This window comes from Oryctolagus cuniculus, chromosome 17, assembly GCF_964237555.1.
Source record: "Oryctolagus cuniculus chromosome 17, mOryCun1.1, whole genome shotgun sequence".
Classification (NCBI taxonomy): domain Eukaryota; kingdom Metazoa; phylum Chordata; class Mammalia; order Lagomorpha; family Leporidae; genus Oryctolagus; species Oryctolagus cuniculus.
The window spans coordinates 51,896,427-51,957,374 of record NC_091448.1 but is presented as its reverse complement, the minus strand read 5'-3'; the positions used below and the strand labels follow the sequence as shown (position 1 = coordinate 51,957,374).

Genomic DNA, 60,948 nt, shown 5'->3' with positions numbered 1-60,948 from the left:
CGCTTCTGGCTAATGTGCCTGGGAAGGCCGCAGAGGATGGTCCAAATACTTGGGCCCCTGCCACCCACAGGAGAGTCCAGGATGGTGCTCCTGGCTCCACCCTGCCTCAGACCTGGCTGTGATGGCCACCTGGGGAGTGAACCAGCAGATGGAACATCTCTCTCTCTCTCTCTCTCTCTCCCTCTCTTCCTATTGCTCTTTCAAATAAATAAATATTTAAAAACAATAATTTTTAAAAGATAAGGAGGGAGCCGGCGCCGTGGCTCAATAGGCTAATCCTCCACCTTGCGGCGCCGGCACACCGGGTTCTAGTCCCGGTTGGGGCGCCGGATTCTGTCCCGGTCGCCCCTCTTCCAGGCCAGCTCTCTGCTATGGCCAGGGAGTGCAGTGGAGGATGGCCCAGGTGCTTGGGCCCTGCACCCCATGGGAGACCAGGAAAAGCACCTGGCTCCTGGCTCCTGCCAGGATCAGCGCGGTGCGCCGGCTGCAGCGGCGGCCATTGGAGGGTGAACCAACGGCAAAGGAAGACCTTTCTCTCTCTGTCTCTCTCTCACTGTCCACTCTGCCTGTCAAAAAAAAAAAAAAAAAAGAAAAAAAGAAAAAAAAAAAAGAAAAAAAAAAGAAAAAAAAAAAAAAGATAAGGAGGGGTGGAGGGGTGGTGTGCAGCAGGTTAAACTGCCCCTTGACACATCCACATCCCATCTAGCTGCTCCGCTTCTGATCCAGCTTCCTGCTTGTGCACCTGGGAAGGCAGAGGATGATGGCTCAAGTGCTTGGGGCCCTGCACCCACGTGGAAGACCTCGAGGAAGCTCCTAGCAACTGGCTTTGGCCTGGCCCAGCCCTGGCTATTGTGGCCATTTGTGGAGTGAGTCAGTGGATGGAAGATCTCTCTCCCTCTCTTTGTCTCTCCTTCTCTCTGTAACTCTACCTCTCAAATAAATAAATTTTACAAAACAAAAACAGATGAAGAAACAGGTACAGGTACAGAGAGGTTAATTATCTCGCCCAGGATCCAGGGGGAGAAAAAGACAGGGTCTAAAATCAGTCAGCCCACTTTTTTTTTTTTTTTTTTTTTTTTTTTACAGGCAGAGTTAGACAGTGTGAGAGAGAGACAGAGAGTTATAGACAGTGAGAGAGACAGAGAGAAAGGTCTTCCTTCTGTTGGTTCACTCACCTAATGGTTGCTACAGCTGGCGCTGTGCTGGTCTGAAGCCAGGAGCCAGGTGCTTCCTCCTGGTCTCCCATGAGGGTGCAGGGATGTGCCTGCCTGCAGCACAATGAACGGGGTTTCCTGAAACAGCAAGTGGGAATGCGGGGACAAGGACACAAAGAATGGAGCCAAGACAAATCCTGATCAAGGCTGTTTATTCAACAAGTCCAGTAGTATTTAAACATGACCAGTTGTATACAGAAGATTTACATATCCAAAAGACTTTTGGGGTTACAAAGGGTCTTCCACTTAACAGATCGCAAAATGTTATCAATCATTGATTACAAGGGTATAATAAAACACCTAGGTGATAAATGCAGGTTTCAGGTGTGACTGATTATCTACATCATCTCTTGTGAGAAGTCTAACAGTGAGATAAGGAAGGTCCTGCCTCTTCCTGGAACCTCCTTAGCCTTTTGTCTGTGCTGTAATAAGATATAGGAGGCTGTTCTTCATTTTTTTTTTTTAACAGGCAGAGTGGACAGTGAGAGAGAGACAGAGAGAAAGGTCTTCCTTTGCCGTTGATTCACCCTCCAATGGCCGCCGTGGCTGGCGTGCTGCGGCCAGCGCATCGTGCTGATCTGAAGGCAGGAGCCAGGTGCTTCTCCTGGTCTCCCATGGGAGACCATGGGGTGCAGGGCCCATGGGATGCAGGGCCCAAGCACTTGGGCCATCCTCCACTGCACTCCCTGGCCACAGCAGAGAGCTGGCCTGGAAGAGGGGCAACCGGGACAGAATCCGTCGCCCCGACCCGGACTAGAACCCGGTGTGCCGGCGCCACAGGCGGAGGATTACCTATTGAGCCGCGGTGCTGGCCCATCCATATGTTTAAGTGTAAAGAAAAAGGGAGACTGCCTGCGGCTGCCCACACAAGGACCCAAGCACTTGGGCCATCCTCCACTGCCCTCCTGGGCCACAGCAGAGAGCTGGACTGGAAGAGGAGCAACCAGGACTAGTACCCAGCACCCCATCCGGGACTAGAACCTGGGGTGCTGGCACCACAGGCAGAGAATTAGCCAAGTGAGCCATGGCGCTGGCCATCTTTTTTTTTTTTTTTTTAATATGTATTTATTTATTTGACAGGCAGAGTTACAGAGATACAGAGGCAGAAGGGGGGAGGGAGGGAGAGAGAGAGGGAGGGAGAGAGAGAGAGGTCTTCCATCTGCTGGTTCACTCCCCAGATGGCCACACGGCCGGAGCTGCACAGGAGCCAGGAGCTTCTTCCAGGTCTCCCACGCAGGTGCAGGGGCCCAAGGACTTGGGCCATCTTCTACTGCTTTCCCAGGCCACAGCAGAGAGCTGGATCTGAAGTGGAGCAGCCGGGACTAGAACTGGCACCCATATGGGATGCCGGCACTGCAGGTGGCGGCTTTACCCACTATTCCAGAGCACCAGCCCCTCAGCCTATACATTCTTAACCATCATGTGATGCTGGACAGAAGACGCAAGCTGTGTGGAGTTTTAGGAGGGCCAGTGTGGTCCCTGAGGGCCCACCTGGGAGGGCCACAGGCAGCACAGAGGCCCTCCGGGAATGGAGGGGACTGTGGGCAGGTGTTAGGTGCAGGGGATGCAGCTGTTGCTCCAAACCCCCACGTCTCCTATTGGGAGTGCCTGGGATAAGCCCCTGCTGTTCCATGCTTCTGATCCAGGTTCCTGCCTGGAAGGCAGCAGATTATGGTCAAGATATTTGAGTTCCTGCCACCCACGTGGGAGATCTGGGTGGAGTTCCAGACTTCTGGCTTTGGCCTGGCCCAGCAGATATTTGGGGAGTGAATTAGTGGATAGGAGCTCCCTCTCTTTCTCTCTGCCTCCCCACCCCCTACCTCAGATAAATAAATCAATCTTTATAAAAATATTTATTTATTTGAAAGGCAGAGTTATAGAGATGAGACACACACACACATACACACACACACAGAAATCTTCCACCTGCTGGTTTATTCCCCAGATGGCCACAATGGCAGGGGCTGGTTCAGGCCAAAGCCAGGAGCCTGGAGCTCTCTGGGTCTCCCACTTCTGCTCTCCCAGCAGGGAGCTGGACTGGAAGTGGAGTAACTGGGATGGGATCTAGAGCTCTGATGTGAGATGTGGCGTTGCAAGCAGTAACTTAACCATCGCACCACAACGCCGGCCCCTCTCATCCTGTCTTGTGCAGTCATGCTGCCTAGCACCTGGTAACTATGCCCTAAGTAATTGTCAAGTGAATGAATGAAGGAGTTGTTTGACCTTGGACAAATTGTACATTTTTTTCTTTTTTAGGAAAATGAGGCCAGCATGTGGCACGGCAGGTTCAGCCTCCACCTGTGAAGCCAGCATGTGATGTGAGTGCTGGTTCCAGTCCTGGCTGCTCCACTTCTGATCCAATTCCCTGCTAATGCACCTAGGAAAGCGGCAGAAGATGGCCCAGGTGCTTGGGCCAATGCCATCCACGTGGGAGACCAGGATGAAGTTCCTGGGTCCTGGCTTCAGCCTGGCCCAGTGACAATGGTTGCCGATATTCGGGGAGTGACCCAGCAGATGGAAGATTCCCCTCTCCCTTCCTCTGTAACTCGACCTTTCAAACAAACAAAATCTTTTTCTTAAAAAAAGTTATTTATGAGGCAGAGATAAATACAGACAAATGGAGCTTCTATCCATGGCTCCCTCCTCAAATGCCTGTAATGGCCAGGGCTGGGCTAAAGCTGGGAGCTGGGAACACACTCCAGGTTTCCTGTGTTGGGGGCAGGGACCCATGTATTGAAGCCATTGCCTGCGGCCTCCACCTCCCAGGGTGTTCATTAGCAGGAAGCTGGAATGGGGAATGGTGCTGGGCTCAACCTCGGGCACTGCAATGTGAGTGTGGGCACCACACCAGTGTCTTCACCACCTGTCAAAGCCAACTCCAAGTTCCTGGTCTCCTGTGATCTCTGGGTCTCATTGTGTGTATGTAAAACGAAGGGATTGGACTAGAATGTATAATACTAGATGGAAGGTACTCTTCCTCTTGTGAAAGGGGTAGGGATTCCTTTCCCCTCCCTGGGGCCCCAGGAGCACCCCTAGAACTCTGCTTCCTTTTATACATGTTTATTTATTTTCATCTATTTGAAAGGCAGAGAGAGAGGGAGAGGAAGAGGAAGGGAGAGAGAGAGAGAAAGGAGAGAGGGAGACATCTTCCATCCGCTGGTTCACTCCCCAAATGCCTACAACATGCAGGGCTGGGCCAGGCTGAAGGCGGGAGCCAGGAGCTCCACCTGGTCTCCCACGTGGCGGGGTTGGGGGGCAGTGGGGGTAGCACATCTTCTGTTGCCTCCCAAGATGCCGGACCGGGAGATGCAAGCGTCCCAAGCAACAGCTTAATCACTGTCCCCCGATGCCTGCCCAGAGCAGCGGCTCTAAGCCTCTCTTCAGGTTACAGGAACCAAGGCCCCAGGTCGCCACTGGTTCCAGAACATCTCCAGGTGGGGCTCATGCAGCCTCCAATGCACCCTGGAGCTGCCGGCGACCTAGTTTGAAAATCACGGGGCTAGGTGAGAACCGGGGGTCCTCTCTGACCCAGGGGCTTGGGCTGGGACTTGGCCCAGGCGACAGATCTCACTTTTCACGTCCCATCTCCCATCCCTAAACCAAAACCCCCTGAATGCGAAGGAACCACACACTACCGGCATTTTGCACATGATCACTCTTTGCCGGCGCACAGTGGGGCGCTGAGGTGCATGCTTGGTCTCTACCCATTAGGTGCCAGTGGCACAGCCCCTGCGCCCAGCTGAACCCATCAGAACTGTCCCCATCCCCTGCAGTGCAACATCACCCCTGTTGAGAACCAGGGGCTTCGAGAGGCCGCTGTCGCTGTCGCTGTGTCCCCCTGCCCTCGCTGGCCGCAGACAGACGGGAGATGACGGAGGGGGTGGAGCAGCAGGTTTAGTTGGGCCCAGCGGGAGGAAGGCCCAGGCTTCTCGCTGGGACACAATGGAGGGAGCGCATGCCAGCGGCCTCACTGATGTGGTCTGGCTGCAGGGGGAGGGAGTTTTCCAGAACGCTCGTTCCCAGATCCCCAGTCAGTCACAAGAGGGCCCAGAGACGCTTCTGGGGCGGCCAGCCCCCGCTTTCCGGGAACAGAGCGAGGGCTGTGGGAGGGGTGGTGGTGGCGTGCAGGGGATTCTTTCCTTCTGTAGATAATTTCCTGGCAGGGTTGGCTGCCCTGTCTGATTGGTGGAGGGCCAGGGGGGGATGGAACTTTCCAGCTGCGGGTGTCTGGGTTCCTGGAGGCCATCTGATGCCGGGATGGTGGGGACATCTAGATTTTGGGGTCAGGAAGGCTGGGACCAGGGAGGGCTGCTGGTCGAGGTGTGGGGTATGCCCCTCTTAGAGGCAGCTGTCAGCATCTCACCAGTCACCTGCCGGCTCGGAGGTGTCGGGACCTGAGGGCAGAGGATGGGGGAGGGGCAGTGAGGAGGATGGGCGATGGGAGGCAGTGGGCAGTGTAGGAGGCCAGGAGGCCGTCTCCCGTCCCCACAACTCACTCCACCAGGAGGCTCAGAACGCCCAGGAGCAGGGCAGCTCCGGAGACGCAGAGGAGCAGAATCCTGGCTTCCCAAAGATCGTGACTTCCTAAAGAGAACCCAGGAGCCCGTCACGGATCCTGGGGACCATGCCCGCTGATGCAGGGGGAGCCCCGGGGCGCAGGGATCTGGGCAGGGTGGGCGGGGCTGGGGAGTAAAGACCTGGAGAGCAGCGCTTTCGGGGCCAACAGGACACCTCGGCACTCCTGCAGGTGGAGCAGTTGTACAGGATGGTGCTGCCCCCTGCAGGAGACAGCGGGCGCAGCACTGGGAAGGGGAGGCCCAGGCCTCTCCCCTTCCAGCTGCCTACCGACTTCCTCCCCAGCAACCGGTCTCTCCTCTGCTACCCGGGAGAGCCCTCTCCCTTTCTACTCACGGCAGGCCGGAGCACAGAGAGCTGCAATGAGATAAGGCAGGGGTGGCCTGGATGAGCCGCCTAGCCGCGCACCCCTTTGCCGCCCAGCCCAGCCGTGGGCATCCGTACCTTCCCTGGTGTACTGGGGGATCAGGGTCTTCTGCAGCCATTGCCAATAGGGTGGGAGTGAAGAGAGAGACCTTTTGATCTCTGAGGAGGCAGAGAGCAGCGATATTGCCCTGGGCCTCAACCCTGCCAGCTCCCAGCCCCTCCTCCCTGCCCAAGCCCCCCTCCTCTACCTCTCCAGCCCCAGCCCCCCTTCCCCTCCTGGGTTTCAGCCCAAGCCCCTTGACCTCACCGATGACCCTGAGGACTCTGTGAGTCTTCTCTGTGACCTTGTTCATGGTCACCTCATCTGTGGAGGTGGGCAAGGGCCAGTGACTCCCTCACTGGCACTGGGGGGGTTCTGGAGCCCCTCCTACTTCCCTGGGATCGCAGAGGGAGAGGCTGGGGTAGCCAGAGAGGGCTGAGAGGCACAGCTGAGAAGCCACATGCTACCCGCCTTGGGTTGGGGCTGACTGTTGCTGGCTCTGGGGTCAGGCCTTACCCAGGGCAAAGGCGGAGAAATCTGGGGAGGCCCATTCCTTCCACTGGGCCTCCATCTGGCTGCAGAGCCGTGCCAGGCGGCCTGACAAGTCTCTGTCCGGGAGGCGGCAGAAGATACAGGCCTGGGTGGCAGCCAGGAATACCCCAGCTAGTGCCAGGCTCCTCATGACGCCTGCCGGGTGGGGGGTGGGGGCAGGCACCCCTGGGCTGGGAAGGCCTCAGAATGCAGGGTTCCAGCCCTTCGCCTGGAGTGTTTCAGCACACTTGCTGGTTCTAGAATGTTCCAGAGCAATGCTAGTGCTCCATCCTTGGCTGGCATAAAGCTGGGTACAAGGAACTGCAATCCAGAAGACATGGAGATGGCCAGAGACAGAAGTGGGGAGCCAGAGCCTCAGCCTGGCTTCAGCAGTCTTCACAAAGCAATTTTATTTATTGTTCTTTGAAATCAAGGCCGGTGATAAATCACGAGTGACTTCTCCAGCAAAGCTGTGCATGTGTATCCCATCCGTCCACAAGGACCCCCAAGCCCCATATCCTCCCCCACTCTCCCTCCCTGCCCTGGGCAGCCTTGGGCCTTCCCCAGCTATCTCCTAGCAACAGGCTCATGGTTGCCTCAGCAACCAGGAGTTCCACACAGGCCTCAGAGGCCCAGCGAGCCCAGAGACTTCTCCTAGCTCTCACCAGGAAGATCCCAGTGACTCAAACCCCAGCAGGCCCCTCCTGCCTACGTGGGGATGTGGGCACATAAACACACACACACAAACACACACCCTATGATTAAACCACGGAGTCGCCGTCTACTCACAGACACACCTGTGCCCCTGCAGTGGCTGGGCAACCCTGGCAGGCCTGGACCTGCAGAGACCACAGGTGGGTCGGGCCATCACACAGACCAGAATCAGCTGCCAGGTACCCACACGCCAGACACGCACTGGCTGACACGAACACACACGGAGGCAGGCTAGGACACCGCCCTCTTCCCCCGGCCGGCCCCACCATCAATGTGGGATCCTTGGAAACAGAATTCCAGAGGGGGCTCCAGCCCCAGCGCTAATGGGGCTTCTCCTAGCTCCCTTCCGCCAGTGAGGGTGGGGCATGCCCTTCCTGCCGCCCTCAGTAGGCAGACTGGGATACAGCAAAGAACCTCCCTTCCCACATTCCAGAATGTTCTGGCCTCTCATTGGTCAGATCAGGCCTACCTGGCCCCAGGAGGAGAAGCCACGGTCCAGGGGACCACGTTAGGGCCATCCCAAGTGCCACCTTATGCCTCAGCCCTAAGCTTCCTGCAGGGAGCCCTAGGCCTCGCCTTGGCAGATCCAGGAGTACTGAGCTCCACCCAGGAGACGCTGGGAGTCCCCAGGCCTCAGGCGAGAAGAAGCCAAGAGAGTGCTCCCAAGATCAGCATTGGCCCATAGCCTCGGTGCTCCCTGCGAATGCTCCGTGGGCGCGATTCCCGCCCACATCAGGTGCAGCGGGACCCCGACTCTCCCAGCTCCCGAGGTGCAGGAGCCCCGTTACCTCCTTGGCCGCCCCGTTCCCTCCCTTCCCACGATCAAGCTGATGGCAGCATCTTCAGTGCCGGACAAAGCGCAGGGACCGCGAGTTCAGCAGGTCCTCGGGGTCAGGGAAGACGGAGTCGAGGCGGAAGCTGTGCTCCAGGGCCACCCGCAGCACCTCCTCCAGGAAGCTCGGCGTGCCCACCACCTCCCGCCGCTCTCCCGGCCCCCCAGTCCACAGCGGCTGTAGCCCCAGTCTCCCATACTCCGCTTCGGGGAGCTCCGCAGGGCGGGGGGCCCACTCCAGACGGAAATGAGGGCCCCCCTCTGCCCTGTCCCCAGCAGCCACGCCAAATCGGGCCCGCAAGGCCCCCAGACACTCGGGGTCAGTGCAGAAGAGGTTGGCTCGGAAGGTGTCCACCTGGACGGAGCTCAGCTCGTAGTGGTGCGGGCCCCTGCGGGCCGAGAAGTGCACCAGGCGCGGGCTGACGTCCACGTCTGCGTGGAGCAGGGCGGCTGTGGGCGCAGCGGTCCCCCGAGAGGCCTCCAGCTCCCGCAGGGCATCCAAGAGGGGCCGGATCTGGTAGAAGTCGGCTTCTGCCCTGAGAAGAGCTGTCTCTCCGTAGCCACGGGGCAGGTCCAGGCGGCCCAGGCGCAGGAAGTTGAGGATGTGTCGGAAGGCCTTGCCGTCCCTGTCGATGAAGTAGTGGCCCCCTCCTTGGGGGCTGAGGCTGGCGGGCATGGGCGTGTCCGCCCTAAACATGGCCCCCAGCATGGAGTCTGGGAAGCGGGTCAGGGTCTCCAGGGTGGTGGAGTATAGCGTTCCCCCCACATTCAGGGTCACAGGGCCCCCAAAGGAGGGGGGCGGGGAGGGCACAGGAGGAGGGGAAATTTTGGGGGTACAGGAGGCACCGAAGGAGAAGGAAAGATCGAATTCCCTGGGTGTGTGCAGAATTGGGTGGTGAGGTTCAGGCTAGGTTGGAGGCCCGGGAGGCAAGGCAAGGAGTTCACCCCGGCTACCTTGTGTGAGATGGGGTGGGGGCCTGAGGGAGGGCTGGCTTCAGGCACAGAGATTCCTGAAAGGCTGGGAGAGCAGCTAACAGCAGAGAGCAGTCAGAGAGGGGAAGGAGTTCTCAGTGCAGGCTTATCCGGTTTTGGGAGATATGCCGACAATGGGTTTCAGGAATCCCACTCAGCAGGTGACAGTGGCGAGCTCAGGGCCAACTCTTCGGAGGGTTCAGCTTCCGAGTTCCTGGGCAGATCAATGTCGCCGTAGACGAGTCGACGCAGGGCCCCGGGGCCGGTCGGTCGAAGGCCTGGCTTGGCTCAGGGCACGGGTCCCAGGGGATGGAGGCGGAGGCGCTGATGGGAGCGGATGGCCGAGCCGCCCTATACCGGCTGGGAAGCGACAATCCTCCGTCTGAGCTGGGAGTGTCCGAGGGCGCTGATGGAGGCTGGCGCGAGCCTCAGGACCCGGACGCCGCTGCCTTTCCCGGTTGTCGCCGCGGCCGCCGAGGTCCTCTCCGCCCCCAGGAAGTGGCCTAAGGGCAGCGGCCAGGGCCCTTTAAGAGACGGCCCCGCCCCCGCCCCGCCCCCCGCCCCCGCCCGGCTCGCGCCGCTGGGGTGGAGGCGGGGGCCCAGAGTGGCCGGAGGGACGGGGCGGACGCGCCGGGCGGGCGGCCTCGGGCGGGGGTGGGGTGACTCAGGCGCGTCGCCCCGGATGCGGCCGCGACAGCCCCGCAGGTGTGCTCGGCCTCACGTCTGGAAACCTGGCGGGGGCCGGAGTTCGCCATTCCTGCTCGCTAACACGAGCGAGGCCCGGCCATCCCCCGGGCCAGCGCCCAGTTTCCTCCCAGTGGCTCCCGTGGGGAACTCCCGAGGGGGCGGGTGCTGAGCAGCCGAATTCCGGGGATGCCTCCGGGCCGGGGTGGCTGGAGCCTGCTCTCTCCGTCCCGGCGCCGTGCCAGCTCCCGCTAAGGGAAGGCCGGCCCCCACCCCGCACGGGCGGCCCCTCGCGCCGGGACCGAGAGCCCGGGGCCCCCAGCTGAGGCTGAAGCTGCCCCCTCCCTCCCCGGGGAGGGTCACGAGCTCCCAGCCGACCCCTGCACCCTGCGGCGCCCCGAGGGTGAAGCCCAGGAAGCGAACCACGAAGGCAGAGCAAAGAACTGAGGCTTTAATGGGAAGGGGCTGGCGGTGGGGAGCGGCAGCCAGGGGTGCGCGGCCCGGAAGGCGGGGATCAGAGCGTGTGGAGGTCGTGACTCCGCCGGCTCAGCTTCTCCGGGTCGTCTGACGCCATTAGGGAGAAGTCCCGGAAGATGTCGAGATACGTCTCATCTCCTGGAGGGGATGCGGAAAGGCTGGGGAGGCCGCACAGCCCTGCCCGAGCGCGGAAGGGCGCTGCGGGGCAGCTGGGGCGGGTCGGGTCCGAGCACGCGCTTCCGCCGGCCGTGGGTGGAGGGACCTCGTGCATCCTGCACCCAGCACCCGCGCCTGTGTTTTGTGCCGCGGGCCTGGCACGTCAGATGCACCCATACATATTTGTTGAATAACTGATCGTATTAACCAATGCTGTTGGGTATAAGGGGGGAGGGACAGGTGACCAGGCGGAAGCCCAGGGCTCAGGCATGGGGCGTGGGGTGAGTGGATACTCTACCTGCCTGGCCCTGGGCGGCCTCGGCCTCCCTCATCTTTGCCAAGCGTAGCCTGGAGGAGAGGGAATTAAGGGATGAATGGCGGTCCCCTTGTTCCCCCTTCCCCAACCTTTGAGCTGGGTGTCTCATTCCCGTCTCCCTAGGGTCGGGTCTAGCGTCTCAGAGATGCCCGTCTGCGTGTGGGTCCCTGAGTGCTGGCTGGCTGGCTGAACTCATTCCCAGACCTTGCCAGCACCCCCCTTCCTAATCCTGAGTGCACCCTCTCTCTCGCTGGCCCCGCCCCTTCCCGGGCCCCACCTTTCACGCTCCAGTCTCCGCGCTAGCCCCGCCCCGAATGGATAGTCCAAGCACTAGCCCCGCCCCTCGCGCCGTCTCACAAGGTGACGATGTCAGCGTTGGCTGTTTCCATGGCGATGGTCAGAGGGTCCCTGCCTTCAGAGTCCCGGGCCCCCAGGTCGGCCCCCCGTTTCAGGAACAGGCAGGCAAGCCTGGAAACAATGGCCACGTTCAGAAGGCCCTCCCCTCCCCCGCCCCAGAGCCTTCCTCCCCAGGGTCGTCATCCCTACCCAGTGTGGCCAAGAATGGTAGCGTGGTGCAGGGGCCCTCGGCCCGCACTGTCTGCCTGGTTCACGTTCGCCCCGTTCTGCAGGAGAAACTCACAGGCCAGAAGAGAATTCTGCATCAAGAAGGGGAGGGGACAGGTCGGGGGTGTGGCATCTTTAGAGGTGGGTATGGTAATGGGGGGTTACAGCTGAGTGTCTAACTCATCACAGGCATTTGTTAAATCCAAAGTATAACAAAGAGAGTGCACTAGAGAGAGGTTAGTAACTAGTGTAACTAGTTCAGCCTCTCCTGGATTCCAACTCAGGTTCTCTGCCTCCAATCACACATTCCTAACACCTGATCTAGTTTGCTCATCTCTCCCTACAGCGTGGGGGCTTCAGGGAGCAGGCTGGGGGAGGGGTGAGGGAGACAGGGAGGGCTGCACGGGTCTCACAGCAGCTGTGGCCTGGATCAGTGGCGTCGCATTCTCCTGACCCCCGTTGACCCAGTTGACGTCAGCTCCGTGCGCAAGGGCATCGGCCATGGTGGGGAGGGATGGTGGGTGCCCAGCAGCTCGAAACAGCAGGGCCCCAGGGTGCAGGTTTCCCAGGTCCTCAGACGGGGGCTCTGTTAGGGGGAACGAGCTCTGAGACTGGGAAGAAAACCCTCCCCCCGCACAGCCCCCGATGCTGCAGTGGGGTGGTCGGGATGGTGGAGGCAGATGCCACGCCTGGGTGTGGGCCTGTGGAAGTGGCAGCGTGCATGTGTGCAGGCCCCTGTCGTGACTCACTGCATCCTGTCCAACCACCCAGACTGGTCTGGATGACACAGGTGAGCTGACTGCGCCAGCCAGAGTACTCTGCGGCCAAACTCACGCCCTCCTCCTCCCCTGCAGATCCCAGGCTCCGTCCCTGCCTTTTCTCAGGCTGTTGGCACTGGTTATTTGTCGCCCTTCCTGCCTGCTCCCTGCCCCACACTTTTTTCTTTAAGAACAGAACACTCTCCCTGGTAACCCCTGAAACTGTAGTCTGGTCCCCCCAACGTTCTCAATGGGAAGACCTGGGCCTCGTACCCTGTGCCTCCCTGCAGGGCCTGGCGTGGTGTGGAGCACACAGCAGGTGCTCGATGTTGGCCCATCCCACCCCGTACCTGGCTTGGATCTGAAACTCCCCTGCTGGGGCCTGATGGAAGGCTTTGGAGGTATAGGAGGGTGTCCCCGAGGGGCCCCCCGGCCACTTCTTCGCCCTCGAATCTCAGGGAGCTTGGTCAGGAATTTCTTCTCCACATACTTGGCATGAATCCAGGCCTCCTTCTCCTGCCTGGTGGAGGGGAGAAAGGGACAGGCTCCCTTCTCCCCATCCCAGGTCCTCTCCCTCTTCCCCCCCGGCACCCAGCCCATCCTCACCGGGAGCAGCTGGGCCCTGGCTTCTTCACTGCCATGGCCTCCACGCGGGCCTCATAGATCTGGTTGATGACCACATTTCCCAGCTCGCACATGAGCTTCGAGAGGCAGGGGCAGAGGCACACGCAGGTGGGGGACAGGGGCGGAGGTGAGTGTCTCAGCCCTCGGGGTCCTGCATTCCCAAGTGTCCTCACCCCCAGTCTTCACGGCATCCCAAGCTACCTTCACTAGTTCCGGTTCCCATGAGTCGAGAGTCAGGGAGCGGACTTTGGAGAAATGAACCCCAAGGCTCCTGCAGGGCGAGAGGGGACGGGGTCAGAGCTTCTGTGGGGCCGCGGCCTGGGGAGTCTGCGGCTATGGCTGTGGCTGAAGAGACTCGAGGCGAGGCCTGCATGTAGGGGTGCCGGGCCAGGGCAGGGCAAGGAGGCCCTGGAGCCTTGACCTGGTTCTGGCAGGATTCTGCCTGGTCCCTATCCTTCTTCCGTCTTCCTTGTGTTTCGTTTTAAGGCCCTCATCCACCCCCCTTTCCCCAGTACACTTTGGCCTGGACAGCGCTTGCCATGCCTCCTTCTGAGTGTCCAATAAACTCCTCTGAGTGTCCCCCAACCAGGGCCAGACCAGGATTCCGAGGGACTGGGCCCAACTGTGTCTACCTTGTGCCCCAGCCCCCATTGCTCAGTGACCCGGATGAGAGAGGAAGATGGACAGGACAGGAGAGGAGCCTGTGTGACAGGCTCTGCCTCAGGGGGCAACACTGCAGCCCGAAGGAGCCGGGCTCATGTGTGGGGTCTTGGGGAGTGACCTGTGGATGCCGGAGCACTGAATGCACAGGGTGACACCGAGGTTGATGCTGGCCCATTCTGGGGCTGGCTCTCGGCAGTCGCAGCACTGGGCGTTGCCGTCCACGCTCTGCACCTGGGCTGCCACATGTCCGACTCCCCCAGGCTCCCTCCCCCTGGCCATGCCGCCACAGCCCAGGGTGGCAGCAGAGCCCATGGCCAGGTGTCCTGAGCCCTGGGGGGAGACAGGAAGAAAGGACACGCAGTGGGCCTAGGGTTGGGGGTGCCCCATCTCCCAGGGCAGCCTGGCCCTGCATCCCCACATGGAGGTACCTGGCCTGGACCCCTCGGGCTGTCTTCAAGGCGCGCCTGGCTGAAGGCCGAGGCAATGCTGCTCTGCACAGCGCTGACCCACAGCTGCAGGAGGCGCTCGGAGTCAGCCTGGAGGAGGCAGGACCTGGGGAGGAGGGGCAAGAGGATGAGGAGGGCCTGTGGAGCGATGTGGCAGGAAGGGCAGGTGGGCAGTCAGCCGGTGCTGAGCTGGCCTCGGTCGCCCTGCAGTGCAGACGGTCCCTGCCTCACTGGGCCGTGGCTCGGGAGTTTTTGGCTTTGCGAAGGTGCAGATACACACCCATCCAACCACTCTCCGATCCACCTGCAGTGCAGTATTTACTAAGTTACACGAGGCATTCCGCACTTGGCTTTAGCATGCTTTGAGGCAGACGATCTTGCCCGGCTGTAGGCTGAGGTGAAAGTAAGTGCTCTGAGCACGGTTAAGGTGGTCTCGCCAAGCTGTGATGCTCCCAATCGGTGTACTGAATGTTTTTTTTTTTTTTTTTTTTTTTTTTTTTTTTTTTTTTTTTGACAGGCAGAGTGGATAGTGAGAGAGAGAGATAGAGAGAAAGGTCTTCCTTTTTGCCGTTGGTTCACCCTCCAATGACCGCCATGGCTGGCGCGCTGCGGCCAGCGCACCGCGCTGATCCGATGGCAGGAGCCAGGTACTTCTCCTGGTCTCCCATGGGGTGCAGGGCCCAAGCACTTGGGCCATCCTCCACTGCACTCCCGGGCCACAGCAGAGAGCTGGCCTGGAAGAGGGGCAACCGGGACAGAATCCGGCGCCCCGACCGGGACTAGAACCTGGTGTGCCAGCGCCGCAAGGTGGAGGATTAGCCTAGTGAGCCGCGGCGCTGGCCTGAATGTATTTTTGACTTGGGATATTTCCAGCTGACGGTGGGCTTATGGAGGTAGAACCCCATCACAAACACGCTCCTGTAGGTCTGTACAGATTGGTAATATCCTCCGTGATACCCCTCACCTCCCATTCCCTCCTCCTAGCGATCTCCAGCCGCTAATGGTTGAGGGCCTGAAGCTGCAGGCAGGCCGCCCCGTGACGACTGGCAAACATGTAGATATAACAGAGTCTCAGCCCAGGACTGCACTCACTTGCTGGTAGACACCACTTCAAAGCAGAACCGCCTTTCTGAGTCTGGGCAGAGCTTCACCGTGCAGAGCCGAAGGTCGTCCACCACCACGGTCACAGGGTCCTGCGGAGAGGAGATGGGGGCACAAGTGCCCAGCCACGGGCGAGGGCTGAGTCTCCCCGGGGGCAGTCATCCAGGACCCGGTCTACCCACCTTGTACTTCTTCTGATAAACCAGCTGGTTGCTCTGAATGGTGAACCAGCGTCTGGAGGAGGTGGAAATAATTAAGGACACAGACAGCATCGGGATGGGGCAGAAGGGAGGCTGTGCCTTTGCCCCATCAGGGATCACCCTGAGAGGGGAGAGACCTGGGCTGCCTGTCCCAAGAGACATTCCAGAGACAGTGGGGCAGCGGTGCAGCCTGGGACAGCTCAGCTCTGATACATTTATGAGATAATCCTCCGGCAGATGGCAGTAAAATGCCTTCTCTAACAACAGCAATCTGTTGGGGCCCAATGTGGTGCAAAGGGTCAAGCCACCACCTGCAGCGCCAGCATCCCATTTGGGCGCCCGGTTCAAGTCCCCGGTTACTCCACTTCCCATCCAGCTCCCTGTATTGGCCTGGCCAAGCAGTGGAAGATGGCCCCAGTGTTTGGGTCCCTCCCATCCGGGTGGGGAACCTGCATTAAGCTTTTGGCTTGTGACTTTGGCCTGGCTCAGCTCTGGCCATTGCAGCCATCTGGGGAGTGAACCAGCAGATGGAAGATCTCTCACTGTGTCCCTCCCTCTCTAACTCTGCCTTTCAAATAAATAAATACATTTTTTAAAAGAGTCTATTGCTGCAATTTTCCCCTTATGTAGCCAGTGTTTAAGGGAATAACAGTGCTATGTGGCTATAAAGTGAAGTTTTGCATCAGCCCCACTGGGCCGAGGGATACCCAGCGAGTGGAAGAATGATTTTGGAGCGTGTCTCAGAGGCGGATGTTTGCAGAAGAGATCAGCTTTTGAATCAGAGCTGCTGCCACGATTTTGACAAGTGGAAGGGTCTTGGGGAAGGGGCTCCATTTTGCAATTTGCATAAAGATCCCCTCTGGGCTGGTAATGGCCATGGAAGGGGAAGGAGTCTGGCTCCAAACCTTAGGGGCTCTGAGTAGACCCAAGGTCCCTACAAAAGCCAACAAGGTCCTATAACGATTCGGAGTCCCATCACCTCCAACTGCAGCTCCAGTGACTTCCTCCTCCCTCTCTGTCCAAGTGGCGCTGGCCCTTCCCTCTGCCTAGAACTTTCTTCCCCCAGTTATCCTTCAGGCCTTTGCTCAAAGTCAGCTTCTCATGACCCACAGTTTCAGATAGCAACCCTCCTCCAAGCCTGCCAGTCCCTTGCTGGCTTATTTTTGTCCTGTGGCACTATTACCTTCTAACACAACACACAGTCACCAGCTTCGTCGCCAGGGCTATTGTCTGTCTGCACTGAGGAAATGTGAAGGCAGAGGCTTTGCCTGTTTTGCCTGGCCGAGCACACTGTCACTACTGGAAAAGCGTTCGCCTGGGTGCTCCTGTCCCATGCAGACGCCCCCTCCTCACCTGCTCCAGGTCTTGAAGGCGTTGCTGGCACGTTTGAAGAGGTGCCCTTCCATGACCAGGCCACTGGGCCCCTGCCTCAGAGTTGGCTCTGGCTCGTCCCCACCCAATTCCTGGGGACACAGAGGGTCAAAGGACAACCGGAGTGGGCAGAGAACGCAGCCACTGGGCCCCGGCCCTTCCCGGCCCGCTCACCTTCTGTTTCAGCACTACGTGCCTCTGCTCCATGTCCCGCCTTTCCCGTGCTGAATTCAACACCAGCTGGTGCAACTGGGTAGAGAAGGGGCACCTCAGATGCCACACATATCCTCCAACGGGGCCCCAAGAGTTACCTGAGCTCCCCACCTCCCCCTCTACCAGCTGCCTGCTCCTGGGGTCCCACCTGGGCGCCCAGCTCCTTGCGATATTGGGCCAGCCGGCTCAGCTCCTCGTGGCCCTGCTGGAAATGGGCGGCCTGGGCTTCCACCAAACGCAGCACCTGGAGGACAAGGTGGGCAGGGGGGCAGAGCTTCCCGCAGGCCCTCCGACAGCAGGCTCCTCTCCACCTCGCCCTCGCCACTGCCACAACTCACAAACTCCATGATGTCAAACTTCCTCTTGTCCTCAATCACATTGATCTGAGGGCCCAAGAAGACCTCGGGTCAGTCTTGAATGCATGCCACCCTCTCCCGCTGCACACAGGTAAGTCCCAGCCTCCAGGTGACCCCTGAGGCGCTGCTACCCCAGAAGGACAGGCACCTGCAGGGCATAATCCAATGCTCGTCCCTGGTACCCAGCCCGAGCAGTCCTCAGAGCCGCTCCAGCCTCCTCGGCATCCTGAACCCGGCGCCTGGGGACCTCTGCGTTGTGGGTCAGAGCGGCCTCCAGGCTCTCGGCCCCTCGCCAGAAGTCCCGGCGGGCCTCCCGGAAACCCCGGAGACCTCTGGGGTGGGTGGGGAGAAGACACGGAGTCACAGAGGTGCCGGCAGGGAATGCCCCGGGCGGGGGTGGGGAGGCTGGCCCATATTCTAGAGTTGGACTCTCTCTAGTGGCAACCCTTGGGAAGGAAGGGTAGAAAACAAGACACCAGACCCCTCGCCCCCCACCTCCCCTCTCCTCTATCGCTCACAACTCTCAACCTCCCTCCCCTCCCCTCCCCGCAGTGACAGCAAGAGGCCGGGAGGGCTGCTTCCTGGGAAATAAGCCCCTCCCTGCTCACTCCTTGACCAGGGTCTGGATTTGCTGCTGCAGTGTGTGTTGGGTGGCATCGAGAAACTCCTGGGGGAAGCAGAAATTGGCAGGTGAGGGTCAGGATCACAGACAACCCTGCCCCGCCCCCACACCACGTAACCCAGTCCCAAGCCCCCCCTCCCCGCCCCCCAACTCACTGCGTGGCTGTCCAGCTTGTGGCTCAGGCTCACGGTGAACTTCTCCAGGCACTCCTGGGCAAGAAGACAGACAGACAAAGTACCAGGCGCGGGGTGGCAGAGCCCTTCATTCTCGGACCCCTCCTGCTACGGCTGCCAGGATGGTAGCCCCAGGCCTGCAGCCCCCAGGCCAGCCGTCCCGTTCCATGGCAGTTTCCTCATCCCAGCCCCTGGCCCGCCCTGCTTTGGCCCCTCCACATACCGCCATCATGGGCTCTGGTGGACCCAGACGGGCCAAGTCACAGATGCCAGCAATGAAGGCCCGGCTGGAGGCGAGGTACTGGCGCCCACTTTCCAGGAGACCGGTGCCCAGCTTGAGGAGCTGGGAAAGAGGGCAACGGTGGGTGTGCCAGGAGCTGCAGCACCAGGTGACACCCCCCGCCCCCCTGCCCAGGGCGCACTCTCCTTCCCACCTTGCCTACCTGCCTTGCAAGCCTGGCCCAGCTCTCCCCATTCCTCACTCAACCTTGTCTGTTCTCATCTCTGCTCGGCTCCCGCTGTCAGCTCCTCCCAGCCTGTTTCCAAGACCACTGTCAGGTCCATCTCCCAAAGCGTCTCCTGACTCACTCTGCTGTGTCTCTCCCTGGCCTGCCTGGGAGACCCAGAAACACCCTCTTTCTGTACTGTCTGGCTCACAGGTGGGCGTTCAGTGCCCTAGCTTTACTGCTGGGGGTTGTCATTCTTTTTTTGTTTTTAATATGAAATATTTATTTTCTCTCAGTAAACACTACATTAAAATTAGTCCATCACATCAGAAAATCTGTCTCAAGTCTAATTGCCACTGGCATGATAAATGTCAAATAAATGATTATTGACCAGCAGAAAAATTGAAAAAGATTAAAATGGGGTCATCCATTCTGTGCTCATTCAAGGTTCCCTTACAGTCATTGGTCCTCTAAGCCCCAGGGTCAGGGCCAAGATGGGAGCCTAAGGTGTTCCTGGAATCCATCCTATGTGGCCTCTTCAACCGACAGAGACACTTGATCAACCAAGGGGCAAGAGGCTGGCCTGTGAAGGGGCCCTCTGGGAGCACAGGTGGCTGAGCCAGAGTCCAGTCCCTGACCCCAAGACCTTACTGCCTGCAGGGCTATGACACATTGCCCCTAAAGTCACACCACAGGGCCCTCTGGCCCGTATCATCCTGTCAGGGATGGGGCCACTGTCTGTGGAGCCCTTCAGCTCAGCCCAGGAGGCAAGAGACCACCAGGGCAGCTCCGGGGCAATCCAGGGCAGCAGGAGTTCAGAAAGCCGGGGCTGCGGAGGTGTTCAGTGCACTTCTGTGAACTGAACAGCGCTTTCTGGGACTTGGGGATGCTTCAGGGACTACAGCTTGGAGGCGGCTGGCAGACAGGAGCGTTGGCAGTCAGGAAGCTGAGCAGGACTAAAGCGTAGCAGTGTGTGATGAAGGATGCCCACAATGCACTGTGTGGATTCAGGGCACTAAGTGTCTACCCTGTCCCTCACCCACACCAGGCCCCGCTGTATCTGAGCACGGACACTACATGACGTAGAATAGTCCCCAGCAAGACAAAGGAACAAACTACTGCCACATGCCACAACTGGAGAGCATCACTCTGAGTGGGGGAAAGAGCCAATCATTTTAGAAAAGATGTATTATTTATTTGAAAGGTAGGGTTACAGGGATGGGGCAGGGGATGGGGAAAAGACAGAGAGAGAGAGAGAAACTTCCATCTGCTGGTTCACTCCCCAAATGGCCTCCATGGCTGGAGCTGGGCCAGGCCAAAGCCAGGAGCTTGGAATGCCACTCAGGTCTCCCACACGGGTGGCAGGAATCCACCTGGCATCACAAGTTGTGGTTTAACCCACCGTGTCACAACATCGGGCTAAAAGGCCAATCTTTTTTTTTTTTTTTTTTTTGACAGGCAGAGTTAGACAGTGAGAGAGAGACAGAGAGAAAGGTCTTCCTTCTGTTGGTTCACCCCCCAAATGGCCACTACGGGCGGCACGCTGCGCTAATCCAAAGCCAGGAGCCAGGTGCTTCCTCCTGGTCTCCCCTGCGGGTGCAGGGCCCAAGCACTTGGGCCATCCTCCACTGCACTCCCTGGCCACAGCAGAGAGCTGGCCTGGAAGAGGAGCAACCGGGACAGAATCCAGCACGCCCGACTGGGACTAGAACCCGGGGTGCCGGTGCCGCAGGCGGAGGATTAGCCTAGTGAGCTGCGGTGCCGATCAAAGGCCAGTCTTAAAGGTCAGGTGTTTGGTGAGCAGTTAAGATGCTGTGGGCTGTGGACGACCATACCAAATACGGCACTGCCTGGTTCACTTCTGACCTAGCTTCCTGCTCATGTGCACCCTGGGAGGCAGCAGATGGTGACTCAAGTACTTGGGTGCCTGCCACCCACGTGGGAGACCTGGATGGAGTCCTGGGCTCCTGGCTTCAGCCTGGCACAGAACTGGTTGCCATGGATATTTGGGAAGTGAACCAGTGGATGGAAGATCTCTGTCTGTCTCTCTGCCTTTCAAATGAAGTGAAAATAAATAAATACAATTTCTAAAAAGGTCATATATTATATGATTCCACTTATGCAATATTCTAGAAGTGATAAAACTATGAAGAACAAATCAGTGTTCACCACAGCTTAGAGAAGGGGTTGGGGAGGCTCTCTCTACAAAGGGACAGCACAAAGGAATTCCTCTGTGGTGATAAGTTTTGGATCCTGAGGAGTAATGGTTATATGCATCTTACATGTGCTAAAGTGCCATAGAATTATTATCAAGAAAAAACAGTATGCCCAAAACACAAGATCAGAGTTAAGTATGCAGACTTTATGGCGAGCTGTACTGAGCAAATATTAATTTCCTGGTTCTGATAAGGCCCTAGACGTATGCAAAGATGTCACCACTGGGGGAGCTGGGTGACAGGCACGTGAAAGTCTATAATTAACTCAAATTATAAAAAAGTGTATTTAAAGATAGATATGCATTGGTCAGCTATTAGCTCGCAGACTCTCTCAAGCACTGGAGACTGAACAAAAATAAAACATAGAAGGCCCTCCTGGTACTTCCATCCTAGTGGAGAAAAGTGTACAAAAACAAACTGGTGCAGTGGGCATTTGGCACAGTGGTTAAGCCACTCAGGACACCCCTTCCCATATCAGACTGCCTGGTTCAAGTCCCACCTCCTCCACTTCAAATCCAGCCTCCTGCTAATGGGAGGCAGCAGGGGATGTCCCAAGTAGTTGGGTTCCTACCACCCAGGTGGGAGACCCAGATGGAGTTCCAGGCTTCTGACTTCAGCCTGGCCTGGCTAAGCCCTGGCTGTTGCGGGCATTTGGGGAGTGAACCAGCAGATGCAAGGCCTCTCTCTCTGTCTCTTGCCTTCCTTTAAAATAAAGTTTTTTTAAAGGGTGCTTGCGGGGGCAGAGAGGATAACAGGTCTGCACACAGAGAGCAGGCATACGTTCTAGGGCTGTGCAGCACAGCGGGCAAGCTGTTTGCAGTCACGTACTGCACATCGCGTGGAGGACGAGGAGGGAGCGCTTGGTGGGCTCCACACAGAGAGAAAGACAAGGAAATGGACATGCCAGTTACCTGACTAGTTCATGTGTTGAAATACTGTACTCTATCCCCTAAAAACCTACAAGCATTGCATAGTCAACAACAAAAGCTTTTGTTTTAGTTAACATAGCAACAAAGCAGAGTGGAGGCCTCCCTGTCCTGGTGTGTAACCACTTCACTGCTGTGACTTCCAGGGCCAGTCTGCAGGCTCTAAGCGCCCAGGAAGGCTCCTACTCCGCCTGGGGACTGCTCGATGCAGGGGGCTCACAGCGACTCTTGTCTTCTAAGATCCTGAGCTCCTTGAAGGCTCAGACCACCGGTGTGCTTCTCTGCACTCCCCCAAATATCCACCCTACACAATCAGCACTTAGTCACCCTGGAACCCCGTCTCACTCTCCAGCTTTCTCCCTGGCCCTCTCGTGCTACTGGGCTCCTGGGTCACCTTTTCCAGACGGGTCTCCAATTCTGACACTTCGGCTTCCACCAGCTCGATAGAGGCTCTGGGAGAGGAGGGCCGCGGTCACGGAAACAGAGCTTGGATCTGTAGGGGTCTCTCTGCTGCGCCCGTGTTGGGGTGAGGGGCGCAGAGTGCTGGGTACAGACTGAGAAAGCTGCTGGGTTCAGGAGCCCCCTCCCCCCACCCCCAGCCCCTTGCTTGATCACTCTAGGAGCAACTGCAGCTGGGGGCCAGAGCAGGAAGGGTAGAAGGAAGGTGGATGTGGCCAGGACAGGAAGTCGCTAACCGCCCCAGAGCAGGTGCGGGGGAGGGGCAGGAGTCCTGGTGGGAGGGAGGCGGCAATGCCAGCTCTGGGGGATGAGAGAGGCTGGAGAGGCCAGAAGATGCAGGCAGTAGGTGGGGAACTTTGGAGGCCCACGGTTAGATACCATTCGGGTCCACAACTCTTATCCCTTTGGGGCCTACTCCCTGGAGGGAGATCTGTGCTGGGGAAAGCCGTGTCCGTTGGGGGGCCTTGGACCTTCCCCCTCCTCGGGCCCCGCAGACCCGCACACACTTACCGGAAGCGAGGCGAATCCTTGAGACACTCCTCAAAGTCCAGCTTGACCGTCATCTTGGTCCAACTTGCCCCAGGGTCCTTGGAGGCAGGTGGGTGAGGATGCAGGGGGAGGCACTCGCGGCCCCAGCAGGGGCGTCGTGGGAGGGGGAAGCAGAGAGGGTCCTCTGCTGACAGGGCCTGGGGGTGCACTTCTGTGCCCGAGGGAAGGGGGCGTCCTAGGAGGAGCTCTCACCCCACACTTCCAGGCTGTGCTAGGAGGGGTAGGGTGGGGCCTGCGTGGGGGGAGGGGGCCTGAGATCAGAGAAGCCACAGCCCCGCCCCCAGAGACTATGGGCTGTCATCTTCCTCCTGGGGCCCGAGTCTCTGGGGACGGTCTAGGTTCAGCAGCTGGCTCCGTGACTTAGAAGTTGTGCGGCCCTGGGCTAGCGCTTCGATTCCTTAGTCTCCCCAGCTGGAAGCTGGAAGCAATAACCTCTGCCTTCCGGGTTGCTCAAAGAATTGAGGAGGGGGATGCTGGCAAACGCATGGCGCCCAAGCTGACTGCCTCGGTCACGGCCACCCTGCCGGGGTCCAGTACATGGTGTCCTGTGCATAGACCCCCTTCCTTCCTCCCCTCTCCTTGAGGACTGGGCACCCAATCCACAGCACTCAGACTCCTGCTCGTCTCTTTATTGTGCACCCTGGGGCGGCGAGGGCAGGGGAAGGTGGTCCTCACCCCACCCCCAGATGGCTGTACTTTCCATGGTCAGATTTGGTCTTCCTGAGTCCAGTGAACGTGTAAGGCTTCATCTGGAGAGGGAACAGGTGGGCTCAGTAGCTTTCCCGCAGCAGGCACACGATCTCATCCATTTGACCCCCTCTCCCAGCTCCCTGGAACCCACCCACTGTGCCCCCTTCTCTCCCGGGCCAGCGCCCCCTTGCCTCTGCCTAGGCTCACATTTGTGCCCGCTCTGGCCTGGGGCATTTGGTTTGCCTCCGTGTTCTTTCTTTGAACTCCCTGGGCCTTGAGGGTCCAGCTCCTTGGCCACGGGCCACTGATACCAGCTGGACACTTGAGACCCACTGTCCTGGGAGGACACGGTGGTTCCTGCAGTGGGGCGGATGAAGCGGTAGAGGGGAGTCAAGGAGGCGGTGCAGAGCTGACAGACGGGGCCAAGCTGGAAAGGGTCTTGACCCACCCCCCAGGCCTCCCTGGCTCCCTCCTGGACGATTTGGGTCCTGGCCTCCGGGTTGCAGAGCCTCCCTTACCACCTGCTATTGCTGGGTTGGGGGCTGGGAGACAGGAGCTTGTCACCCCGGAGATGGTGGCCCGGTGCCCTCACCAGGCTGTGATGATGTCATTGTCAGGGAGTCCTCACTGGGCTTGTTGTGATCCCTCAAAGAGCCTCTTTTGGGATCCAGGCAACGGACCTCAGTGCTTATGGGACTCTCCATCACCCAGGTCAGGCCCGTGGAGCCTGGAACGTCACAGGATGAGGGTCGGGCACCCAGGGTGGGTGTGTTGGTTCTCAGCCCTCCAGCCCCCAAGACCGATCCCCCCCCCCCCAGCTCTCACTGTGCTGCCGCGTGTCCTCTGTGTCCAGCTCTGGATGGGAGTCCGACCTCAAGTATCTTCCTTTGCTGAAATACTCCTTACGTCTTGGACCCATGCCCTGCTCCATGGTGACGGGGCCGGAGGCCGGGACAGACCGATTGCCACAGGAAGAGTAATCTGAGGAATTGCCGAAGCCTCGGGGTCAGCTGCTGTGTCCCTGCCTCCCAGGTGTCCATTGCGGGCCCCCGCCAGGGGGCAGAAACCCGAGTCGCAGGTTCTCGTCCCGTGTACCTCTCTTACCCTCCCCTTCAGTGGCCTCTCTGTTCCTCACCAGTTACCCATCTCTGGGGGGCATCCTGAGTGGGGACCCCACTCCCGCTGCCTCCTTTCTCCCCTTGGCATCACCTCCCAGGCGGTGGGGTCTGGGCTGAGCACGGTGGAGAAGTGAAGGACAAGTTCTGGACTACAGCACCCCTGAGCTTGGAGCCCCAGCATCGCTGCCCCCGGCTCCCGGTCACTGCGCCCAGTCTCACTTTTGACTCCGCTGCTCAGTCCGCCTTCCCAGTCTCTCTCCACAGGCCTGGGCTCCGGGTCCCGCAGTACATGCTGACCGCCACTGCTGATATTGGCACCACGTCCACGGCCATCCTTGTCCTCCAAGACGGTTTTTTGAGACTTGAAAAACTTCCCTTCATCATAGTGTGTCTTGCGCTGCTTGCCAAAATCGCTGGAGTCTGTGGGTCGGCGCGAGCTTGGCTGTCCCACCAGGCCCTCTCTGGTGGAAGGTACATCCTGCCTGCCCTTCCCACCCAGTCCCTGGCCCCGGATCTTACACGTCTTGGCAAAGCTGTCTGCAGGCTCTGAGCTTCTGTTATCACCATACTGGAGGACCTTGGGGAGGAAATTGTCCATTGTTGCAAACCTGAAGGGGAGGGAGACTAGTTGGGGCAACCATAGGGGCAGTTGGTAGATGGGGCCACGCTGCCTGATCCTTCCCTCCCCAGGCTGGTTCCTGGCTGGGCCCCGAGAGCACGGGTCGGACCTCCCATTTTGTGGACCCAAAAGGACTGCCTCAGACAGAGCCCCGTGGAGGTGAGGGGTGACCTCTGCCAGGACTCTCACCTCTCCTGCAGCAATTCGGGAGATACCTTGGGGGAGGACCCTGCAGCCAGTTCCTCGTCACTGTCCTTTCTGCAGAGGAGGGGGAAGCACTGTCAGGAGACCGGCAGCCCACCCCCCCCCCCCCGCCCCGTGGGGGGAGGGTGTTGGCCCTGAGGGCTGCAGCCGAGCCCCAGCACCTGTGGTAGGGAGTGCTGGGCTCGTCCACCTTCATAAAGCCGTAGTCCTTGTCGGTAGGGTGGTAGGTGGCCAAGATATTCATCTCATCCCAGCGCTGAGCCTTTCTTTGGGGGGGGTGGGCACAGAAAAGGGGGAGGAGACTTTCTAGTGACTGCTTCCTCACAGCCTCCCTTTTCCTTCCAGGGGGTTCAAAAAACTCCTCTTATACCCTGGTAGATGGGGCAAGGCACTTAGGCGGCTCGGATTCCTGGGGCGCTTGCTGCTCTCCCCAGAGGCCGGGAACCTCAGCGTTCCTCTCCCAATTAGGGGTGGTTCTCAGGACTCCACCCCGCCCCCTCCTGGGTCCGCCCCTTCGGTGTCCCGGCAACACTCCTGCCCGGCGCTGGCCCCCTGCCGGCAGGGCTGGGCTCCTTACTTCTCCGCACTGGGGGATCGCGACAATTCGGGGCCGGTTTTTAGGATGCCCCGGGGTTGGTCCACACCGGAGTCTTTGGATTGCAAGCAGGTTGCCCCGTGGCACGAACCGCATTCTGAACCGTGCGCCCCGGAGTGGGGTACACTGCTTCCAGGGTACGGGGTGCTGTATCCAGCAACACACGTGCCGCACTTGCGGCCAGGGGTACCGAGGCCCACTCCCGCAGGGGCCCGCCGCGAATCAGGGCTGTGAATGGCGGAGCTCCCGGGGAACTGAGGGTGCCGAGGGCCTGCCTCGGCTCCTCTGACCCCTTCTGGCCCGGCCTTGGTTGCCCGGCCAGGAGATCCCCCGTCGAAGCGGCTGGCAGCTCCCCAAGGCTCCTGCTTCTCCATGGCCCCACCAGGGGGCCACTGTCCGCCACCCGCCCCGCCTCCCTGCTCCGCAAGCCCCGCCCAGGCCCCGCCCCCAGCGCGGGGGGGGCGGGGAACGCGAGGGTTCAGGCCCGGGCCCCCTCCCCCTCCGTTCTCTGCCGCCGCGGTGGGCGGTGGGCGGCTTCTAGACCATCCTGAGGCCTCCGGCCGGGGCACCCTCCAGTCACCGTTCCCTTTCTGTCCAACCCAGAGACTTTCTTTGTCTCTGCGATTTGTTCCCGCCCTCCTCCATCACCGCCCTCATCCGAACCAGCCAATCAAAGCCAGAGGACCTGGCTAGGGGGCGAGAAGCCTCGATTGTGACATCACAGTCCGCCAACAGCGCGAGGACAGGAGTTGCGCCGGGGGCATATAGTTCTGAAGGAATCTTTTGGGACCATCGGTGCCATTGCTTGAAACTGGGCGCTTCTTTGGTTGGAGATCAAGCTAGACTTGACCTGAAATATATAGGAATTTTTTTGTTCTTCCCTAAATAGTCGGCTCTCTGCTCCTCAGGAGAGGAGCGAGGCGTTGCGTGAGGAGATTGCGACGCTGTCGTAACGCATTTCCGATCTCAGTGACGTGGAGGGCAGGCACTTTCATTTATAAAGCTACGGCTTTTCTGGCTCCCCTAGACTCAGCTCATAGCGCCTTGCAGGAAGTAACGTGAAGCGAATCGGCCCTCTGCTGCCGTAAAGCGAATACTTGGAGGTGTTGCCTCTCCCAGGGGGGTGGGGCCGACAATGCGGTCGTCGCAAAGCTGAAGCTGGGCGCCAGCATGCCCTCCGTCGTAAAGATGCCTGCGACAGGCGTATCCTCCTTTCACTGTCGCAAAAGCGCCCTCCCCAAGTCCTCACTCCTCTCAGAGACACTGTCATCGCGCCTTGCCGTAAAGCAGCCCGCCCCGACCCCGTCGTCCTTTCTGTTCCCACCGTTGTAGTCCTTAGTTCCTTAGCCGGAGGTGCTTCGTTGCCCGGCTGTGCCGTAAAGCGTTTCTGGCCCCAGCCCCGGGTCGTATTCCCTCAGGGTGTCCGTCTACCGCGGTTGCCACGGTGCCGCCAAGCGCGACTGTCGCGCGGCCCCGGTGTCAGCGGCGATGGCGGCGGGGTCGGGTGGGAGTGGGGGCCCCGGGCCGGGGCCGGGCGGGGGCGGGGCGGGCCCCGGCGGGAGCGGCCCGGGACCGGGGTCCAGCGGGGGTCTCGGCAGCGGCGCGGAGCTGCACCCGCGCACTGGGCGCTTGGTGAGCCTGTCGGCCTGTGGGCGTACAGCGCGGCGGCAGCAGCCGGGCCAGGAGTTTAACCACGGCCTGGTGTTGAGCCGAGAACCCTTGCGCGATGGACGCGTCTTCACCGTCCGCATCGACCGCAAGGTGCAGAGCCGGGGCGGCGGAACCGAGATGTGAAGAAGTGGGAGGGGACCAGAGGGAGAACGGGGCGGGGTAGCCAGGGCAGCCCACGTCGCTGGGTACTGACAGGGAAGCGACAGGCCGTAGAGCACCGGGCGATGCACAGGGAGCGAGCAGGGACGTCCAGTCCGAAGGAAGAAACAGGAGCAGAAGTGGAGGGGGGCACGGGGGCTCGCCGGTAGAATGACTAGGGAGCAGCCTCCTTGGAGCAGCTTTTTGGGGGTGGGGGATGCAGAGATGTGCTGGGAAGAGAAGAGAGATCCCAAGACAAGGACTAAGCATCGGAGGGGGGAACTCACAGGTAGGGCCAGAGAGATGGGTGAAGAGGACCCGGGCGAGGCAGGTGTGTGTGAGAAAATCTGGGAGGAGATTCTGGGCGGAGCCTGGAGAGAAGGAGGCCCGAGGGAGGAGGGTGACCTGGGCCAGCTAGGAGGCTGGCTGGGAACTTGAGCCTACGCGGGAGGGGGCGGGGAAGAGTGGGGTAGACCCCGAGCACCCTAGGACACGCAGGGTCTGGAGGAGAGCAGACCCTAACGATGACTGAGGCAGAGTGGGAAATGCCTCATGGGTTTGCGTGTCTGGATCAGCATCTCAGAGAGGGAAAGCCAGTGAGCCGAAGGATAGGAAGAAGGGGATACAAAGGCCTGTGGGGTGTGGTTTTCCAGCCATTGGGGACCCACTGATGGCCCACCCTGGGCCTCTATCCGCTGCCTTTGTCACACACACAGGTCAACTCCTGGAGCGGCTCCATTGAGATCGGGGTGACGGCGCTGGACCCCAGCGTGCTGGACTTCCCAAGCAGCGCCACGGGACTGAAGGGGGGTTCGTGGGTAGTGTCAGGCTGCTCGGTGCTGAGGGACGGACGCTCCGTGCTGGAGGAGTACGGCCAGGACCTGGACCAGCTTGGCGAAGGGGACCGTGTGGGCGTGGAACGCACGGCTGCGGGGGAGCTGCGGCTCTGGGTGAACGGGCGGGATTGTGGCGTGGCTGCCACAGGCCTGCCCGCTCGGGTCTGGGCTGTCGTGGACCTTTATGGCAAGTGCACCCAGATCACTGTGCTGCCCCCTGAGCCAGGCTTCTGTCCCCCTGCTCCCCTCCCCACCCCTCCCCTCGAGCCCTCAGCCCCCTCTGAAGATCCCGCCTTGGCTGAACAGGGAACCTCCGGGGATGAAGGTAAGAACGCAGCCAGGGCCGCGGCGGAGGGGTGGGGCTGCGGGAGTAGCTCAGGTGGGAGACTTGTAGTGACAGGTGAGGCCGGGTGTGGGCAGGGCCCTTCAGATCCCTGCAGAGAGCAGGGGCTCAAGGAGGGGGTCTCCTGTCTGTGGGCCCTGGTGCAGGGACTGAACCCTTATTCCCCTCCCCTCCCACCTGGTCCCCAGCCTTCATGGTGTCCCCAGCGCAGGCCCGGCCGGAGACGTTTCCTAACAGCCTTGACTCGCATAATGGTGAGGGCTTCGGGGAAGCCCTGGGAGGGGAAGTGGGCAGTGAGGTGGACAGGGGAGGGGCCGCAGGACAGGGCCAGGGAGAGAGGGCGCCAAGCCCAAGGGCGCGGTCTCATCGCGCTGTCCTTCCTCCGTCCTGCTGCTGTAGACTTTGCCAGCATGGAGCTGTCGGAGGTGGTGAGCAACACCATCCTGTCTGCCTACAACGGGGGGCTCCTGAACGTGAACCTGAGCTCCCCCCCGGCAGGGGAAGGGCTGGCATCCAGCGGCGCTGCCACCTCGCCCATCCTCACTTCCAATGACGCCCTGCTCTTTCACGAGAAGTGTGGGACCCTCATCAAACTCAGCAACAACAACAAGACAGCTGAGCGGCGGCGGCCCCTGGATGAGTTCAACAACGGGGTCGTCATGACGAACCGCCCGCTGCGGGACAATGAAATGTTTGAGGTGTGCAAACCCTGGGGTTTGGCCAGCGCCTCACCCTCTGGGAGCTGAAGATGGGGCTGGATAGGGAGGGAGGTGCTGGCAGAGGGGTGGGGAAGGAGGGCGTGCTCTGGGAAGAACCAAGGCCTGGGGCCCCTCCTCTGTATTTACATTCCCTGGTCTTCCCTTCCGCTGTCACTGGACCCCAGATCCGCATCGACAAGCTTGTAGATAAGTGGTCGGGATCCATCGAGATCGGTGTCACCACGCACAACCCCAACAGTCTGGAGTACCCAGCCACCATGACCAACCTGCAGTCAGGTGCCCGCACTGGCAGGGGTGGAGGCGCAGGCCTGGGGTTTCCTGAGGGGAAGAAGCCTGTGTCCTAACCAGGGCGTCCACCTCCCGCACCAGGCACCATCATGATGAGCGGCTGTGGGATCCTCACCAACGGCAAAGGCACCCGCCGCGAGTACTGCGAGTTCAGTCTGGATGAGCTGCAGGTGCGCGGGGCCCAGAGCCTCCGGCCGCCCTCCTGGGCGACGCGGGGATTCTGTGTCCCTGGCTGGCCGCCATGCATTCAGTGGTCTCTGACCCAGAACTGAGGTTCCTTCTGAGGAGGTGGGGTTGCCCGGCAGCCTCTAAAATGAGGCTGTTCACAGCGCAGCACGTATTTTATAGGTTGAGGTTTGAGGGAGTTGACGCCCGTAAGACGGTTTAACTCAGCGCCTGACTTGCACTGAGTGTTCAGGAACTGCAGACGTGGCCATGTGTGGAGAACAGGGCCCGGGCACCTGTCCTCCTGTGCCCCAGGGTGATCTGAGGCTAGCGTGGACATCTCTGGGAGCTGCTGTCCTGTGGAGGGGGTGGCAGCAAGGCCCAGCGCTGTTCTGGGGCCTGACGGTGGGTAGATTCCAGGCTCACGGCTTTTCTGCTTTGAATAGGAGGGAGACCACATCGGCCTCACGAGGAAGTCCAACTCTGCCCTGCACTTCTTCATCAATGGCATCGACCAGGGTGAGGGGCTGCTCGCAGGTGCTGTTGGGCCAGAGCTTTCAGCCGGACGGGGAGCATAGGGTCAGGACCTCAGCCTCCTGCCTCTTGTGGGTGCTCGGTTTCCCCGTGGTTGACTCCCCTCCCCCCGTTCTCCACTGCACAGGTGTGGCCACCCCGCTGACGCCCCCAGTGGTGTACGGTGTGGTGGATTTGTACGGGATGGCAGTGAAGGTGACCATTGTCCACAATAATAACCACAGCGACCGTCTCCGCCGCAACAATGCCATCCTGCGGGCACTGTCCCCCGAGGGCGCCCTCCGCCGAACCGCTCCTGCCGCCCAGGCGGAACCCGAGCGCCTGCTCTTCCACCCTAACTGTGGACAGAAGGCAGCCATCACCCACGAGGGACGCACTGCCCTGAGGCCCCAGTATGGCCCACGGGGTGGGGAGAAGCCTGCAGAAGGGGCTCTAATGGGACTGGAGAGGGGGTGGCTGGACAAGTGAGAGGCAGAGGGAGTCGGGTCTGGGGCGTTTTGGACAGGAGAGTGGGGCGCCTCCCGCAGTGGGAGGTTCAGTTGGTTGGCTGGGGCTGGCGGGCGTCACTGGGGGAAGCCTTGACACCGAGTGTTGGGATCTGACTCCCCATGTGCTGTGCCCTCAGTGCCACCGACGACTTCAATCATGGCGTGGTACTCAGCAGCAGAGCCCTGCGGGATGGAGAGGTGTTCCAGGTGCGCATTGACAAGATGGTGGACAAATGGGCTGGCTCCATTGAGATTGGCGTCACCACTCACAACCCTGCCTATCTCCAGTTGCCCTCCACCATGACCAACCTGCGCTCTGGTGAGCTCCCGAGAAGGCCAGGGCCAAGGTGGGGTCCCAGGGAGGAAGCTGTCCCCGAAGCCCTGACCCTCATCCTCATCTAGTGGCTGGGGAGCACCCAGTGGGCAGGGCAGAGCTGTTCTGCGGGGGCTGCCATGCAGAGGAGAGAGGCCCCGCCTTCCCTCTCGTGTCCTCTGCCACTCCTCATCCCCCTAGGGACCTGGATGATGACCGGGAACGGGGTGATGCACAACGGGACGACCATCCTGGACGAGTATGGGCACAACCTGGACCGCCTCAAGGTGGGAGAGTGAGGGTCCTATCTGGGCACAGCAGCAGGGGAGGCAGGCGAGGGGGGCCGATGCAGGACCAGCCCAGGCAGGAACTCCGCCTGACTCCTCACTCTAGCCCCCCTTCTTCCAAGGCAGGGGACACGGTGGGCGTGGTGCGGCGGGAGGACGGGACGCTCCACTTCTTCGTCAACGGGATGACTCAGGGCCCCGCCGCCTGGAACGTGCCTCCCGGCGTCTATGCCGTCGTTGATCTCTACGGCCAGGCAGCCCAGGCCACCATCGTGGACGACGTGGGTGAGGGCCGGGCAGCGCTGGGCAGGGGCTTGGGGTGGCCTTGGGAGGCCTTAGAGACACCTGGCAACCCGACGGGTGACGTCCACTCTTGCAGAGGTGCCCCCGGTTCCTGAGCCCCTCCCTGAGGGGAACAACCAGGTGTCCCCGAGCTCTCCGTCGTCAGGGGCCGGGGGCTCTGACCTGCGCTTCCACCAGCTGCACGGCAGTAACGCCGTCATCACCAACGGCGGCCGCACCGCGCTGCGCCACAACTGCCGCAGCGAGTTCAACGACGCCATCGTCATCTCCAACCGGTCAGTCTGCGCGCTGGCGCTCCTGCTTCCCGCGGCCCCGCCTCAGCCTCCCCAGGGCCTCTCTCACTGCCGCCTCCTCGGCAGGGCCCTGCGCGACGGAGAGCTTTTTGAAATTGTCATTCAGAAGATGGTGGACCGCTGGTCAGGCTCCATTGAGGCAGGTGAGGGACATCTGTGTGAGTGCTGGGGGGTCCTGGGGCCTGTGGCCTCGGGGTCAGTGCTGACCAGTTCCTGCCTCCTCCCCAGGAGTGACTGCTATTCGGCCTGAAGACCTGGAGTTCCCCAACACGATGACCGACATTGACTATGATACGTGGATGCTGAGGTTGGGCTTCCTGCCTTTTTTTTTTTTTAAAGATTTATTTATATATTTATTTATGTGAGAGGCAGAGTTACAGAGAGAGGGGGAGAGAAAGTGAGAGAGGTCTTCCATCCGCTGGTTCAGTCCCTAAATGGTCGCAACGGCTGGGGCTGGGCCAGGCTGAAGCCAGAAGCCAGGAGCTTCCTCCGGGTCGCCCATGCAGGTACAGGGTCCCAAGCACTTGGGCCATCCTTCGCTGCTTTCCCAGGTCTTAGCAGGGAGCTGGATTGGAAGAGGAGCAGCCTGCCAGTACTGCAGGCTGAGGCTTAGCCTTTGATGCTGTAGCACCAACCCCAGGCTTCCTACTTTTAAGAGCAGCTGAGGGGAGGCTGAATGGAGCCGGCTGGGAGGGGCAGAGCCAGGGGACTGGCGGTCCCTTCTGTCACAGAAGCCCTGCCTAGCCCTACAGGAACTCGATCTTTCTTCCTTGTAGGATGGTTTCTGCTTTGCCCTGGGGGACCTCAGGATGGGGCTTCTGGCCCAGACCAAGACCCCAGTCTGGGTCTGACCAGCAGGGACTGAGCGGGGGCCAGTGTGGGGATGAGGCTGGGAGGCTGAACACACTCCTGCCGTCCCTGCAGCGGCACCGCCATCATGCAAGACGGCAACACGATGCGCAACAACTACGGGTGTGACCTGGACGCGCTGGGCACGGGGGCGCGCATCGGCATGATGCGCACCGCCAAGGGCGACCTGCACTACTTCATCAACGGCCAGGATCAAGGCGCCGCCTGCTCAGGCTTGCCTCCGGGTAAAGGTGACTACTCTGTGGCTTTGGGCCTGCACCCTCAGGCCGTGCATCCCAGACCTCGGGCGTCTGACCGTGGCTTCCTCTGCCGTCCAGAGGTGTATGCAGTCGTGGATCTCTATGGCCAGTGTGTGCAAGTGTCCATCACTAACGCCACCGGCCCCATGGACAACAGCCTGGCGACCAGCAACAGCGCCACCGAGAAGTCCTTCCCCCTGCATTCCCCAGGTGCAGTGGCAGGGAGGGGGCTGCAGGCTCTGCTTTCCTGCTGTGGGCCCTGGGGGTGCCGCAGGCACAGCCCACAGTGGCACGCTGTCAAGTGGGGGAGGTTATGCCTGGTACACAGAGCCTGACACCGTGGCCTGGGCGTGCCAGGTGTGGGCACGGGTGGTGTAAAGGTGTTGGGGCTCTAAGGAGTAGTGGCAGAGGGGGCCCTTTGTGTCCACTTCCCACTTCATCTGAAGGCTCTGCCCTGTGTCTCGCGTGAAGCCTGCAGCCCCAGTCCTACCCCTTCCCTGGTGCCGTCTTTCACAGTGGCTGGTGTGGCTCACCGATTCCATAGTACCTGTGGCAAGAACGTCACCCTGGAGGAGGACGGCACGAGGGCCGTGCGGGCGGCTGGCTATGCTCACGGCCTCGTCTTCAGCACCAAGGAGCTCAAGGCTGAGGAAGTCTTTGAGGTGGGCTGTGCAGGTGGGACAGTGGGCGCCGCGGGCAGCACGGCAGGGCCAGCTGATGCTGTCTCTCACGCAGGTCAAAGTGGAAGAGCTGGATGAAAAGTGGGCGGGGTCCCTCCGGCTGGGACTGACCACACTAGCCCCAGGGGAGATGGGGCCTGGGGCAGGCGGTGGCCCCGGGCTGCCTCCCTCCCTGCCAGAGCTCCGGACGAAGACCACCTGGATGGTGTCCAGCTGTGAAGTGAGGCGTGACGGGCAGCTGCAGAGGATGAACTATGGCCGGAACCTAGAGAGGCTGGGGGTGAAGCAGCTGGCTCCGGGGACTGGGAGGGCTTGGGAGTGGGGGTGGCAGGGAGGTGGGCTGAGCATCTGCCCTGTCCCACATCGGTCCTAGGTGGGCAGCCGTGTGGGTATTCGCCGGGGGGCCGACGACACAATGCACATCCTGGTAGATGGAGAGGATATGGGGCCTGCAGCGACTGGCATCGCCAAGGTAGACCGGAGAGCGTCCTCGGGTTCCAGGATGGGCTCCTGAGTTGGGGCCTTCCTCTGATCTCTGGTTTTCTGGGTCCTGTGTGCCTGCAGAACGTGTGGGCTGTGTTGGATCTCTATGGGCCAGTGCGCTGTGTCTCCATTGTCAGTTCTACCCGGCTGGAGGAGTCAGAAGGCACCCAGCCTCCTTCCCCCAGCTCGGATACCGGCAGTGAGGTCGAGGAAGATGACGAAGGCGAGGAGCATGGCCTGGGAGTAAGAGGCTGTGTGGGGCCTACTGGGCATGCGGACGGGCAGTGGGCAGCCATTGGATGCCTGGCCTTTCTTGGCTCCTCTGATGGTCCGGCAGAGGCCTTGTCCTTGAGCTCTGGGTAAACCCCCACAGTGGGTTGGTCGTGACTTCAGCAACCCATGCAGTTCAGTCTCTTCCTCTGCCCCAGGGTCAGGATCAAGTGGATGTTGTGCCCACAGCACTCGAGTTCCTGGAGAACCATGGGAAGAATATCCTCCTGTCCAACGGGAATCGGACAGCCACGCGGGTGGCCAGCTATAATCAGGGCATTGTGGTCATCAGCCAGCCCCTCATTCCCCAGCTGCTGGTCCAGGTGGGCCCTGCCTCCTGCCAGCTCCTCCCAGTCCAGGGCAACCCAGGGCCAGCCCTCCTGGAGAGAGGCCTTTCCAGGAGAAAAGTGAAAGGCAAGCCCCTGGATGAGCTGCCTGGGCTTTTGTTCCTGTCTGTAATGGGGCTGAAAATTAGTTCCCACCAAATGCAGGGCGGGGCTGGGCGTCCGAGGGAGATACCTGGGAGGAGGGCTTTCTGCTGCAAGTGGAAAGTGGAGGAAGCCCCTGAGAGACACAGCCAGACCATGGCTTCCAGGAGAAAGCAGCTTCTGGCCCCTGCATCAGAAAGGGTGGCTTCCCAGGCCACGCCCTGGCAGGTGCAGAATGCCCGCCCCATCCTGCTAGGTGGGAGGAGGGGTTTCGAGTAGTCCTGTCTCCCCCAGGTGCGGATAGACTTCCTGAACAGACAGTGGACGTCTTCTCTCGTCCTGGGCGTCATCACCTGCCCACCCGAGAGGCTCAACTTCCCTGCTTCTGCCTGTGCCCTCAAACGGGCAGCCTGGCTGCTGCGGGGCCGCGGCGTCTTCCACAACGGTCTCAAGGTGAGCAGGGAGCCAGGGAGAGTGAAGGCGGCCAGGTCTCCAAGGAGGGAGGGGTGGCCCTGGAGGAAGGAGTGCAGGTCTGAAGTGGGATGGCAGGGGGTGGGCAAGGGTGTGAGTGCCGTCAGCTCAGTTTCAGGCCTGTACCCTGCCACTGAGCAGCTGCAGTGGGGAGCAGGGAGGGGCCTCTAGGTAACCACCGTGGGAGCAGAGCTCAGAGAGCGGGGAGGGTTGGGAGCCATCCCAGGGAGGGGCGACCAGTGGCAGGCTGCAGGGCGGGGTGGCTGCTGCAGGTGGGAGTCTGATCTCTGGAAGACAGCAGGTCTCTCCTCCCAGATCTGTGAGAAGTTTGGGCCAAACCTGGACACATGTCCCGAAGGCACCGTACTGGGACTGCGGCTGGACAGCTCTGGGGGGCTGCATCTCCACGTCAATGGGGTGGACCACGGCGTGGCCGTGCCAGACGTGCCCCAGCCCTGCCATGCGCTCGTGGACCTCTACGGGCAGTGCGAGCAGGTGAGTGGCAGTGCAGGCGGGAGACTGGAGGGGGGTCACAGAGGGGATCGCCAGGCCCCGGGGGCTGATGGAGCCTTGGCTGACCACCCTTCTTCCCTGCAGGTGACAATCGTGAGCCCTGAACCAGGGGCCACCAGTGGGAAGAGTGCCGGAACCCAAGGGGACATGGAGAAAGCTGACATGGTGGACGGTGCGCCAGCCTGAAGGGACCAGGATCCTCCGCTCACTTCCCTTCCCCCACCTTCCAGCCCCAGCTCCTGTGACCCGTGCCCCCTCTGCCCCCTCAGGTATCAAAGAGAGCGTATGCTGGGGTCCACCGCCCACTGCCAACCCCCTAAAGAGCTGCGAGTACCACGCCCTTTGCTCCCGCTTCCAAGAACTGCTGCTGCTTCCTGGTGAGTCCCAGTCCCCCAGAACTCTCATCCCCAGAGCCGGGCCGGGGCCGTGCCGAGCCTGGAGACCGGCTGCAGGGCTACAGCACGGTCGGCTGCCACAGCACCAAGCCTGCCACTCACTCCCCACAGAGGACTACTTCATGCCTCCACCTAAGCGTAGCCTGTGCTACTGTGAGTCTTGCCGGAAGCTTCGAGGAGACGAGGCCCACAGGCGCAGAGGGGAGCCCCCCAGGGAGTACGCCCTGCCCTTTGGCTGGTGCAGGTTCAACCTCAGGTACAAACGGGACACGGTCGTGCCTTTCCCCTACTGTGCTGTGTCACCCTTGAGAGAGTCCCAGGAGGGTACATGGAATAGTGCTAGAGCTTCCTGTCCAGGGGATGACCTTGGAGAGCTATGACCTTGGTCCTGTCTGCCATGTCTGTCCACCTCCCAGGGTGAATCCCCGCCTGGAGGCTGGGACGCTAACTAAGAAGTGGCACATGGCGTATCACGGGAGCAACGTGGCAGCGGTGCGGAGAGTGCTGGACCGAGGGGAGCTGGGAGCAGGTACTGTGGAGTGGGGGAAGGCAGGGAGAGGGGAGAAGGGGCTGTCCTGACCCAGCTCTCCTCGCAGGCACTGCCTCCATCCTGAGCTGCCGGCCCTTGAAGGGAGAGCCCGGGGTAGGGTTTGAGGAGCCCGGCGAGAATTGTGCCCCTCCCCGGGAAGAGCAGCCCCCTCCAGTGATGCTTTCCCCTTCCCTTCAGTACGCCGGGGCCGAGACCCTGGCCTCCAAAGTGCAGTGAGTACACGGGCGGGGTGTGGAGACTGCAGGGCCCCAGGGCCCCTTCCCTCGCTGCGTCTTGTCAGTTGCTTGGGCTGCACCTCGGTCCTTTCTGCATTTGGTGATCATAAATGGACGAAGGGAACCTTGCTCTGTGGAGCCTAAATCGTCTCTGCAGGATGCTGACAAAATAAGCCTTTAGTTTTTGTTTGTTTGGTTTTTGACAGGCAGAGTTAGACAGTGAGAGAGAGAGACAGAGAGAAAGGTCTTCCTTTTCTGTTGGTTCACCCACCCAATGGCTGCTACGGCCGGCGCGCTATGCCGATCCGAAGCCAGGAGCCAGGTGCTTCTCCTGGTCTCCCATGGGGTGCAGGGCCCAAGCACCTGGGCCATCCTCCACTGCACTCCCGGGCCACAGCAGAGAGCTGGCCTGGAAAAGGGGCAACCGGGATAGAATCCGGCGCCCTGGCCGGGACTAGAACCTGGGGTGCCAGTGCCACAGGCGGAGGATTAGCCTAGTGAGCTGCGGCACTGGCCAGCCTTTGGTATTTTTAAAGGTGCTGAGTCAATACTGTGGAAACAGAGGAAGGAGAGTGGGGTGAGGCGGATGGGAAATGCTGATGCAGCAGCCACATTACAAGGGGTCATCTCGGGGCTCACGGTGCCTGGGGTCAGTTCCAGGCTCGCTCCTGGCCCCAGCCTCCTGCCGATGCAGACCGTGGGAGGCAGCAGTGATGGCTCCAGTGACTGGGCTCCTGCCACCCCTGGGGCAGACCTGGATTGACCTAAGCTCCTGGCTTCAGTCCTGGCCCAGCCCTGGCTGTTGTGGGCATTTGAGGACTGACCAGCACATGGGAGCTCTGTCTGTCTGTCTCGCTGTCTCTGCCTCTCAAATCGGGCGGGCAGGGTAGGCGTCACAGGAAGGGGAAGTGAGGGTTGTGGCCGGACAGGCTGTGGGAGGCAGAGCCTTTGGGGTAGACAGAACAGCTGGAGCTAAGGCCTTTTCCTTGGAGCAAACCCTAAGTGTGGCTGGGGCGGAGGCCTCACTCCCGTTTCTGCTTCTTGCCCGACAGATTCCGGGACCCCAAGTCTCAGCGGACACACCGGGCTCAGGTGGCGTTCCAGGTGTGTGTGCGCCCTGGCTCCTACACCCCGGGCCCCCCTTCCGCTGCACACAGAGAACCTCCGGACCCCCACTTCGGCGCGGCCGAACTTGAGTGGGTCACTAAGGAGAAGGGGGCCATACTCCTCTATGCCCTGCTGGTACGGGTGGAATGAGGGGCGAGACCCCACTACTACAAGCACAGCTGGGTCTCGGCCCGCGGACTCCGAGTGACGCCTGCCTCCACCTCATTCCAGTGACTCATGGCATGCACAGGTGCTCAGTGTTGGCAGATGCGCAGGAACTGCAGTGTAGACAGGCTCTCAGATTCAGATGGGAAGTGGAGCACACCTCCGTGTCCAGGGGCCCAGAACACTCCCTCTGATGGCGGGGAGCTTGCGGGGAGCCCAGCTCCGGGCCCAGGGGACCCCTCTTCATGCACTGATTTGGGGAACACGACTCCCTACTACTCCCCTCCCCCATATCACTTAATTTATTTCCGTTTTTGTTTCTGGTTACTGTGAATCCCAGGAGTCCCCCTGTGTCCACATGAAGCTGCTTTTCCGGGGGCCGGCGGGCGGGCGTGGGCCGGGCGGGCACGAGGACGACGGGGCCCTCTGTACAGTTGTTACTGACTGATTTCTAAAGAGCCAATAAACGCCCTCTCCTAGCATCCGCTTCAGCCTCTCTGTCCCCGCCGCCCCGCGCCGAGGTTTGGGCGTCGCGGGCACCCGTCCCAGTGCACTTCCGCCTCTCCCTCGGCCAACCCGCGAGGCCGGCCTCCGCCGTGACTCCGGAAGCACTCGGCCCGGCCGCCGGATGTGACGTAGCGGGGGCCGAGGTGCGCCGGGGCCGCGGAGAGAGCGCCGAGAAGGCGGGTAGGGAGGGGCGGGCGGCCCGGGCCGCGGAGGAGAGCGGCCGGAGCGTCCAGCCGGGACCTTGGTGCCGCCGGGGCGCGCCGCGGAGCGGGGTCTGTGGCCAGACCGAGCGAGGGGCTCCCGCCGCACGTGACCCGGACGGCGAGCGGGCCGGGCGGACGGGCTTCCGCCGCGGCTGGCCACGGCCCCCACTGAGCTCCCGCCTCCCCGCAGGCCTCATCCCGAAGTCTGGCAGTCACTGACATAGCCGGGCGCCCACGGCCCGAGCGTCCCCACCGGCACCATGCCCGCGCTCCTGGAGCGCCCCAAGCTTTCCAACGCCATGGCCAGGGCGCTCCACCGGCACATCATGATGGAGCGGGAGCGCAAGCGCCAGGGTGAGCCGGGCCGCAGTGGGAGGACGCACGCCCGGGGTGTCTGCGCTGGCCCAGGGTCGGCCCCCGCCCACGGGCCGACCCCTGCGCGCGAGGCCGAGTTAGAGGAGGGAAGGAACACCCCCACGTCGTGCGGGGAGTTAGAGACCTGCTCCCAAGCTCCAGGGAAGGACCTTGGAGAGCACCTGATCAAGCCGCCCTCTGGCTGTCCCGTGGCGGTGGAGGGAGCGTGCAGGAGCCTCGGGGTAACTGGCGTGGCTAACGTTGGGCTCCCCCCCCCCCCTTCTGCAGAGGAAGAGGAGGTGGACAAGATGATGGAACAGAAGATGAGGGAGGAGCAGGAGAGGAGGAAGAAGAAGGAAATGGAAGAGAGGATGTCCCTGGAGGAGACCAAGGAGCAAGTACGCACCGCCACCTCCCTGCCCGGCTCCTCCCGCGGCAGCCGCGCCTCCATCCTCTCCTTCCCCCCCAGATCCTGAAGCTGCAGGAGAAGCTTCTGGCCTTGCAGGAGGAGAAGCACCAGCTCTTCCTGCAGCTCAAGAAGGTTTTGCACGAGGAAGAAAAACGGAGGCGAAAGGAGCAGAGGTGGGATCGGGGAGCCGAGAGTGGGAACGGGGCCGGCTGCACCGGGGCGGGGACAGGGCACTGGTGCTCGATGGCGAGGGGCTCCTGTGCTTGGCTCTGACCTGCTTTCCTTTCCCTCCAGCGACCTGACCACGCTGACCTCGGCTGCCTACCAGCAGAGCCTGACGGTGCACACGGGAACTCACCTGCTCAGCATGCAGGGTGAGGGCTGAGGGGCCCACCTGCCGGGCAGGGCAGCCCCCCACTCCAGCGTCACAAAGCTGCTCTTCCTTCCTAGGGAGCCCCGGAGGACACAGCCGCCCAGGCACCCTCATGGCAGCTGACAGAGCCAAACAGATGTTTGGACCCCAAGTGCTTACGGTGAGAAAAGCAGGGCGAGTGGGCCCAGGCCCATTGCCCTGCTACACCCACCCTGGCGTACTTGATGTGAGAAGCATCCCAAGCACACCTCGCGTCTGCAGAGCTCGCGAGTCCGGAGTTTGTGTTCCAGTTTCCATGGAGCTCTCGTCCCCCCTCCCTAGACCCGGCACTACGTGGGCTCCGCAGCAGCTTTTGCAGGGACACCAGAGCACGGGCAATTCCAAGGCAGTCCTGGCGGTGCCTACGGGACTGCCCAGCCCCCGCCTCACTACGGGCCCACCCAGCCAGCCTATAGTCCCAGCCAGCAGCTCCGAGGTGAGTGCTAGGGGGCCCCTCCTGGGAACCGGGAAGGAATGCTGGAGTTCTGATGCCGGTGCCTCTTGCCTTTCTCAGCACCGTCAGCGTTTCCTGCAGTGCAGTACCTCTCTCAGCCTCAGCCACAGCCCTATGCCGTGCATGGCCACTTCCAGCCCACCCAGTCAGGTGACCAGGACACCCACTGGGAGCCCTAGCTCCAGCCCCTCCCGTCCTCACTCTCACGTCATTTCACACGCCCCTGTCCCCCACTTAGGGTTTCTACAGCCTGCTGGTGCCCTGTCCTTGCAAAAGCAGATGGAACATGCTAACCAGCAGACTGGCTTCTCAGACTCTGTGAGTACTGGGTCCTGGGGTGTGGGTCAGGACTGTGAGGAGCCCTTGGGGCAGGGGGTGTGGCGTTAGGACTGTGCAAGGTTAGCCCTGCACACCTCAGGTCCTGACTCTGTTCTCTGCAGTCTTCCCTGCGCCCCATGCACCCCCAGGCTCTGCATCCAGCTCCTGGACTCCTTGCCTCCCCCCAGCTCCCAGTCCAGATGCAGCCAGCAGGAAAGGTAAGGGTGGTGATCAGCAGGGAAAGGTCAGGACAAGTGGCCACGACCCCCGCCCTGCTCTGCCCTGGGATGCTTGTCAGGGTCTGAGTGGGAGGGAGAAGGGGCCACTGACAGACCCCTCCTGTCACTCCACCAGTCAGGCTTTACAGCTACCAGCCAGCCCGGCCCTCGGCTCCCCTTCATCCAACACAGCCAGAACCCACGCTTCTACCACAAGTGACCACCAGAGAGTCTCTTCAACCCCACCACGGGTGAGGGTCCCCCTTGTGTGTCCCAGGCCAATAAACTCTACCTGCCATGGCCCTGCTGCTGCTGTTTGTGTTGCCCCCACCCAGCTGTGGGGCATTCCACGGCTGCCTGGGGGGAGGGGGAGGCTGGCAGGTCCACAGCAAGTCCAAGTGATGACAGTTGGTGACAATGAACCCAGAAGCAGAGTTCAGTTTATTTCTGGCTTCCAGGTACACTTTCCAGTCAGCAAGTAGCCATTCAATTCAAGTAAGCAGCTGAGTTGGGTGCTTCATATTAAACTTGTAGTTTTATTCAGGTTTGATTTTTAACAAATGTGTCGGGGAAGAGAGCCCGCAGGAAAAGGGTGAAGCCCATGGGGGCAGGGCCTCCCAGATGCCTGAAGAGGGGGCAGGTCCCCTCCCCTCCCCTTCCCTCCCCATCTGAAGGGGTTTGAGGAGAGACCCAGGCGGGGGAGGGGCTGGTCCCCAGTCTGTGGGGAAGGTGCTTAGGGTAAAGGCTGAGGAACAGGAGACCAGACCAGGGATGAGGAGGGGCTGGGCACAAGGACCATTTGCCAGAATCCACAGCTTTCTGATTCCAGATTGAATTAAAAAAAAAAAAAAAAACTAAACCACAAGCAGCACCCACCCCCTCTCCCCCACCAGGGCTGTAGTGCGAGGGGAGAAGAGGAGGGCAGCTTCACCAAGGCCACTGCTCACTAGCTCTTGGCCAAGGGAGCTGGGGGAAGGGCAGGGGCTCCCCGACAGATTGAAGGGGCGGAGGAAAACCAAAATAAAACGTCAAATAAATTGTGTAGGAGTCCAGCCGAGGGCCAGGCCAGAGTTGGGCCAGGCTGGGGGAGGGGCCTCTGCAGGCTCAAGGATCGCTGCTGCCACCACCGCCACCCTGTGTGGGAGACAGGAGAGAAACCACATAAGACAGAACAGGAGAAGGGCTGGGGCAGGGCTGGGCGGCAACCCGGAGCTGGGTCTGTCACTCACCTGGGAGCCAGTTATTTTGCCATGGCCTTGATTGCAACAGCTGCCTCCTCTGTCATGGCAGACAGCACCGTGATCTGGAGGAGCAAGGGGGTCGGTCAGGTGTCTGTGCTCAGAGAGAGAAGCACTGAGAGCGAGCTGAGCACAAGGGGCGGGGGTGCCCATACCAGGATCTCTTCTCCACAGTCGTACTTCTGCTCGATCTCCTTGCCGAGGTCTCCCTCAGGCAGACGGAGGTCCTCTCGCACCTCCCCACTGTCCTGGAGCAGGGATAGGTACCCATCCTGGATGCCAATCAGCTGGGGGCAGATAGGAAAGGAAGCTGAGGTAGGCCCAGGTAGGTTGAAATCAAAGGATCTGGGACAAACCGGGATGACAACACCCTCCTGTTCTTCCTTCCTCTCCTGGCACAAGCTCCTCTGGTCAATCGCACCCCCACCCCCACCCCCCACTAACCTATGACCTATACTCCCCTTGACCATCCACATACCTGGAAGTCATTCCTTTTAATGTTGGGGACATCCATATTATGAGTTGACGGGCAGATATCTTCATATTTCTTCCCAGTAAAGATGTCAATACCGACCAGGTGGACCTGTGTGTATGCATCACAAAGAGAAACCCAACCAAACTCTACAATGGAGGAGATAAAAGCTCAAGCTGTCCCTGGCTTCTGAGACTGCATTGTTAGGGCAAAGTTTAGGGGAGTTGGGATTGAACCAGTCCACCCAGGAAAGAAACACCAAAGCCTCTAAAAACAATCCCGAGGCTAAAGACCACCCTACCCCTGAGGTTGGGGTAGACAGCCCGAGGGCAGACGGGAGTTACCATAAAGCACTGACAGAAACAGGACGCTCAGTCTAGGGAAATGGAAGTGACCCAGTGAAAAGTTTGAGTTTTCCGGACCCCCAAATGAGGAGCTGAGAATTTGCAAAGAAAAGGTAAAAAGAAAAAGGCTGAGAAAACAGAAGAGAATGTGAAAAGAAAAAAAGGACTTGGGGATCAACAAAAAGAATTGAGTTAGGACATAAGGAAATCAAAAGAGCATAGAGAAGCATCGAGACGTTAGGGGATAACCAGGATCAACAGAGTCAAGGAAGATGGAAAAACCTGCTAGTGAAGAAAACAGCAAGAAATTCAGCAAGGATGGACCAGGTTGAATTTATGAGAGGAAAAGGAGGGCAAGTCTGAGGTAAGGCGTTAAGAATGTTGAGACCCAAGAAAGCAACCAGGCCGAAGGAACTGAGTGGGCACGGCAGGTAGAGGAGTTCAGTTCTGCAGAGTTCCAAAGGGAACGGCAGGACCAAGGCGCCGCGTAGCAAGGTGATTTCAAGGCTCCGAAGTACACAGGGAGAAACCATGAGCACCTATGGGCGCCCAGAGACAGACAAATGCAGGAAGGAAGGAAGGAGAGGCTGAACAGCCAGAGCATAAAGAACAGTAAGAGACGAGACTGGCCCAAAAATGAAGAAAGAGAGGAACTGCGACGGGGCACAGGAGGGTACCCACGAAGAGGCTGCGGACGGAGAAGCATGTGTATTGGTATAGGGGCTGAGTACTACACGAAAGGAATGAAACAGTAAGAACTAGAAGTAGAGGGCGAGGAGAAATGGCAGCCTGCTGCCAGGAGCCCCATGGAACCAGGGAGGTGGTGTGTGGGGAAGGCAAGATGGGCAGAGGTGAAATTCTAACCTTGGCATGGCCATGCTTGCCAGTCTTCGAAGTAGACATCTCGACGATCTTACATGGCCGGCCTTTGAGCACCACAAAGCCATTCTTACGTAATGCTGAGCACTGCATTGGGAAGGTGGCTGAGGCCCCTGCATCTCCTGTCTCGAAGTCCAAATCATCTGCCATTTTAAGAAGTTTCGAGTCCAACTAGAGCCAAGAAGAGAACTGGGGTCAGTAAGGATGGCGATTAACAGGACCTCCAAGCTAGCCCATCAGCCTGGAAGCATTGCTTCATTTCCCCCAACCCTTTATTCCATAACCCACCTAAAATAAAGTCACAGTTCCTGCATTAAATCCCAACCGGGACCAAATATACTTCAGAACTGCTGTGCCGTCAGGAGGGAATAGCTGAACCCTCCCCACAAATAAAAGCTAAAGTGGAGGCTTGAGCAAGGAAGGCTCTAGGGAACTGGGATACCCCATCTCAGAGGAGGAAAGGCCTACTTCCTGGGACCCAGAGGACTCAGGTGTTACTTGCCACTGAAACCAGCCACCCCTCTTCCCCTCACAGGCAGCCAGGGCTATAATTAGGTGAGCAGCCATGAGCCAGCTAAGGGCGGGGCTAATGGGGGGGTGGAGATCGGACAAGGCCCCACCCGTCTCTGTTACACCCCCCACCCCTATCCACACACAAGCCAGTCACTGGTACAGGAAACCACAAGGCCTCTTTGGGGGATTCCCACCTCTCCAACATGCACTTGCAGAAGCAGTCAAGGGAGAGAAAGTAAAGTTGTCTCCTAACCGATCCCCTGCCAAACACTTCGATCTCGGTTCCCAAAGGGAACCCAGGAACCAGCCTCGCCTCGAGGGCCCTCCCACTTTTCCCAGGATGCCTCGGTCCTGTCGGCTTTTCAGGCCAGGCCTGTACAGTCAGTAGAAAGTAGGAGAGTGGGGGGTGGTGAATGACAATAAAAAGAAAAGCAAAAGGCTGGTAGTAGTGAGTAGTAATTACACTAGACTGGTACAGAGTTAAGGACGCTAAAACGGAGGGGCTCCCAAACCAGACACAGCGGGGAAGACAGCGACAAGGTGAAGAGCACGTATCACGCCGGGGAACTCCTCTGCCGGGACTTCAAGGCACCGTCGGCGCGGGCCGACAAGAGTTGGGCTGCTGGCCAATCGCCCTCGCTCTCCCCGTTCCTCAGGCCTCTTACACCTGGCCGGCCGCCTCACTCCCAGGAGGATTGGGGCAAAGGCTCCAAGGAAGGGCTCCTGAGGCCAGGGAGCGCTAACATATGTCCGCAGCGGGCCCGCAGCGGTGATGAGGCCCCGGGCCTCGCGCTCCTCCGGCTCCTCCGAACTCCAGGCTCGCTCGGACGCCCGCGCGGACCAAGCGCCCCGCGCCGCGGGTTGCCGACTCCCTCCCACCATGTGGCCGCCCGGGGCTTCCGGTGGCCGGGACCTGGGGGGAGGGGTCCCCGCGCTGCCATGCGGCCCCGGTCCACGTTCGGCCATGCGGCCTCCGACCCCGAGGGCAGCCTTCTGTGGGGGGCACTTCCGGTGCCGCGGCCACCCCCCCTCCCCAAAGGCTGCGCCCGGCCGGAGCCACGCCGCCTCCCCTCCCCCCGCCGGCCGCCGGGCCCCTCCACATGCCCTCACCGGATAGCCCCCCTCCCCCACCTCACGTGGCCGCGCGGCGTCCGGTCCTCAACCGCCCAGGTACGCCCGTCCCGGCGGGCCGATCTGGCCCCGGGCCCTCGCCCCGGCGTGGCCGCCTGGCGGCCTCTCCCGCGTGGCGGCCTCGCGGCTCGCCGTCCCCCGCCCTGCGTCGCTCCAACGTCACCGGGCCGGCCCCAACCGTCACCCTGCGCGCCAACCGGGGCGCGCGCCCGCGCCCCTCCGCACCTCGCGCGGCTCTCCGCCGGAACCCGTGCGGCGGACCGCCGCTCCCCTCTGCCCCCTCCCAGACCCCCGCGCAGTTCCATCTCTCCTCCCAGGCCCAAGCCGAGGTTCCGCGCAGGCGCGCCCTGCCCGCTCTCACCTCGCGCGAACGCACTGACTCGACCCGGTCCGCTCGCCGCGAGCCCAACCGCTGCCTCCGAGCCCGCTGCCGCTGCCGCCGCCGCCGCCGCCTCTACCGCCGCCGCCGCTGCAGCACACGGGTCTTAGTACGCAGGCGCCGACTCCCCACTGACCAACCAAGCAGCCCTGTGACAGCCGCGCAAGCGTGCTATCTATCTCCTCCGCCCTCCACCCCCGCACTGCGCAAGCGCATAGGCCCTCCCCGATCTCCACCCTCTCTCCCACCTACCCATCCCATGACGCGCATACGTGACCCCGCCCCTCGCAAACCCTGGGCTCCTCCAACCCTTCCGCAACGCGCAGGCGCACCCGGTTTTTTAATCCCTTCAACCCCCTCTTCCCTCCCCTGAACAGACCACTCGCCCTACCGGACAGCCCCTGCGCCTGCGCAGAAAGGAGCTCTGCACTCCACACCCTCTGAAGGAAACGCCTCGGTCTTAGGACGCATGCGTGTTGTGAATCCTAAACGCCCCTTCCACCTCAGACGTCGTCTGTACGCCGGGCGTTGAAAAGACCACGCCGCCACAGTATCGCTGGTCTTGCCTAGGACGCATGCGCCTGGGGAAACGCCCCACCTCGCTTTAACTGGACCTAGGCGGCTCACACGTTTCTGAAAACTCGCACCGTGGGGTGGGCCCCTTGTCTGGGAATGCTTCCCTCCAGTTCCACACATGCGCGAGCGCTCCCTTTCCGCTCCGCTCTTCCTAGCGCACTAGTGTGGTCGGGTGTCCGCCCACCTCGGCTTCGCCGCTCTCCACTCTGCGTCTCTGCCCCGCCATAGAGTTCCGCCAGGCGAGATAGAGCGGCCCCGTGCCGGCCACCATCTTGTTTAAGGTCTGGGCCCGTAGTGGTCCTGTGGCTTCCATAGGGGCCCTTCTACTCTTGAATCCTCACTGGAAAGATTTATATTTTTGTGTGTTTTCCCCAGCTGTGCTCGGCAGTTGCCAAGATAATTGTGTGCAAGCTCCTTAGGAGACAATTCTGTATAAAGAGTGGTTTGTTAAATTACCCCGACATTCTCCAAACCGTGGGTGACCGTGGAGCCACAAGCAAGCTGTCTCTCCCCTGTTCCTGGCCTTAGGGAAGAAGCCCCTGCTGCGCCTGAGACTTCATAGTCCTCTGCCTGCAGGTCCTAAGTCTCCAGCACCTCCTTCGTGACCACCTTGCAGGAAGCGAGGTGGGTGGACGGCTGTGGGGCTCGGACCCCAGAACCGTGAACCTGGTTGCTGTGTGTCTGAGTGGTCAGTAGTCATCGCTTTGCCTTAACTTCATTCCCATAATTTTGCTTCCCAACTCACCAGGACCAAGAAAGACTCCTGTGGCAGGTCCACTGCCGAACAAGAGCCGGAGTCCGCGTTTGTGCAGTGCGTCTCGCTGGCAGAGCCTGCGCCTTCCCTTCCTCTTCTGAGTGTCTCGCCCTTTCCTTGGTTAACAGCAGCACAGCTTTCACCAAAAAAATTAATAAGCCCCACAACTTCTTGGCGTTGTCCAGTTCCTGTTCTCAAAGATGTTCCCATGACCCAGGAATTCTACCCCTAGGTATTCACAGATACCAATAAAAACAGGTACCCAACCAGCCCTGCGTGTGTTTGCTCACAGGAGCGTTATTCCCAGTAGCCCAAGGTGTAAACAACCCAAATGTCCTTCAACAGATGAGTCAATGAACAAAATGTGGCATAGACATAACAATGAAATATTATTCAGTCCAAAAAAGGAGTGAACCATGAGTGCACACTCCAGCTGTGTGAGCCTCAAAAACGTGGAAGAAGCCAGACCCAAAGGATCACATATTCTGATTCCACTGACTCACAAAAATGCCCAGAACAGGTAAATCCATAGAAACAAAACCAACAAACCAGTGGGTGATTACCAGGTTCTGAGGAAGAGGGAAGACACGATAGGAAGTAACTTCTGGATGGATATGAGAGGTTTTCTTTTTGTTGCTGTTGTTGTTCTAAGCATTTATTTATTTGAAGGAGTTACAGAGAAAGGGAGAGACAGAGAGCAGGTCTTTCATCTGCCGGCTCACTCCCCAAATGGCTACAACAGCCAGGCTGGGCCAGACTGAAGCCAGGAGCCAGGAGCTTCTTGTGTCTCTCATGAGGGTACCGGGGTCTAAACACTTGGGCCATCCTCCATTGCTTTCCCAAGCACATTAGCAGAAAGCTAGATTGGAAGTGGAGCAGCTGGGATTTGAACCTGCTCCCACATGGGATGCCAGCACTGCAAGCAGACTTAACCCACTGCACCACAGTGCCAGCCCAGGTATGAGGTTTTGTATTAGACTCAAGTCAAAACGTTTTGGAACTAGATGGAGGTTGTGAATGCGCTGAATGCCACTGAATCGCCCACTTTATTTATTTTTTTTTTTTAAATTTTTATTTGAGAGGTAGAGTTACAGACAGTGAGGAGGGAGACAGAGAGAAAGGTCTTCCTTCTGCTGGTTCACTCCCCAAATGGCTGCAATGGCCGGAGCTGCGCCGATCTGAAGCCAGGAGCTCCTTCTGGGCCTCCCAAGCGGGTGCGGGGGCCCAAGGACTTGGGCCATCTTCTGCTTTCTCAGGCCATAGCAGAGAGCTGGATCGGAAATGGATTAACCTACTGCGCCATAGCGCCAGCCCTGAATCGCCCACTTTAAAATGGTTAATTTTGTGTTATGTGAAAAAAAACCTTGTTACAGATGTTCAAATCAGAATTATTTGTAATAGAAGTTGAAAACAACCGAAATGTCCATCAACTGCTGAAGGGATAAATAAGATGTGGTGTGTATCCATACAATAAAGTATGTATGCAATAGGGCAACACAAAGAGTGATTTATTGGGTGCATGCTACAATGTATATAAACTTTGAGAACAATATGCTAGGTGGAAGTCAGTCACAAAAGACCACACAGGGTATGAGTCCAGACATATGAAATGACCAGAATAGACAAATTCATGGAGACAAAAAGTATATTAGGGGTTGCCTAATGCTGAGGAATTTGGGGAGAAGGGGAGTGACGGTAATGGGTATGGGATCTTTAAATTGTTTTCAAATTGAAGTGAGGGTTGCCCAACTCTTCAGATATTATGAACCATTGAATTGTACCCTTTAGGTGAATTATACAGCATGTGCGTTATGTCTTGATCAAGCTGTTACTTCATGGGTTTTTTTTTTTTTTTCATCTTTGTATGACAGTATATACCATGCATAGTATGAGAGGCTTAAGAGGCACTGGCAAAGTGTCTTGACTGAGCCAAGCCGAAGGCACAAGTTCTATGATATCAAAATGAGGTTGAGCGACCACACCATCCAAAGCTTCCATTCAACCTAGAAGAGATACAGATAATTCCGACAGAAGACTAAGCGGGTGCTGTCAGGGAAAGGCAAAGGCAAAACATCACCTAGCCCTGGAGAGTGCTGAGACGGTCAGTGCGCAGGAAGTGTCTCAATGGCATTGCATGTACCAGGCGGCCACAGTCAGGAGAGAGCCTTAGCTTGGAAGCCCAACATTGCATTCTGCCAGCTCAACTCAGTTCAGGGCAGCTTGACCTTTTTTCCCTCATTTATTTTCATTCTACTTGAAAGGCAGAGAGGGAGAGAGAGAAATCGATCTTCAATCTGCTGGTTCACTCTCCAAATGCCTGCAACAGCCAGGGCGGGGCCAAGCTGAAGCCAACAGCCTGGAACATAATTTGGGTTTCCCGTGTGGGTGGCTTAGACCCACTTTCTTGGAGCTGTCACTATGCCTGGCAGGGTGCACGGTAGCAGGAAGCTAGAACTGAAAGCCGAGCTGGGACAGAACTCCAGTATGGGGTGTGGGCGCCAACAAGCAGTGTCTCAACAGTTGAGCCAGATGCCCCTCCCAGGGGAGCCTCTCCTGACCCGGCAGATTAAGTCAGTTTCTCAGGTTATTCGCTCACATAGCAAACACTGTAGCATTTACCACAGCTTGTTGATATTTATTTGAGTAATTGTTTTATTTATGTCTGGTCTTCTCCATTCGAATGAATCTATCTGTTTTGTTCATCACTTTGTCCCCAGCTCCTAGAACTGTGACTAGCAAATGCTTGGTATGCCATGAGTATCAACTTAATGTTTTTTTTACCAAGCACATTAGCAGAAAGCTAGATTGGAAGTGGAGCAGCTGGGATTTGAACCTGCTCCCACATGGGATGCCAGCACTGCAAGCAGACTTAACCCACCACAGTGCCAGCCCGGGTATGAGGTTTTATATTAGACTCAAGTCAAAACGTTTTGGAACTAGATGGAGGTTGTGAATGCGCTGAATGCCACTGCCAGGTCTCCCACGCGGGTGCAGGGGCCCATGAACTTGAATCATCTTTTACTGCTTTCCCAGGCCATAGGAGAGAGCTGGATCGGAAGTGGAGCAGCTGGGACTCAAACCAGTGCCTGTATAGGATGCCTGCACTGCAGGCAGTGGCTTTACCTGCTATGCCACACACAGTGCTGGCCCCTGGTTTAATATTGAAAAAATGTATGCCTGCTTTTAAATAATCAGACTCACAATAGATATAGGAATGACAAATAAATGGTAATGTCAGCTCATTTATAAGTGAATTGGAATGACCAAGGGCAATTGTTGGCTAAATGGAAAGACAAACCCAGTCTAGGAGTCTGGAGTAAGGCATGGGAATTAGCTGCACCATCTTCATGACTAGCTCCATAGAGGCCGGTGCTGTGGTGTAGCGCTGTCATCGATATGGGCGTCAGTTCATGTCCCGGCTGCTCCACTTCTGATCCAGCTCTCTGCTAGCGCCTGGGAAAGCAGTAGAAGGTGGCCCAAGTCCTAGGGCCCCTGCACCCAAATGAGAGACCCGGAAGAGGCTCCTGGCTCCTGGCTTCAGATAGGCACAGCTCCAGCTGTTTGCAGCCAATTTGGAGTGAACCAGTGGATGAAAGATCTCTCTCTCTCTCTCTCTCTCTCTCTCTGCCTTTTCTTTTCCCTGTGTAACTCTGACTTTCAAATAAACAAATAAATCTTTAACAGCAACAAAAAAGAGCATGATACAGTTGTATTCAGTGGGAAAACAGCCTGTCTTCCCTTCAAGAAAAATTCAAAGATATTAATAAATCAAGATCCTGAATTAATAATCCTAGAATATTAGTTCAAGACTAAAAAGCTACTGAGACCCATTCTTTGGCCGCCTTTTCTTTTTCTTTTTTTTTTTTCTTAAGGAATATATCCTTCCTTTTTCATATTTAGGATGTCTTTTTTTTTTTTTTTTTTTTTTTTTTAGATTTGTTTGAGTTACACAGAGAAGGAGAGGCAGAGAAAGAGGTCTTCCATCTCTGGTTCACTCCCCAATTGGCTGCAAACAGCTGGAGCTGCGCTAATCCGAAGCCAGGAGCTTCTACCTGGTCTCCCACGCGCCATCTTCTGCTGCTTTCCCAGGCTGTAGCAGAGAGCTGGATCATTCTTGAAAAAAACGTCAGCTGCCCTTCAGTAGTTTCTCAATGGCTTTCGATGATGTATTTGTACTGGCAGGCTTAATTCATTTCATTCATGACTTCCTCATTTCTTCTGACAGGGTAACATTCACCGGACATCCATATTCACATGAGAAGGAGGTTTGACAGTTGAGTCTAGTTTTGTTTTGGTAGATTTTAAGAAACATTTTATTTTGAAATCATTTTAGATTTATGGAAGAATTGCAATAATAGTACAGTTCTTTGGGAGGTACCAGTGAAAGGTTGTGGATGGAAAGCAGTGATGTGGAAGGGACTGACAAGCTCCTGACAAGCTCTAACAAGATCAGTTAAGATGCCCTTGGGACACCTACAGCCCATAGATAAGCAGCTAGTGGTAGCTTTGGGATCCGCACGGAAGGAAGGCCTGCACTTCCGGGAATGGAAAGTTCCTACCTGTACTTGCAGGGAAGAAAAGTCCTTGTCCAGGTCCCCGCGGGTGCCTGAAGGTCAACCAATGAGGATCAGACCCGCCTCAACCTTTAACCCCCATGCCCTGAGTCTATAAAAGGAGCCCTCCCAACCTCTGACGCGCGACTCCCCTTCCCCCCACCCCACCCCCGCTCTGTTGCTCTGTTGCTCTGTTGGGACCGGGGAACCTCGCCCACGAGTGGAACTCCAATAAAAGCCTGTGAATTAATTGATTCGTCTGCCTGGGAAGATTTGTTATGCACCGGATACTTTGCAACTAGTTTGAGTCCTGGCTCCATTTCTTACTCGGCTTCCTGCTAATGTGTGCCATGGGAGGCAGTAGGTGATGGCTCAGGTACTTGGGTCCCTGCCACTGATGTGGGAGACACAGATTGAGTTCCTGGCTCCTGGTTCAGCCCAGCCCAACCCTGAATGTTGTAGACACTGAGGCATGAAACAGTCAAGGGAGATCTATCTCTGTCTTTCTGCCTGTTAAAGAAATAAATATTTGTGGGGCCGACCCCATGGTGCAGTAGGTTAAAGCCCTGGCCTGAAGCGCCTGACATCCCATGTGGGTGCTGGTTCTAGTCCTGGCTGCTCCTCTTCCAATCCAGCTCTCTGCTATGACCTGGGAATGCAGTGGAAGATGGCCCAAATCCTTAGGTCCCTGCACCCACATGGGAGATCTGGAAGAAGCCCCTGGCTCCTGGCTCTCGATTGGCACAGCTCCGGCCATTGTGGCCATCTGGGGAGTGAACCATTGGATGGAAGACCTCTCTGTCTCTACCTATTTCTGTAATTCTGTATTTCAAATAAATAAAATAAATATTTAAAAAAGATAAAAATATAAATATTTGCAGAAAATGGAATTAATAAATTTACTTAAAAATCAGTTGTATGTATTTTTAAAATATTTATTTAATAATAAATATTATTAAACCTCTGTCTCTACCTATTTCTGTAACTCTGTATTACAAATAAATAAAATAAATCTTTAAAAAAAAAATAGAATCCAAAGGGTCAGCGCTGTGGCGCAGGAGGGTTAAGCCACTGCATCTGATGCTGACAGCTGGCATCCCATCCAGGAGCACCGGTTCAAGTCTCAGCTGCTCCACTTGATCTAGCTCCCCGCTAATGCACCTGGGAACACACTGAAGATAGCCCAAGTCCCTGGGCCCCTGCTGTCTACATGGGAGACCTGGATGGAGTTCTGGGCTCTGGGCTTCAGCCTGGCCTACCCCTGACTGTGGTGGCCATTTGGGAGTGAACCAGCAGATGGAAGACCTTTTTCTCTCTCTTCTTTGCTCTGCCTTTCAAATAAATAATACAAATCTAAAAAAAATAAATAAATAAAGAACCAGACTGGAAGCAGAAGAGCAGCAAGGGCTGTCTGGTGGCAGCCGCTGTGAGCCAGAGTGAAGGCCTGGATCAGAGCAGTGGTGGGTGAGGCGGGGAGGGGGACAAGTAGAGGCATTTTGGAGATCTGCTTCATGGAACTCAGTGGTTAACAGAGGAGGAAGACGCAAAGGGCAGGTCCAAGGTGCCTTCAGTCAGTCAGTGTGGCTGGAGCACACAGTGGCCTAATCCCGCCATCCCTGCAGACACATGCAGTCACTCAGGAATGGAGAAATTCTCCTAAGATTCTGGGATTCCTGGATCCTCGGGACGCCTGCTCAGGGTTGGTGGGCACGCACCTTCAGTCCCACAGCGAAGCTGGGCTTGGGAAGGAGGGGCAGGCCTGGGGGAGCAGCCAGGACCTCTTCTCTCACCTGGAAGGGAAGGACTCCAGTTTTTAAAAACAGGAGCATTGGGGCCGGAACTGTGGTGCAGCAGGTTAAAGCCCTGGCCTGAAGCACCGGCATCCCATATGGGTGCTGGTTCTAGTCCTGGCTGCTCCACTTCCCATCCAGCTCTCTGCTGTGGCCTGGGAAAGCAGTAGAAGATGGCCCAAGTCCTTGGGCTCCTGCACCCATGTGGGAGACCTGGAGGAAGCTCCTGGCTCCTGGCTTCGGATCGGCGCAGCTCCAGCTGTTGCAGCCATCTAGGGAGTGAACCAGAGGATGGAAGACCTCTCTCTCTCTCTGCCTCTTCTCTCTCTGTGTAACTCTGACTTTCAAATAAATAAATACATCTTTAAAAAAATTAAAAAGGGGGACCAGCGCTATGGCACAGCGGGTTAACACCCTGGTCTGAAGTGCCGGCATCCCATATGGGCCCTGTTTCTAGTTCCGGCTGTTCCTCTTCCAATCCAGCTCTCTGCTATGGCCTGAGAAAGCAGTAGAAGATGGCCCAAGTCCTTGGGCCCCTGCACCCGTGTAGGAGACCCAGAAGAAATTCCTGGCTCCTGACTTTGGATCGGTGTAACCCTGATTGTTGCAGCCATCTGGGGAGTGAACCATCGGATGGAACAACTCTCTCTCTCTCTCTCTCTCTGCCTCTCCTCTCTCTGTGTAACTCCGACTTTCAAATAAATAAATAAATATTTAAAAAATTAAAAAGGAGCATTTTTATACCAGTAAAAGAATTCTGGGGGCTGGCACTGTGGTGTAAGTTAAGCCTCCGTCTGCGGCTCCAGCATCCCGTATGGGTGCCAGTTTGAGTCCCGGCTGCTCCACTTCCAATCCAGCTCTGCTGTGGCCTGGGAAAGCAGTGGAAGATGGCGCAAGTCCTTAGGCCCCCACGCCCACGTGGGAGACCAGGAAGAAGCTCCTGGCTTCGGATCAGCCCAGCTCTGGCTATTGCGGCCATTTGGGGAGTGAATTAGCAGACGAAGGATCAATCTCTCTCTCTCTCTCTGTCTCTGCCTCTCTGTAACTCCGCCATTCAAATAAGTAAATTTTTAAAAATTAAAAACAAATGTATTCTTATTAGGGAGACTGTTCCTTCCATGTGCAAGGGCTTTCATAAACGTGAAACACAGCAAATGGACTTGAGGAAAGACAGTCAGGCAGCTCCTGGACCTCGTCTCAGGGCTCGGATGATGGCAGACATCTTGAATGCATTCATTCATTCATTCATTCATTGTGTGAGGAGTTCAGCAAGGCTGGGGGTGTGGATAGGCAAACACGAAACAAATGTATAATTTTGGTCCCTATGCTGCTATCAGGGGTCTACCCTTAGTGAGTGATAGTGATAAGCTTATGTGTGGAGGCTGGGATCAGAGGAGGAGGCACGCCCAGATGCCTGAGAGATCTTTTGTGATTTTGACCTCCCTTCCAGGAAAGGAAGGGAAAGAGGGTGGAGGTGGGGAAACATGAGATCAGCAGAGAAAGCTTCCAGAAAGTTCTTCCTTCACTCCCAGAGGCCTTGCTGGACCTGGGAACTCAGAAGGTTCCTTAGAAACTAGACCAAGTTAGTAGGGCACAGGCCTGGGAACAGATGGGGGCCCCGGGTCACAGAGGAAAGCAGCACAATGAGCCAGTGGACAAAGGGCTGTGCTGGGCCCCTGCTCCTTTGCTCACTCATTCGCTCCTCACTGGTGACTGGGGTTTGCACCCGGCCAAGCCCTGCAGCCCCGCAGGGGAGATTAAGAGGCAGCCAGGCAACTGCAGAGGAGTGGCTGTTAGCACCAGCAGACCACACCCAGGCTTGAAGGCTGGCAGCTCTCCAGCGAGGGAGGACTCGGGACAGCAGGGTCTGGGACTGATGCAGGGTTACTGAAGCACTAGCTGCTCGACCCCTGTGGCTGGTCTGCATCCATGGAAAGGCAGATAAGGCCCGCATTCAGAGAGGAAAGAGCCAAAGGGCACGACAGGCTTTGGGTGAATGAGCCAGAGTCAGGATCTGACTGCTCTCATCTCCAGCTCCAGGGGAGCCGGAGGATCCACGCACTGGGTATTGCGTCCTGAGCCCCAGGCCCTTGCACCTGCCCAAGTCACGTGCTTGCTCATAGTGCCATTCTTGCCTACTCCCTCTTCGGCTCACTCTCAGGGGCCTTTCAGAACCAAGGTCTGGCTTTGCCTGCTGCTGATGCCACCCCTTGTACACCCAGGCTGCCTCGCGGCCCCCACACCGGTCCCTCCCAGCCTCTGTCCTCTAGACACACCTGCTGCCTCCCCCACCAGATCACAGCCCCTGGACGGCGGGTTTTGCATCCCAGTACCTTCCTCCCAGTCTGGCAAGTATTGGCTCTGTCTATAGAATGGAGGCCGGGGGGGGGGGGGGGGGCAGAAACAATCAGAGAGAAGGAACTACCAGGTGCTGGGAAGGAATCAAGGAGGAGGGGGGTTGTGAAACAGCAAGGTGTGAGTTTGACATTCCACTGGGCACACTTCCGATGCCAGCCTGCCCTGACTGGCCAGCCGGGAGGAAGGCCTGCGACCCGCCCCCATGCTTGCCTCCCAGTCTTCCTGGCACTGTCGCCTTAAATGTGGCCTTTAAAGAGAAATGGGGATGAGGCCAGCACCTCGGCTCAATAGGCTAATCCTCTGCCTGGGGCGCTGGCACACCGGGTTCTAGTCCCGGTCAGGGCGCCGGATTGCTCCTCTTCCAGGCCAGCTCTCTGCTGTGGCCCGGGAGTGCAGTGGAGGATGGCCCAGGTCCTTGGGCCCTGCACCCGCGTGGGAGACCAGGAGAAGCACCTGACTCCTGCCATCGGATCAGTGCGGTGTGCCGGCCGCAGCGGCCATTGGAGGGTGAACCAATGGTAAAGGAAGACCTTTCTCTCTGTCTCTCTCTCCCTCACTGTCCACTCTGCCTGTAAAAAGAAAGAAATGGGGACGGACAGCTCTGCGCCTGCAGGACTCACTGAATCCTCACTCCCACAGCCTCAGAGAGAACTCGGACTAGATGGAGGATTCCTCCTGCGGGCGGCCCAGAGTTCCTTAGAGAAGAGGGCATCTCTTCTCTTGCCAAGCCCGAAGGAAGAGGCATTCCTCCAAGTCAGCTGCGCGGGTCCTCTGAGCCGTCCATCCCAGGGCGCCCAGACTGAGCTGTGCAGAGCAGAGCTCAATCTGAGAGGCCCCGAAGACCTGCCTGTCCACCCTCCCTGCCCGCTGGATCCAGCCTGTGGTTTCAGTACTCTGGGACGATTCGATTCCACCGAGACACTCCCATGTAGGGGCCACCCAGGGCAGCTTCCACCTGGTTCAAGGCCTGCTGGAGCTTGGCTCCCACCCAGCTCTCCTAGTTGTTCTCCTGTGGGCCACCTGTGCTCCCCCAATACACGTGCTGTCCTGTTCCTCCTGGGCCACTGCTTCCTCCATGCGGTCACTCAGCCTCTGGGGGACCCAGCTCCTCCTCTCAGCCTGTCCTAGGGCTTCCAAACACCGTCTGCGTTCTGCCTCCTGCCCCAGCTTTTCTCCTGAGCTGCAGGCTCACAGCTCCATGTCGGCTGGAGCTCTCTTGGATATTTCAAGCAAGCCCCAAACCAAGCTCCTGACTGCAATCCTCTTTTAGGGTTTTCTCACTGGAATAAATCACATCATCACCATCATCCACCAACAGTGCTTCAAGCTAAAACCTTAGGTGCCAGCGTGGGCAATTGGCCCAGAGAGTAAGATGAGTGTAGGTGCCAGCACCCACATTGCAGTACCTCTGTTTGATTTCTGCTTCCCGCCTCTGCGTTCAGCTTCCTGCTAATGCACACCCTGGGAGGCAGCAGGTGATGGCTCATGTACCTGGGTCCCTGACTCTCACACTGAAAACTCAGATGGAGTTTCTGGCTTCTGGCATCAGCCTAGTCTGGCCCTGACTGTTGTGGCCATTTCGGGGGTGAACCAACAGATAAAAGATTCTCTCTCTCTCTCTCTGAATCCCAGCTTGACTTGGTCCCAACTGTGTGACTTGAGGCCTTGTAGGTTACTTCCATTATACCTCAGTTTCCTTCTCTGTAAAATGGGGATGATTTTAATAGAATCTACCTCATGGGGTTGTTGTGGGGACGAAAGGGCCTGCCGCATCTCGAGGACTTAGCATAGCGTGTGGCACACAGTGAGTGCCCAGCAAATGTTGGTTCTTGCGATGACTACCGGGGAGAAGGACAAGACGAGAAGGAGGCGGCCAGTGATGACACCAGATACAGCAGAGGGGCCGGGAGGTGGGGTGGCGAAAGGTCAGGGATTTGGCCGAGTGCTGGCCGAGGCTGCCAAGAGCCGACAGAGGTCAGAGCGGCAGAGGACTGGGCGGAGAGCGGGAGACGGGGCTGCAGGTGTGGCGCTGTCGTGGCAGGTGAGAACTAAGAGCAGTTGTTAGAAGTGAGAAGAGGTAACTGATTTGAGCCGCAACAAGAAAGCTGGAGGGAAAGGGTGCTGGAAGTGGGAGGTACTTAAAGGTAAGTTTACTTCTGTGCCGAGTGTTTTCGCGCGGCCCGGCGTTGCGGCACAGCAGGTTAACCTGAGTCAGTATCCCGTGTCGCAGTGCTGGTTCCAGTCCTGGCAGCTCAGCTTCCACTCAGCTCCCTGTTAAGGCGCCTGGGGAAGCAGCGGAGGATGGCCCAAGCACCCAAGTACTTAGGTACTCCCACACAGCTGCACCCGTGTGGGAGACCTGCCTGGAGCTCCTGGATCCTGGCTTCAACTTGACCCAGTCCTAGCTGTCAAAAGCTTTTGGGGAGTGAACCAGCAGTTGGAAATTCTGTCTTTGTCTCTCTGTCTCTCCCCATTTCTCTGTCTATAAGATAAATACAGAGCCGGCACTATGGTGCAGTGGGTTAAAGCCTTGGCCTGAAGTGCTGGCATCCCATATGGGTGCCGGTTCAAGTCTCGGCTGCTCCTCTTCTGATCCAGCTCCTGGCTCCTGACTTCAGATCAGATTGGCTCGGCTCCAGCCATTGCAGCCATTTGGGGAGTGAACCAGCAGATGGAAGACCTCTGTCATTCTCTGTCTCTACCTCTCTCTGTAACTCTTTCAAATAAATTTTTATAAGTAAATAAATAGATAAAATAAATACTTAAAAATTTATGCATATTTTTTTCCTAAAAGTATTTCCCACGAACTTTTGAAGACCCCCTCATAGGCATGGATTTCATGGGTAGAGCTGCCATGCCAGCATGGCACATGGGCACTGGTCCACGTCTTGGCTGCTCCACTTCCCATTCAGCTCCCTGCTTAAAGGCCTGGGAAAAGCAGTGAAAGATGACCCAAGTGTTTGGGCCTCTGCCACCAGCATGGTAGACTCAGATAAATCCTGGCTCTTGGCTTCAGCCTGACCCTGCTGTGGCTGCTGTGGCCATTTGAGGAACAAACCAGTGCATGGAAGACTCTGGTCCTCTCTCTCTGTAACTCTGGCTTTCAAAATGAATACATTAAAAAAAAAAAAAAAAAAAAAAAAAAAAAACCAAAACTACCTTTACATTTCATTTCCCGTGAGCTTTTTGAAGTGCCCTCATACCAGCAGCCAGAGGCGACATCATCTTTTAAGTCTTTCAAATATTACCTCAAGGTAACACCACAAATCTTGACCCTTGCAGTGCCAGGCCTGGACATCTGGGGAGGCTGGTCCACAACGAGGAGTGGGTACTCACGGATGAAGGCGGGTGAGCGGTGATGATGTGCAGTGCAGAGAGGCATGGGAGGGAGGTCTTGGGTTTGTGAAGGTTCAGAAACCAGTGGGGCGCTTGGTTAGAGTCTGGTTGGAAGAAGATGGGAGGGACGAAGGTCTGGAGATACAGGATTGGGAGCCATCAGGGAGTGGTCACTGGACAGGCAATTCAGACACTCCTTGGGACACCCGCATCTCATGCTCAGTGCCTAGGTTAGCCTTGGCTCTGCTCCTGATTCCAGCTTCCTGCTAATGTACACCCTGGGAGGCAGCAGGTGGTGGGTCAAGAATTTGGGTCCCTGCCACCCACGTAAGAGATCCGGATTGAGTTCCAGGCTTCTGGCTTCTGTTTGGCTCAGCCCTGGCTGGCTGTACCAGGCATTTGGGGAGTGAGCCAGCAGGTGGGAGATCTTTCTCTCTCTCTCTCTTTCTCTCTGCTTTTTAGATAAATAAAAAATTAAAAATAGAAAGTGGTCACTGAAGCCAGGGGAATGGATAAAATTGACCTACAGAAAGCAGCGGCAGGAGAACATGACCTTGCAAATACTGGGGGTGGTGGAAGAGAAAAACCACCAAAGGAGCAGTAGGAGTGGAGAGGGGAGGCCGGGCCATGGAAGCTGTGGCCACAGCACTTCCCTGAGTGTCACGAGAGAGCCTGAAGCCATTGAGACAGGCCGTGGCCACTACTGGGAGAGTCTTTAGTGGAAATGCAGCAGAGACAGGAACCTGATAGGGCTGGTGGGGTGTGAAAGAAAAGTGAGGCGGTAAAGATCACATAAGAGTGCTTTCAGGGGCCGGTGCTGTGGCACAGCCGGTTAATGCCCTGGCCTGAAGCACCAGCATCCCATATGGGTGCCAGTTCTAGTCCTGGCTGCTCCTCTTCCGATCCAGTTCTCTGCTATAGCCTGGGAAAGCAGTAGAAGATGGCCCAAGTCCTTGGGCCCCTGCATCTGTGTGGAAGACCTGGAAAAAGCCCCTGGCTCCTGGCTTTATATCGGCACAGCTCTGACCATTATGGCCATCTGGGGAGTGAACCAGCAGATGGAAGATCTCTCTCTGCCTCTTCTCTCTCTCTGTCTCTACCCCTCTCTGTAACTCTTTCAAATAAATAAAATAAATCTTAAAATAAATAAGTAAATATTAAAAAAAAAGACTACTTTCAGGAAAGTCTGTGTTAAA

At 58.3% G+C, this 60,948-nt stretch overlaps 7 protein-coding genes across 41 annotated transcripts; 2 read left to right on the top strand and 5 right to left on the bottom strand.

The window, feature by feature from the left end:
* Window positions 1–1,349: 1,349 nt before the first annotated feature.
* Window positions 1,350–6,968, bottom strand: TMEM95 (transmembrane protein 95). 7 transcript variants are annotated; one of them, XM_051825253.2, is made up of 7 exons: window positions 6,712–6,968; window positions 6,463–6,519; window positions 6,234–6,314; window positions 6,126–6,146; window positions 5,912–5,992; window positions 5,711–5,798; window positions 1,350–5,608 (listed from the first exon to the last, which is right to left on the bottom strand). In XM_051825253.2, exons 1-7 carry the CDS (start codon window positions 6,875–6,877, stop codon window positions 5,581–5,583), a joined length of 522 nt encoding a protein of 173 aa, XP_051681213.1. In that variant the 5' UTR covers window positions 6,878–6,968; the 3' UTR covers window positions 1,350–5,580. The 7 variants fall into 7 exon arrangements, with proteins under 7 accessions (XP_051681213.1, XP_051681215.1, XP_069917427.1 ...); XM_051825255.2 differs by having other exon boundaries at window positions 5,912–5,955; XM_070061326.1 differs by having other exon boundaries at window positions 6,234–6,264.
* Window positions 6,969–7,121: 153 nt separating this feature from the next.
* Window positions 7,122–10,069, bottom strand: KCTD11 (potassium channel tetramerization domain containing 11). The gene has a single exon (XM_008270790.4). It carries the CDS (start codon window positions 8,979–8,981, stop codon window positions 8,283–8,285), a length of 699 nt encoding a protein of 232 aa, XP_008269012.2. The 5' UTR covers window positions 8,982–10,069; the 3' UTR covers window positions 7,122–8,282.
* Window positions 10,070–10,358: 289 nt separating this feature from the next.
* On the bottom strand, window positions 10,359–23,037 carry ACAP1 (ArfGAP with coiled-coil, ankyrin repeat and PH domains 1). 3 transcript variants are annotated; one of them, XR_001795229.3, is made up of 22 exons: window positions 22,526–23,037; window positions 21,951–22,008; window positions 18,192–18,311; window positions 17,951–18,004; window positions 17,782–17,840; window positions 17,322–17,505; window positions 17,156–17,200; window positions 16,966–17,061; window positions 16,779–16,853; window positions 16,587–16,696; window positions 15,216–15,267; window positions 15,025–15,125; window positions 13,915–14,038; window positions 13,605–13,816; window positions 13,025–13,094; window positions 12,806–12,900; window positions 12,550–12,719; window positions 11,855–12,027; window positions 11,424–11,533; window positions 11,155–11,345; window positions 10,860–10,909; window positions 10,359–10,543 (listed from the first exon to the last, which is right to left on the bottom strand). XR_001795229.3 is itself a non-coding variant. In XM_051825252.2 (22 exons), the coding sequence occupies exons 3-22, from the start codon at window positions 18,198–18,200 to the stop codon at window positions 10,443–10,445; spliced, it is 2,001 nt and encodes a 666-aa protein (XP_051681212.1). In that variant the 5' UTR covers window positions 18,201–18,311; window positions 21,902–22,008; window positions 22,526–23,037; the 3' UTR covers window positions 10,359–10,442. The 3 variants fall into 3 exon arrangements, 2 of the variants coding, with proteins under 2 accessions (XP_051681212.1, XP_002718855.1); XM_051825252.2 differs by having other exon boundaries at window positions 11,235–11,345; window positions 21,902–22,008; XM_002718809.5 differs by having other exon boundaries at window positions 11,235–11,345.
* A 141-nt stretch (window positions 23,038–23,178) lies between these two features.
* On the bottom strand, window positions 23,179–26,891 carry LOC103351473 (uncharacterized). 6 transcript variants are annotated; one of them, XR_011383646.1, is made up of 9 exons: window positions 25,773–26,446; window positions 25,357–25,461; window positions 25,181–25,249; window positions 24,892–24,980; window positions 24,592–24,792; window positions 24,080–24,235; window positions 23,773–23,981; window positions 23,462–23,611; window positions 23,179–23,313 (listed from the first exon to the last, which is right to left on the bottom strand). XR_011383646.1 is itself a non-coding variant. In XM_017348869.3 (9 exons), the coding sequence occupies exons 2-9, from the start codon at window positions 25,437–25,439 to the stop codon at window positions 23,270–23,272; spliced, it is 927 nt and encodes a 308-aa protein (XP_017204358.1). In that variant the 5' UTR covers window positions 25,440–25,461; window positions 26,476–26,891; the 3' UTR covers window positions 23,179–23,269. The 6 variants fall into 6 exon arrangements, 5 of the variants coding, with proteins under 5 accessions (XP_017204358.1, XP_008269020.1, XP_008269016.1 ...); XM_017348869.3 differs by lacking the exon at window positions 25,773–26,446 and adding an exon at window positions 26,476–26,891 and having other exon boundaries at window positions 23,847–23,981; XM_008270798.3 differs by lacking the exon at window positions 25,773–26,446 and adding an exon at window positions 26,476–26,891 and having other exon boundaries at window positions 23,847–23,981; window positions 25,357–25,457.
* A 242-nt stretch (window positions 26,892–27,133) lies between these two features.
* Window positions 27,134–39,036, top strand: NEURL4 (neuralized E3 ubiquitin protein ligase 4). 4 transcript variants are annotated; one of them, XR_007911407.2, is made up of 29 exons: window positions 27,134–27,551; window positions 28,316–28,760; window positions 28,967–29,032; window positions 29,178–29,476; window positions 29,662–29,773; window positions 29,867–29,955; window positions 30,397–30,469; window positions 30,612–30,876; window positions 31,110–31,291; window positions 31,487–31,572; window positions 31,695–31,857; window positions 31,952–32,150; window positions 32,235–32,311; window positions 32,397–32,475; window positions 33,093–33,268; window positions 33,356–33,487; window positions 33,794–33,939; window positions 34,013–34,237; window positions 34,331–34,429; window positions 34,522–34,683; window positions 34,869–35,033; window positions 35,433–35,591; window positions 35,911–36,104; window positions 36,207–36,294; window positions 36,392–36,499; window positions 36,629–36,773; window positions 36,934–37,046; window positions 37,114–37,279; window positions 38,335–39,036. XR_007911407.2 is itself a non-coding variant. In XM_002718810.5 (29 exons), exons 1-29 carry the CDS (start codon window positions 27,279–27,281, stop codon window positions 38,537–38,539), a joined length of 4,671 nt encoding a protein of 1,556 aa, XP_002718856.2. In that variant the 5' UTR covers window positions 27,134–27,278; the 3' UTR covers window positions 38,540–39,036. The 4 variants fall into 4 exon arrangements, 3 of the variants coding, with proteins under 3 accessions (XP_002718856.2, XP_008269013.2, XP_008269015.2); XM_002718810.5 differs by having other exon boundaries at window positions 33,093–33,262; window positions 35,925–36,104; XM_008270791.4 differs by having other exon boundaries at window positions 35,925–36,104.
* Window positions 38,369–42,288, top strand: GPS2 (G protein pathway suppressor 2). Of its 14 annotated transcripts, none has more exons than XM_070061319.1 (11): window positions 38,369–38,386; window positions 39,455–39,618; window positions 39,907–40,016; window positions 40,088–40,200; window positions 40,322–40,401; window positions 40,478–40,560; window positions 40,722–40,875; window positions 40,954–41,043; window positions 41,132–41,211; window positions 41,334–41,429; window positions 41,570–42,288. In XM_070061319.1, the coding sequence occupies exons 2-11, from the start codon at window positions 39,525–39,527 to the stop codon at window positions 41,909–41,911; spliced, it is 1,242 nt and encodes a 413-aa protein (XP_069917420.1). In that variant the 5' UTR covers window positions 38,369–38,386; window positions 39,455–39,524; the 3' UTR covers window positions 41,912–42,288. The 14 variants fall into 14 exon arrangements, with proteins under 14 accessions (XP_069917420.1, XP_008269026.1, XP_069917423.1 ...); XM_008270804.4 differs by lacking the exon at window positions 38,369–38,386 and adding an exon at window positions 39,090–39,204; XM_070061322.1 differs by lacking the exon at window positions 38,369–38,386 and adding an exon at window positions 39,097–39,204 and having other exon boundaries at window positions 41,312–41,429; window positions 41,566–41,731.
* Window positions 41,946–49,205, bottom strand: EIF5A (eukaryotic translation initiation factor 5A). Of its 6 annotated transcripts, none has more exons than XM_070061327.1 (6): window positions 46,777–49,205; window positions 44,348–44,533; window positions 43,146–43,250; window positions 42,823–42,954; window positions 42,659–42,732; window positions 41,946–42,563 (listed from the first exon to the last, which is right to left on the bottom strand). In XM_070061327.1, exons 2-5 carry the CDS (start codon window positions 44,510–44,512, stop codon window positions 42,670–42,672), a joined length of 465 nt encoding a protein of 154 aa, XP_069917428.1. In that variant the 5' UTR covers window positions 44,513–44,533; window positions 46,777–49,205; the 3' UTR covers window positions 41,946–42,563; window positions 42,659–42,669. The 6 variants fall into 6 exon arrangements, with proteins under 6 accessions (XP_069917428.1, XP_051681219.1, XP_051681220.1 ...); XM_051825259.2 differs by lacking the exon at window positions 46,777–49,205 and adding an exon at window positions 46,368–46,635; XM_051825260.2 differs by lacking the exon at window positions 46,777–49,205 and adding an exon at window positions 46,007–46,160.
* Window positions 49,206–60,948: the final 11,743 nt, after the last annotated feature.

Excerpts from the sequence above, each read along its gene's own strand:
- TMEM95 (XM_070061326.1), bottom strand. The coding sequence starts at position 6,877 with ATGAGGAGCCTGGCACTAGCTGGGGTATTCCTGGCTGCCACCCAGGCC. Across the intron at positions 5,993-6,125 it reads TCTCTGTGCTCCGGCCTGCC|GGGGCAGCACCATCCTGTAC; the intron begins GTGAGTAGAAAG and ends TGTCTCCTGCAG. Across the intron at positions 5,609-5,710 it reads GTTCTGAGCCTCCTGGTGGA|GTCCCGACACCTCCGAGCCG; the intron begins GTGAGTTGTGGG and ends CTCTGCCCTCAG.
- KCTD11 (XM_008270790.4), bottom strand. The coding sequence starts at position 8,981 with ATGCTGGGGGCCATGTTTAGGGCGGACACGCCCATGCCCGCCAGCCTC.
- ACAP1 (XM_002718809.5), bottom strand. The coding sequence starts at position 22,578 with ATGACGGTCAAGCTGGACTTTGAGGAGTGTCTCAAGGATTCGCCTCGC. Across the intron at positions 17,506-17,781 it reads ATCCAGACCCTGGTCAAGGA|AGGTCTCCGGGGTTTCCGGG; the intron begins GTGAGCAGGGAG and ends CACCCACCCCAG. Across the intron at positions 13,095-13,604 it reads CAGTGCTCCGGCATCCACAG|GAGCCTTGGGGTTCATTTCT; the intron begins GTCACTCCCCAA and ends CTCGCCCTGCAG.
- LOC103351473 (XM_008270794.4), bottom strand. The coding sequence starts at position 26,164 with ATGGAGAAGCAGGAGCCTTGGGGAGCTGCCAGCCGCTTCGACGGGGGA. Across the intron at positions 24,981-25,180 it reads CCCGAATTGCTGCAGGAGAG|GTTTGCAACAATGGACAATT; the intron begins GTGAGAGTCCTG and ends CCTCCCCTTCAG. Across the intron at positions 23,982-24,079 it reads AGAGGACACGCGGCAGCACA|GCTCCACGGGCCTGACCTGG; the intron begins GTGAGAGCTGGG and ends GTGACGTTCCAG.
- NEURL4 (XM_008270791.4), top strand. The coding sequence starts at position 27,279 with ATGGCGGCGGGGTCGGGTGGGAGTGGGGGCCCCGGGCCGGGGCCGGGC. Across the intron at positions 27,552-28,315 it reads CCGTCCGCATCGACCGCAAG|GTCAACTCCTGGAGCGGCTC; the intron begins GTGCAGAGCCGG and ends TCACACACACAG. Across the intron at positions 37,047-37,113 it reads CCGAGGGGAGCTGGGAGCAG|GCACTGCCTCCATCCTGAGC; the intron begins GTACTGTGGAGT and ends CTCTCCTCGCAG.
- GPS2 (XM_070061319.1), top strand. The coding sequence starts at position 39,525 with ATGCCCGCGCTCCTGGAGCGCCCCAAGCTTTCCAACGCCATGGCCAGG. Across the intron at positions 40,561-40,721 it reads TTGGACCCCAAGTGCTTACG|ACCCGGCACTACGTGGGCTC; the intron begins GTGAGAAAAGCA and ends CCCCCTCCCTAG. Across the intron at positions 40,876-40,953 it reads TCCCAGCCAGCAGCTCCGAG|CACCGTCAGCGTTTCCTGCA; the intron begins GTGAGTGCTAGG and ends TGCCTTTCTCAG.
- EIF5A (XM_070061327.1), bottom strand. The coding sequence starts at position 44,512 with ATGGCAGATGATTTGGACTTCGAGACAGGAGATGCAGGGGCCTCAGCC. Across the intron at positions 43,251-44,347 it reads GCAAGCATGGCCATGCCAAG|GTCCACCTGGTCGGTATTGA; the intron begins GTTAGAATTTCA and ends GCATACACACAG. Across the intron at positions 42,955-43,145 it reads TTAAAAGGAATGACTTCCAG|CTGATTGGCATCCAGGATGG; the intron begins GTATGTGGATGG and ends ATCTGCCCCCAG.